Source organism: Wolffia australiana, chromosome 15 (genome assembly GCF_029677425.1).
Source record: "Wolffia australiana isolate 7733 chromosome 15, ASM2967742v1".
Taxonomy (NCBI): Eukaryota; Viridiplantae; Streptophyta; class Magnoliopsida; order Alismatales; family Araceae; genus Wolffia; species Wolffia australiana.
The window spans coordinates 12,199,305-12,271,393 of NC_135849.1; the positions used below are offsets into that span (position 1 = coordinate 12,199,305).

The 72,089-nt window shown below is 42.7% G+C and overlaps 3 protein-coding genes across 4 annotated transcripts; 1 reads left to right on the forward strand and 2 right to left on the reverse strand.

Annotated features, from left to right (window-relative positions):
* Positions 1–1,960: 1,960 nt before the first annotated feature.
* LOC144712714 (flocculation protein) lies at positions 1,961–7,073 on the reverse strand. Of its 2 annotated transcripts, none has more exons than XM_078586993.1 (9): positions 6,725–7,071; positions 4,751–4,803; positions 3,828–3,946; positions 3,385–3,733; positions 3,129–3,311; positions 2,607–3,044; positions 2,486–2,519; positions 2,321–2,393; positions 1,961–2,242 (listed from the first exon to the last, which is right to left on the reverse strand). In XM_078586993.1, the coding sequence occupies exons 1-9, from the start codon at positions 6,987–6,989 to the stop codon at positions 2,053–2,055; spliced, it is 1,704 nt and encodes a 567-aa protein (XP_078443119.1). In that variant the 5' UTR covers positions 6,990–7,071; the 3' UTR covers positions 1,961–2,052. The 2 variants fall into 2 exon arrangements, 1 of the variants encoding a protein (XP_078443119.1); XR_013583864.1 differs by having other exon boundaries at positions 2,190–2,242; positions 2,466–2,519; positions 6,725–7,073.
* A 1,027-nt stretch (positions 7,074–8,100) lies between these two features.
* On the reverse strand, positions 8,101–18,472 carry LOC144712715 (ARM repeat superfamily protein). The gene is made up of 7 exons (XM_078586994.1): positions 17,941–18,472; positions 10,993–11,079; positions 10,523–10,713; positions 9,779–9,974; positions 9,227–9,291; positions 8,376–8,477; positions 8,101–8,303 (listed from the first exon to the last, which is right to left on the reverse strand). The coding sequence occupies exons 1-7, from the start codon at positions 18,439–18,441 to the stop codon at positions 8,216–8,218; spliced, it is 1,230 nt and encodes a 409-aa protein (XP_078443120.1). The 5' UTR covers positions 18,442–18,472; the 3' UTR covers positions 8,101–8,215.
* Positions 18,473–29,282: 10,810 nt separating this feature from the next.
* On the forward strand, positions 29,283–32,782 carry LKP2 (LOV KELCH protein 2). Its single transcript, XM_078587115.1, has 2 exons — positions 29,283–29,753; positions 31,172–32,782. The coding sequence occupies exons 1-2, from the start codon at positions 29,497–29,499 to the stop codon at positions 32,739–32,741; spliced, it is 1,827 nt and encodes a 608-aa protein (XP_078443241.1). The 5' UTR covers positions 29,283–29,496; the 3' UTR covers positions 32,742–32,782.
* Positions 32,783–72,089: the final 39,307 nt, after the last annotated feature.

Here is a 72,089-nt window from a genome sequence, read left to right on the forward strand (position 1 = left end):
TAGAAATGGGCTTTCCGACATCCGTCCATACTGATAACCTGATGCAGGATGACGATATCAGATATCGGTTGCTACATTATCGATAACCGGTACCATTTTCTGTCCCGATATCGGCATCTGTCCTCGTCTCAAAGGTTGGATGACGATATCGGATATCGGTTTTGTAGAATATACTAATCTGAAATATGTTTTTAATAATTTTTTATACGTAACTAAGCTACTGTATGTTAAATATACTGTTTCTTTGAGCATTTTATTATTTTCTTAAAGGTTTCATAATTTGTGTTTCACTTATGATATCGTACTTAGTCTGGCCCAATACAAAATGTGCCTGATTTCTGTCACAGCGGAGCACATTATAAGCCCATTATGTTTGAAGGCTATGCACCTGGTACAGCTCATGGACTTTTTGAACAACTTTTTTACCACAGCGATTTATACTACCATAGACTTTTTAATCGTTCCATATAGGACAATAGTCCTTTTTTCTTAAATCGATATCCAGATATCGCATATCATTTTCTGGATACCATTTTTCAGCACGGATTTCAATATCTGATATCTGTATATCGGATTTGATATCCAATACTGGCATCCGCCATGACCCCTGCAATATCTGTCCCGATATCCGATGTCGAATGGATATTCAATATCCATCTGATATCCGATATCAAAAACCACCCCAGTTTCTACTGGATATCGGTTGTCCAATATCAGATACCAGATGGATATCGAACAGGCAATCACTAGTCTGCTATTTCTGGTTGGATACTCTATCTGTATGGATCCGATCCGTTCCAACTGTCAAACCAGACTGGGACCAAATTCTGGTCAACCAACCCTCCCTCCCCATTCGCTCTCATTGCTCTCTCCCCCCCCACCGCAGATCGCCTCTGCCGCTCTCCCCCCACACCATTCTCCACCCCTCTCATACCCGATGTTATTTTCTTATTTTCTTGTTCTCTTTTTTAATTATTCTCTCATTCTCTTTTTCTTTGTCTCTTATTCTCTTCTTATTTTCTTCTTCATTTTCATTCTCCTCATTTCTTTTCATCTTCTCTTTTTCTTTTTCTCTTTCTTTTTTTCTTTCTCTTTCTCTTTTTAATTCTCTCTTTCTTTGATTATTCTTTTTTGCTCTTATTTTATTAATCTTTTCATCTTACCTTTCTTCTTCTTTTCATATTATTATCTTCGTCTTCTCATCGTTAGATAAGGACTGGACCAAGAACAGGCGAAGACCAGACAACACCAGACCTAAACCGGATCAAACTTTAGATAAGGTTTAAGATCTTTAAAGAGTAAATTAGGGATGGAGGGCAGATGACAAATGGCAGTTACTAAAAGATGTGACCAAATGAATGGCCCTCATCCATCTGGATTTCGTAATCTTTACCATTTACCATTCTGTTATTATTCTCATTCTTGTGACAAAGACAGAGTAAATGATGGGCCAATGTTGTTGTTACGGCCACCACCACAATACCACCTGAGGTATCCATCTGATCACCTCATTCTCTTTCTCCCTCACTCTATTTCTTTCTTAATCTCACTTTCCCTGTTACACTCTCCATTCACTTTGCTCTCCTTCCCTCTCCCCCTCCCCTGATACTCTTGCTATCTCTTCCAATCTGACTGGACCAATTCCCTCTTTTCCTCTCCACCATCCATTCGTTTCCATCATTTTCTGTCTTCAATCATCCATCATCCAGTCTGATTGATGACCAATGGCTGATGAGTAATGACAGAAATTACTTTGTCAACTCATTCATCCACCAATTTGATAAAAAACATTCAATATGGAAGGAACAGGACAGAACAGAAGTCATGAGGGCTTTGGATCCATTTTCTACTTGAGGTCAGGATGGCGACTGATGATGGTAAGAGACCGAACGAATGATAGGTCCTCCTCCCTCAAACCTTAGCTTAAGCTGACGCTTCCCTCAGACTTCCACTTTCCATGAAAAGTCAAATGGTCAACGCCTAAGGTCAATAGGAGCTTTCTGATAGCACAAATAAACAACAATTATGCCACATTTACCCTCCATAATTGGCCTACTTCACACTCGACCTTCCCCGCCGGTTCTTGGCGACGACCCGTTTTGTCCGGACAGCCCGAGCGGTGCCCCGGCCCACCACCGGCACTGTCTGCTCTGCCGCCATCACAAGACTACCACGGCCATTTTCCCGTGCCACCGTACGCGGGCCGTCATCAGCCAAGGCAGGTGGTGGGCCCGACGATAAGCTGGGTCCAGTCAAACATAGCTAGTGTGAGATAACAGGATCTAAAGAACAGGATGAACAAAGCACTGGCAAAACTTACGAGGGGGGCTGGGAAGGGCTCAAGTGAGCCGGTTGTTCGGTGTGACGGTCCTTTCCGCCATTTGATCTTAGATCTGAAAAAAATCAAAATATATCAACCGACCTCTGCAGTTCGGTAATATCATTAAGAATCCAGAATATTTTACCCTTGCTCTAGGAAACTCACCATCAGTGGCCATGGTTTTCTCAGCCTCGAGATCCTTCAAATTTAAATACACAATTATTCTAACAAAAAATTAAACAAAGATCTTGGTATTAGATGAGCTATAATGATGGTGACTAATTACCAGGCTTTGGTCATTAACGAGAACATAGTTGGGCAGTGCAGAGAACGGAGATTCTGTCGCAGCTTCAGTTGCTTGAGATGATGCGTTCCTATCTCGTCTTTCAATCATGAAATCCTCACCGTTGAGAAATTCATCAGGATCTGGAACGAAATTGAGGGAAGAAATATTGCTCTGGGCGTTGACTGTGCCATTGGACGACAGGTTATCTAGTGGGCTTTCACAGGGTGGATCAGCCGGCTTTGCTCCTAGTTTAGGAGACAGTGGAATAGAGATACTTATGTTGACTGCCCCTTTGTCCGGGGACGTTGACGAATCAGCAAAGCCAAACTCTGGTGTGTTCGGTCTGTGCAGCGATTTAGACCCTTCACCAAGGGAAGATAATGGGTTTGAACTGAGACCTCCATCAGCAATTCGAGGAGCATTTACATCAAATAAACCCTGATTTAAAACAAAGAGCATAGGTCAAAGTCCATTAAAACAGCTAATTTTCGGAATGGTACGCTGTTTAGGAAAGAGAATTACCAGAGAAGGAGACGACAAAATATCCGATTTAACGCTGGAGGGCGTTTCGTCTTTAAAAAGAAGTGTTCCAGTAGGCGGAGATCGGAATCTGAAGCCAGTGAATGTTGGTGACTGCCAAGGAGGCCGGCTCTGCATATATGTTCTAGCAACATCGACGGGAGAGCCGGCTTGAACATCCCATACCTGAAAATTACTCAATAAATTAGAGATTTATCAAGCAAATAAGCGCTCAATAGAGAAGTAGTGGTTGACTCACCGATGTGTTCAAAGTGCAAGGGCCGAGATCTGAGTTAGACTTTGTGGCTGATTCGAGCTTTTTCTTGTCTAGCCACTGCTTTGCCTCCATAACAGCTTTATCGCAGAGATCCTGGGTGAAGCCATGAACAGTCGAAGCCTCTGATGGACGTTCGCCCGTAAGGTTGGAAGAATAAGCGACTCCATCGGGGAATTTTCTGCCTTTATTTATTGATCTCCAAGTGCCCAGGAAGGTTAAATCATTGTACACTGATTTCTCTGGAACATTTTTTCGCCCTCCCGATTTAAAGTCTACAGAAGGGTCAACAACCCTCGACTGGATTATCTTTATAAGAACATCACTCTCTTCCCTGGGAGGAAGTGGAATATTTCCGGAGTCAAAAAGCGGCCGAGAGAAAAAGGTTTTCTCTTGAGAGGAAAAAATAGGAAAATCAAAGTTCGAACCTGGAAAATGTTTCTTCCCTTAGTAAATGTTTGATGGCAAGCTTTCGTTCGCTCCATTGTTTTTCCCGTGGTGATTCCTCGGCACCACACAAGGCGGGTAGTTTATCACTCCTCTGAGCCTAACAACGCCAGAGAAACACAACAATCATTCTGCTTTTCGAGTTATATATTTACCAGATGTTTAAAAGAGAAAGAAAATCCAAATTCGAACAGCGAGAAATTACTGAATAACCCTTGACATTATAAAATAATTATGTAGAAAAGTTAGAAGAGATGGTCAATGGTAAGAGAAAATCATTATTCAGTCATTGAAATGACTCAACATTCTCGGAGTTCTCATTAACTCGTAATTAGCAATAAAACTGATAATCCTTTCAATACAGGAAACAATAACTGTTTATAAACGGGGATGAATTACCAAAGTAGCTAAGATGAATATTTATCTATTAAATGAACGGGGGAAGTTTCATTTAAGAGCATTCAAATATAAAATAGTTTATCGGGAAGTCTAGAAAATGCAAAAAGGAGAAACTAATGGGACAATAGAAGAATATATATTTCCCTTGGCGAGGACTGAAAATGGACGGAAAAAGGGTTAAATTTAGGCCTTGATCAGAAGAGAAAATCTATTCTAGTCATGTTCCTCCCGCGCTTCTCTCCTGTGGCTTATACAACTTAGGTGACTTAATTCCCACGCAGGAGAAATCAATAAATAGAGTAGAATGGGTCACTTAATCTGTGTACGCACTCGCCAGAAATAAAGAAAAGAGACAATGGGCCACTAATAAAACGTAGCCCATTGGTACAAGAAATACATAAATAAGCAATAAAGCAAGAGTCTTTCTAACATAAGGAAATCTGATACTCGCCAAATCGGTTATCCAACCGCTAAATATACTAATGGGACTCAAACACTGTTTTACCTCATCTAGTTCTTGAAGATCTTCAGTTCGAACATTCACATCGTCATCTTCGTCTGCAGAAAAATGGCAGGAAGTTGTCACAAAAGATTATTCAGTATTTTTTAGGCTACACGAATTCTCGTAGCTCATGAACATTGTCAAGAAATCTGAAGCTTATTTGCATTTTATAAAAATTATCTCAAATTTTTTCCATGCAATCGAGGTAATCAATAAGTGATGGAATTTCATCTACAATGACAGGAGTAAAAAGCAATTCGAATGGCAATCGTCTTATTCTCTTTCCCTGTATTAACTATCCTATAAGTTATGTCGAGAAAATAAAGAGGTTACCAAACAAGAAATAGTGATCTCTCAAGCTCCAAAGCCAGGCTCAGGGATTAAATTCCAGTGGTCTAAAACTATGTTACTTAAGCTTGAAAGAGAAACCTAGATTAGCACTAAAAATCTAATACAAATAGAAACTTAGATTAGCACTAAAAACCTAATACAAAGAGAAACTTAGATTAGCACTAAAAACCTGATACAAATTTTTTAGCTAAACATCCCTCAGAATGAAAATCATTCGAACTAAGGTAACCAATCGGAAACAAATCTCCTCTTGGACAGAAACATTATGACATGATCACAACTGGAGTCTGACCATATCTAATCAGACAATGAATGGGGTTGGCGTAAAGCTAAAGCAACTGTAGTGTTTATTCATTGGTGGGTGCCGCTAATTCCCCATGAGGTGACTCTATAATTTTCCAAGGTAAAAGAGCACTTGATCAGTTAGAAACAAAAAGAAATAAGAACATAGTTCCAATAAAGGGAACCCAAGGACCATAGTCTTCTCCAATCTGAGTTTTACTCAAGTCTCGAATGAATTCAAGGAGATATTAGAAGAAATTCTGACCGTCAGCCAGAATGGTTTGTGGATTCCGAACAACTAAGGTAACTGAATCTAATAAGATAGCAAATACGACCCAAGAAGTAATAAGCACTTGGGCATGGACTTGTAATCCTCCTATTTGCCAATATAATTCGTGAACAGTGACTAATGAAATATCATTAAGTCATTGAATGGTATCTCCAAAGATATCATTCAAAAAATTATATAGAAATGTAGAGATCAATAAATTTCAGTTTATTCTAGAACAGGGGTTTATCCAGACTTTTTTTCCAGGGGACCTCGGTTCTCGATAGTTCATTGTTGATCACGGAGATTGATGGCCGCCCACCCAGGTTAATAAGGAGAAGAGGGGAAAAATCTTGGTTTTTTTTCCTACCATCTGAATGATTAATGTCTGAGATTACCTGCCCAGATTCATTATACCGTGCACCAGCCCTATTCAACAGTACAACTCTAACGACTAACCCAGGTTTATAAGGAGAAGAGGGGAAAAATCTTGGTTTTTTTTCCTACCATCTGAATGATTAATGTCTGAGATTACCTGCCCAGATTCATTATACCGTGCACCAGCCCTATTCAACAGTACAACTCTAACGACTAACCCAGGTTTATAAGGAGAAGAGGGGAAAAATCTTGGTTTTTTTTCCTACCATCTGAATGATTAATGTCTGAGATTACCTGCCCAGATTCATTATACCGTGCACCAGCCCTATTCAACAGTTCAACTCTAACGACTAACCAACCTAATATTACCGCAACATTCGGCAAAGCTTTCAAACTCTAGGTAAAAGACAATCCTGAAGAATGACAGGGTAATATAAATAATAAAGAATCCACCTTAACAAGAGGATAAACAAAACCCACGAAATTCAAATGAAATCTCTCATGGGTCAGTAAGGCGGTCTGCCAGAAGTCAACAACGAAGAGCAAGTGCGTGATAAGAACAGCCCGGTCTGTCGAAACAGAAAGCAATTAAACTCATTCTAAAAAAATTCAAAGCCCAAATGACTCGCTAAGAGCTGGAGGCCCGAAATCTTCAAAAAACAACAGGATATAACTGGATAGGGCGAGCAAAAACAAACCTCGGAGGCCATCTCCGTCCTCCGAAGATGAAGAGGAAGACGATTCCTCACTCTCGGAGCGGAAAACCGACGAGATCAGCCTTCCTGCGCCAGAAATGATGCCGGAAAACCACTTAGGGTTTCCAGTCTCCGCCGCGGCGGCGGGAAGAGAATTCTCCGGCCGAGCGTACGGCGGCGCCGCCGCCTCCCTCCGCCGCCTCCGTCGCAGCTTCCCCCCACCGCCTCGCTCTTCTTCCCCCTCGCGACCTCGCGAGGGAGAGAACATGGCTGCCCGCCAACGCAAGAGAGAGAAAGAGAGAGAGACGAGAGAGAAAGAAGAGAGAGATAAGAGAGAGATAAGAGAGAGAAAGAGAGGGAGGACAAAACAATTCTATTTACAACGGGTATTTTCGGGCCCTCGCGAATTTCCCAAAATACCCTCCTCTGATATCAACCCACGTCTGCCACGTCCTCGTCCGTCGTCGGGGAAACCGTGGAACAGCCGGACGGGACGGAACGTTAGGGCGGGTGGGACGGTTTTCAAAACCGTCCCGTTCTGGAGCCGACCCGAATTGTAAGTCCTCGGGCAAATTCTTAAGAAAAGATCATTTAATTTGAAATTTTAGGACTGACAATTTGTAAAAAATTGTAAAAGGGAAATTTCGATGGAGTGGCTCTTATGGTTGGTTTGATTTTAGTGCACGGTCTCAGATGGGACGGCTATTTCATCCGTGAATGACAGGACGTTGAATCGTCCGTCAGTTTTCAGACGTGACGGTTTTTTTGTCCGTGGATGAAAGGTCCTGTCTGGGGCCTTGGATAGTGGACGGGACGGTTTCCACATCCAGAGCGGGTCAAGTAGGAGCTGAGAGGGAAAGCTCAGTGGGAGCGGAGAGGGAACTGAGAGCTCGAGAGGGAAGTCAAGGGCGGGCCTAGAGCGCAAGAGAGAAAGCCTAATGTGAGCCGAGCCGGAGCTAAGTGCAAGCCAAGGGCGAGCCAAGTTTCAAATTTCAGACACGCATAGCACATTAAATTTTATAGAAAAAATAGAAAAACAAAAAACATTGATCTCTCTCTCTCTCTCTCTCTCTCTCTCTCTCTCTCTCTCTCTCTCTCTCTCTCTCTCTCTCTCTCTCTCTCTCTCTCTCTCTCTCTCTCTCTCGATATCCACATGTATATATCTTGATCGCTCCTCTCTCTACTCTCTTTCTCTCTCAATCTTCTCTTACTTCTCACTCTCTCACTCTCACTATCTAGTTCGCACCTCTCCCTCTCTCTCAATCTCACTCAGTCTTCTCTCCGCAAATTCGCACCGTACATCGCACAGGGCGGGTTTGCTGCCTACGAGTTTTTGTACACTCGGTGTGAAACTTTCCACCTCACGGCACAACCATATCTAAAGGAAATAATCTATCATTGTCTATTGTCATTTTCACTAACCTTTTGATAATTTACAGCCACGTCATTGTCATTGACTGCAGTCAACGATGACAAGGATGATGTCGCCCATCATCATCCTGACATGGAAGAAGATAGTTGCGCAAGGTCAGGATTATCTCTGTGTTTATTCCAGGTGGCTTCAAATTGTTGCGCATGACACCTGGCAATAGAACACGTGGCGGTTGATTAGTGGCCATTTGAATATCCAAATGTGAAGATCGGAAGGGCTTACGAGCGAAGTAATAAGAAAATTTGAATAATTCGATTCCTGATGGCCTCCCGCTCCTTCCTTGTAGAAGCAACCTTGAAAACTGGAATTAGCTCATCCGCCAATCTGACATAAAGTTGAAAGAATGTTCAATTATTTCGCATTTTCATATCCTGTGGGTAAAATCTGTTAGGTAAAAATAGAGAATTTGCAGATTGAAATGACAATAAACTGGTTGGAGGCAGACTGACAGTGAAAAAATGAAATTTTTACTAATATGCGGATGTGCTTCCTAAAAAAAATGGTTAGAAATACCAAACGGCTTAATCTGAGAGTTTGTCCGTGTTGTCCTAGATGGCAGAACCAATTAGGCCGATCAATTTTTTTTCATTTTTTTCCCTTCTCGTTACGCACATTGGCCAATTTAAATATAGTATGTTTTAGGGTGTGACGATCAACCAACCAAAATCAGAGAGTTTGAGGGCAAGTCTAGTAAAACGATCATCTGAAGTGCTTGTTCTAAGATCAGATAGGACTGGTCGACCTCGAGATAAACACTATCCCATCCGATAAAAATATCACCTCACCCTAATGATGTGTCGCATGAACGCAGAAATTGCTACAATATTACCAAAAATAATTTTAGTTAAACACAGGATCAGAGAGAATAAATTTTGTCGCAACCAGAAAGAATTCCATTTTAAATCTTGTTATTTGATTTCTTTGACCAAGAATAATTCTAAAGATAACCAAGGCATAGGGAATATAATAGTTATCTTCTAGTTCAACTAATCATTTTTTTTCTCAATTCATTGGAATCAAGAGCTGAGGTTTCGAAGAAACTCTGAATAGTAACTCCAAGGCAATGTCCTCACCTCAGAATAAAAGGCGACTTCCTTGGCCACGTCACTTTAGCAATAGTATAGATACGATCAAGTACCTGACAGATCATGAAAACTTACGATTTAAGTAATAGTTGAGTCAACACAGACATTTTCTTAAAGAGAATTTTTTTTTTTGAAAAGTTTTTTCTTAAAGAGAAATTACTTGGTATGGTATGCTTATTGGGATAAACTTTATATTCGATTGTGTCACTTGCGAATCAGGGTGAGAGGACATTCTTCAGTTCAGAAAAAAAACATCTTCTTTAGAGAGGTTATTTTCCAAGAGAGTCGAATTGGAAAATGAGAAGATTTCTGAAACACCAGTTACAGAGTCACAAATCGTTTTTCTTTAAGAATTTGCCGATTCTTTTAAGAAATGAATCTATCAGATTCAGGAGGGAAGAATCGAATCAGTATCTAAGCTTCCATTAGAAAATTAACTTAAAAAAGCCATAGCCTAAAGATAGAAGAAATATTTCCGATTAAAGAGAATTTGAGTAGCTTTACATGCGATAAGAAAAGGGGTAATAAGAAAGAAAATACCAAGATCAATGTCTCGTCATCATTGGCATGTAGCCACTCGAAGAACAGAGGGAAAATACGTCTGAAATGAACCAAAAGGAAAAGACCCATAGTGTTCAAGACTGGATCAATATGATGTAGCCACGAAACTCGCCGATCCTTGTTCATCGGATGTCGTTCCAAGTGAGCAAGCATTTCCCCAAAAATCTGGCCGTACCTGTTAGTTGATCACTTCAGATTACATTGATAATCGGTTAAGATGTTAACAGAATGTATTATAGATAAGATTTTGGAGTGAAATTGTTATGATATGACACGTGCTAAGACATGCTTCACAGTTTGAGGAATCTACCCATTGTAATGTAGCCCAATATGACCTCTATATATATATATATGTATGTATGTTTTCTAATACAAAAGTGACGGTTTTACTTTTATACTAAAATTGATTCTGTTCTCGCCTCCCTCTCTAGTGCCCTACGAGGCACATTGTCAGAAATAACAGATAAGATTTGGCATCAAGCAAGACAATGACGATTGACTTGGGCTCAGAGATTCAATCTGATCGATCAAAGCATTGATCAGAACTCGTGTGATCTTCATTCAGCCCTACTATTGATCGTATCAGCCCATTGGGCCCGATCAAAATCCAACCACGCAATTCATTGTATATATTGATCGAAGTATATCTGATCCGATCTGAATGAATCTCAAGCCCTAGCAAATTTCACAGGTGGTAGATCGGAAGGTTAATCAAAGACATACCACGGGCTACGAGGATTTCCCCTCTGAATATGTGTCAGCAGAATAACCGACATTTCAACCACACGACCCCAAAGCAGGTCATTTGATGCAACATTCCGACAGCACGCATCAAGAATTGGCTCATCGTACCATGCTAGTTCTGTAGAGTTGACATTCTTGGCTAAGTGAATAAAAGTCACCATCCCTGGGGCCTGAACGAAAAAGAAAAAAAAAGTTGAAGATATCCTTGAAAAATTCGAATGAGAAAACTAATTTGACATAACTAAGAACATGGCCAGCTCAAACACAAATAAAACAAAAACTAACTTCAAGTCTGGAAGCTAAAAAAGATTCTAAAAACCATCAATTTCTATATGATTTCATAGTAATCTGGACAATATCAATATCAAAAGAAGTTGGGCCCATTTCACAAGTGGGGAGGAAAAAAATTCTTGCATTCGTTGAAAGAGAGACAAGAATGTAATCATTACCTTCACTTCAGGGGACCAGTGATCTAAAGCTGTCAATGCACATGGTATGACCAATGGACAAAGCTCTCCTAGGTAGGGGAAGCCAACCTAAACCATGCATTACGTTATTAGTACATGATCATGATGATGAATATAATGCGATGACAAATGATAAAAATGTGAACATCCAATATCTTATGCGAAAACTGATAAAAATGTGTCACTTAGCCTTGTTGCTTTCAACTCTAGTTGGGAAAACAGCTTCTCTACCTTAAACACGCAGTTGATGAGTTTCTTGGTGAAGCAGGGTTCTTGACAGCTGATCTCAGCTTGGAGAGACAAGCGTAGTGCAGATTAGAGAGTATGCATGACCATCTCCACAGACAGTTCCGCTAGTTAGCCCACCAGGTCCACGATGGCAGAGATGACCTCGTCCACCAAGCCCGTTTGTCGCAGTATAAAAAGTTGGTGTTGTGGAAGGAAAGAGGAAGATAATAACATGCACATAACTGAGTACATAGGTGGGTATGTATACCCTAAGAGAGAGAAGGATAGATGGGCTAATGGGCTTATAGAATAGGGCCCATTAGCCCATAGTAGCTAGTCTCTCACTAACACCCCCCCGCAAGCGAAGTATGGATATCTTCCATGCCGAGCTTGGAGACGGCACGTTGAAGAAGTGGGCGGGAGAGGCCCTTAGTGAGGACGTCCGCTGCCTGGTCGGCGGAGGCAACAAAATCAAGGTCAAAGATCCCTTCGTCGACTCGCTCCTTGAAGAAGTAGCAGTTGAGCTCCATGTGCTTGATACGTCCCTGTTGTCCAGGGTTCTTGGCCAACGCGATCGTCAATTTGTTGTCGCAGTAGAAGTGAATCGGGCCGGCGTACTCCACGCGGAGATCGTGAAGGATGCCATAGATCCACTGGCCCTCGGAGGCCCCATCGGCGAGTGCGCGCGTACCGCTTCGCACTAGAACGGGACACTTTGTCCTACTTGCTGCTTTTCCAGCTGACAAGACTGCCAAAAACAAACGTGCAGTAGCCCGTGGTAGACCGATGATCCACAACGGAACCGGCGAAGTCAGCATCAGTGTATACTTTGACGGTCCGGTCAGTACTGCGAGGGAAGAGCAGGCCCTTGCCGGGGCAGCCCTTCAGTTACGCAAGAACCCGGTGGGCGGCCTGATGGTGAACCTCCCGGGGAGAATGCATAAACTGACTGAGCAAGTTGACGACGAAGGCGATGTCAGGCCGAGTGTGCGTCAAGTAGAGGAGTTTCCCCACCAGTTGCTGATACCGGTGGGAATTCGTCAGTGGTGAATCCTCCCCTTTGCCCAACTTGACGTTGGGATCAATGGGAGTGCTCACCGGCGCACAATCGGTCATCCCAGTCAGTGCTAGTAAGTCGACGGTGTATTTCTGCTGTGAGACGAAGATCCCACGAGGAGAGTAGGCCACCTCGAGACCAAGGAAGTAGCGAAGAAGGCCGAGGGCCTTGATCTCAAACTCCTTAGCCAAGGCGGCGCTCAGGCGGACAGCTTCAGCAGCATCAGACCCCGTGATGAGGATGTCGTCGACGTACACGGCAAGAATGGAGATCCCGGTCGGGCTGTGACGGAAGAAGAGGGAGGCATCTCCATTACTCTGAGTGTACCCTTCGGTCTTCAGAACGGAGGAGAACCGCCCAAACCACATGCGCGGAGACTGCTTGAGTCCATAGAGAGACTTCCGCAGGCGGCACACGTGACCGGGGGGCCGAGAGAATAGCCCGGCGGCTGTTGCATGTACACCTCTTCCGTCAGATCACCATGCAAGAAGGCATTCTTGACGTCGAACTGGCGGATGGTCCAGTGGAAATGGGCCGCAAGAGCCAAAAGAAGACGGACAGTCTCCATCTTCGCCACTGGTGAGAACGTCTCGAAGTAGTCTACGCCATAGGACTGAGTGAACCCCCGAGCCACAAGCCGAGACTTGAGGCGTTCGAGAGTCCCGTCCGCATGATGCTTCTTGGCGTGGATCCACTTGCAGTCCACAGCCCTCTTGCCAGGGGGAAGTGGAATGACGTCCCACGTGTGGTTCTTGAGGAGAGACTGCATCTCCTCATCCATCGCCGCTTTTCCAAGAAGGAGAGGCGAGAGCATCGGCTAAGAGACGAGGAACGGGATCGAACTCGATGCGGGAAAGAAATAACCGGTAGGGAGGACTCAACCGGTCAAAGTAGATAAAATGAGAGAGAGGGTATAGGGAGGCCTTAGTGCACTGACGGACCCCTTTCCGTAGAGCAATAGGCCATCCCAACTGATCGCCACCATCGACAGAAGGAGGAGCGGAAGCAAGGGGGAACTCCCCGGGAGGAGCAGGAGACGACACACCGGATGAGGAGTGTATGTCGGCGGTAGGAGGGGAAGATGAGTTGGATGGAGACGAGGGCTGGTCACGAACAGGTGACAAGGGCGACTCACCGGGAGGGGACGAGGATGGTGAACCGGAGACCAATGGGAGAGGAGGAGGTGCCAAGGGGAGGGGCAGGAAACGAAGACGGCGTGGAGGACACGTCCCAAGGACCCGCAGGGGGAACTGAGAAGAGGAGGCAAGGAGAGAGATCATGGAGGGAGGAGGGTGGTGTGGTGGTGGTAGACTCCACGATCAGACGGGGCCCCAAGGGGGTCGAAGGAGCCTCATCCAGCGGAAGGCGTGATGAGGTAGAACAGTCCCCAAAGTAGGAGTTCATGCTCGGCAAAGGTGACGCGTTTGCCGAGATGAAGAAACGCCGAGAGGGCGGATGGTAACACCGATACCCTTTTTGGAGGGAAGAGTAACCCACGAACACGCACCTGAGGGCGCGAGCATCAAGCTTTGTGCGCGTCGGAGAAGAGTCATGGACGTAGGCCGTGCAGCCGAAGATACGAGGCAAGAGCCCCGTCCTCAGGGAAGCGTCCAGGAAGGCCGCAGTCATCCGGTCCAAGGGGCTGGAGAACTCCAGGAGCGGGGTGGGGATACGGTTAACGAGATGAGTACTCGTCAAAACAGCATCGCCCCAAAAACGCCTAGGCGCCTTCGAGTCCAACAGCAACGTGCGCGCTGTCGAGGTAAGATAGCCGATCCGCCGCTCAGCCATGCCATTCTGCTCGGGGGTGGCCACACAGGAGGACTCGTGGAAAATGCCCCGGTCGGCAAAGAAAGAGTCGAGGTCAGCGTTGAAGAAGTCCCGAGCATTGTCGGACCTAAAACGCTGGATGCCGCGACCGAACAGCGTCTAGAGCATGGTGCAAAAATGTCGAACATTCTGCGCAACCTCCGACTTCGCAGTCAGAAGGTAAACCCACGTATAGCGGGTAGCTTCGTCCACAAAGAGTAGGAAGTAGCGGTGCCCCTTCAGATTGGGCTGTGGGGCCGGCCCCCATACATCACTGTGGACGCAGAACAGCGGGGTCGTAGTGTGAGACGGAGAGGAAGCAAAAGAGGATCTACGATGCTTGGCCAACTGACAAGCTTCACAAATCACAGTCTTGAGGTCCACGCCCAAACATAACGACGGAAACAAACGCTGTAAAGTAGAGAAAGGGGGGTGTCAAAGGCGCTGATGCTCCATCAGAAGACGACCCCGACACTGCTCAGCCGCCGAGAGTAGAGTCCGGTGCACCATGAAGCACTGGGAGCGGCCTCCGTCATCCAGCAGCAGCAGTCCATTCTCCCGCCTAATCGGTGTAGTCCGGCCCACCTTGTCAGACAGAAACATACCGTCAAGCCTGAGGTGGAATGAACAAGAGACGGCATCAACTAAACGCTGTGGAGACATAAGAACTGCCCGCAGGTCGGGAACATGCAGGACATTGTGGACCACACCAAGACCGTCCACATAGACTGCCCCGATGCCAGCCACACGAAGACGTCCACACCCTGCCGTGAGAAGAGTACGGCCACCCTGATGCCGCTCGTAGGACACAAACCGGGCATTACTCGGGGTCATATGTTTGGTGGCCCCCGAGTCAAGGACCCAAGTAGTATCGGAGACGACAGAAGAGTGAAAAGCCGTATGACCACAGTACCATTCATCGGAAGGGGAAGGAGTGGAAGACGCACCAAAACCACCGAAGTAAGCCGTGGATGGATTCTGCAGGGCTGCCATCTGGTCACGAAGTCGGGCCAAATCTGCCTGGAGCTGATCCATGGTCACTGAGGAGGCGCTGGCGGAGGATGAGTCAGACTGGGCCACCATGGCCTTGCTGTCGGCGGCCTCTTTCTTCTTGCACTTGTTCTTCCCGTGGCCCGGTTTGCCGCAGTATGAGCAAACCGCCGTCCCAGCTGGTGGAGCAGCGGATGTGGGCGTAGGGAGGATCGCCGGGGGCTTGCCGCCGGAAGAAAGTGCAGACGCGGTGGGGGCAGAAAGCAGGGCGGTCGACTCGCCCGGAGGACCGGAGGAGGGAGTCCCATGGAGGAGAAAGTGACTTTCCTCCTCTTGGAGCTCCTTCACCAATTCCTCAAGATCAGGTGGACCTTCTTTGCGGTGCAAAGCACGACGACGGATGTCGTCATACTCGCGGTTCAGGCCGCTGAGGAAGCTCATGATCCGCAAGAGGAGCACATTCTGGTACGTCTTCGACGTCGGGTCGTCGGGTGGAAGATAATAGTCCACCTCATCCCACATCTTCTTGTGGGCAAGTGCATATTCAGAGATGGTCAGCGTCCCTTGACAGAGATTGCTGGCCTGACATGCAAGAGCATAAAGGCGCCATCAGTCGTTGTCCCGGCCACAGAAGGAGCGCACCTGATCCCAGAATCCTTTGACCGTTTTCTGATGCGGAAACCGGTCGCGGAAGTCGGGAGCCAGGGTGTACGCATACAGCCAGCCGAGGACGAACTGTTCCTCAACGTCCCACGCCGCATGGTGTGGGTGGTCGACTGTAAGGGGCTCTTCAGTGCAGTGCTTGAAGAGCTGACGTGCCTTCAGGGCGGTTTCGACAAAGCGCATCCACTGAAGGAGATTCGGGCCTCGTAGGAGGGTCACCTCCGGGACCGATGGGAGTGGATGGGCCACCTTGTAGGACAAGGGCCTCTCGGCGAAGTCAGTCTCAGTGAACGGCATGTTGGTTTCGGTGGCGGCGTGCGGCGGCGGCTGGCTGCGGCTGGCGGCTGCGGCGCAGGCGCGCTGCGGCTAGGGCTGCGGCACGTGCGCGCGGCGGCTAGGGCTGCGGCGCGGCGCGCAGCGCGGGCGGCTGCGGCGTGGGCACGCTGCGGCTAGGGCTGCGCGCGTGCGCCGCAGCGGCTGGCGGCTGCTGCGTGGCGCGCTGCGGCTGAGCTGCGGCGCCTGCGTGCAGCGGCTGGCGGCTGCGCGCGGCGCGCTGCGGCTAGGGCTGTGGCGCGGCGCGCTGCGGCTCAAGCTGCGGCGCGTCGCGGCGTGGCGGCTGCGGCGCAGCGCGCTGCGGCTAGGGCTGCGCGTGCGCGGCGCGGGCGCTGCGGCGCGGCGCGCTGCGGCTAGGGCTGCGGCGCATGCGCGCAGCGGCTGGCGGCTGCGGCTCGGGCGCGCGGCAGCTGGCGGCTGCGACGCGGGCGTGCAGCGTCTGGCGGCTGCGGGCTGCGGCGCGTGCGCGCGGCGGCGATGTGCTGCTGCGCGTGCGCGCGGCGGCGGCGGCTGCTGCTGCAAGAGCGGCGGCGGCGGCTGCTGCTGCAAGAGCGGCAGCGGCGATGTGCGGGCGATGTCAAACCCTAGGTGAGGAGCTATGGAGCTCTGATACCATGTTGTGGAAGGAAAGAGGAAGATAATAACATGCACATAACTGAGTACATAGGTGGGTATGTATACCCTAAGAGAGAGAAGGATAGATGGGCTAATGGGCTTATAGAATAGGGCCCATTAGCCCATAGTAGCTAGTCTCTCACTAACAGTTGGTGATCAGCCTCTCGAGGCTGTTGGCTGAATAGATGATACACTTGACGTTTGAAGTCATCCCAACTGACGAAGCCACCTCCATTATCCTTAAAACAGAACCTGCCTAACGTCCTCCCTTCCGTGTAGGAAGAGACCACGTGGAGACGCTCGGCATCATGCGCTGGGTCAGCCCGGAAATAGTGTTCCTCAAGTTAAAACCTTACTGCATGAAGTCCCTAGCTCACACCACCGATGAAAAATTGGTGGCCAAATATTTTGGACTGTACCACATCACCCAGCTCATCGAACTGGTGGCCGACCGTTTCGATTGGCCATCTGATGCACAGATTTACCCAGTGATTTATGTTTCACAACTGAAGCTCACGGTGAGAACTGCAGTCAAGGTACAGCCCATTCCGACGGGACTTTCTGCGGCAAATGAATGGCAGGTCACTCTGGCACAGATTACAGCCTACAGACAGTCCGCCCAAGGACTCTCACACACCTCTACGTCTCTGGCCCTCTCTTAACCCAAACTCTCTCGCAGACGTCTAGCCCTGCCAAGGGAATGGGAATCTACCTCAGGTCCAGGGCATTGTCTATCCCCGACTGCTCGATAGCGTCATCCAGTCCACTGGCCTTCTCTCACTCCCTCACTTTTTCTCCATTCTTCCCTCTCTTCTGCTCTCTTGTGATTGAATTGAGAACATCGTCGTGATTTCATCAAGAATTATTGACGTTACAATGAAGGGGTTGCAACAAAAACACCTTCATTGGACCTAAATATTCCATAATTCAAATTATAGTAGGAACCAAAAGCTATTGGGTCTGCGGTCATGAAACAATTCTAAATAATAGGCATGGAGAATAAATTTTCATGGCACAGATTTTGGTTGATTACTGTACAATCGTTAGTTGCCACGGGAAGAACTTTGAGTCAGATGGCTTCTCTAGAATACCAAAAGGAATGCACCTCAGGAATATTAGCGGAGAAACGCAAGCAAGTTGATTATTATACTATCGTTGGACGCCAAAAGGAAGAACATAGAGTAAGATAACTTCTGGAAAATGAATGTAACTCTGAGGAGAAGAAATTGAATGACCTGAGTGACTAGCCATCTGAACTGGTGCGCGGACACGATAGCGTGAATGACCGGCATCCTGGCAGAAGACGCCACAACGTCCTCCGCCTCCAAGTCGACGCCACTCTCCTTGATAACACTCTTTAAAGACGGTAACAAGAGCGGCATCAAAGCGCACATAAACTCGCGGTCGCCGGCGAAATTCAAGCAGCCGGAGAGCTCGCGCAACGCCGATCGAGCGGCAAGAGAAAGCTCCTTCGGGATCCAATATAGGTGAGGGGATTCCTCGCCCTCTGCTGAGGCTAGAATCAAGCAACAGAGGAAGAACTTTCTGGTTTCTTCGAGATTTCTGCCTTCATGAACTCCGAATGAAGTAGGAAGCAGAGATTCGATCAAGAACTTGATTGAAACTTCGTCGCCCGGAGGAATCTCGTGCGGCGTGCCGATCAATCGCCGGCGAACAGGATCGGCAATTTTGATCAGCTCCGGCAAAGGAACGGCCATCACCTTCGAATCCGCCATTGTAGCTACTCCGCTGCTTCGCCAGTCCCGTCACTTTATAGACTGTCCGAAGAGAAAACGAGAAGGCCCAATAACTTCGAAATGGCCCAATAAATTGGCCTGCCACGCGGCTTTGAAATTCCATTCACTTGGACGAAACTGATGACGTTTTCGAACGGACGGAACGGGACTGAACGGACTTTCGTTCCGTTATCCGTCCATGGAATTTTTTTCGTCCGATTCGGCATTCGTCACAGTTTCGTCATCATCACAAGTCCGTCATCCGTTCCGTTCCGTCATCCTTCCGTTCGAAAAAACGGAACAGATAATGGATGTTTAGATGACGGAACGAGGGCCTTTTTTTAACGTTCCCCATCGAGCTCTCCCGCTTCGTTAACGACTTCATATTCGTCAGCTTCTCCGCAACCACCCAGGCCAGCACCGACGCCCACGACATCCACTGGTCTCCTCCACAGCCTGCACCAGAAACGAGCTCTGCCGGAGGGGACCTAGGGTGGTGGCCGGAGTGGCCATCGCCGGTGCCTTCTTCCTCTCCGCCTTCGCCGGTGCCGTCGTCTAGGCGCCGAAGGCCCCGCCCTGGCCCCGTCGTCGATCTAACGGTGGAGATTGCTAAATCGCCACAGGAGATCTTGATCTCTGCCATCCCCCGGCGTTGATTTAGCCCAGGCCTAACCTTCTCGTCGTTGACTTACCATCTTGTTATTTTAGAGTTTTTAATTAATATTATACAAATTAGAAAAAGTCATCCGTCATCCGCCACTTTTCGTCTGTCATTTTCATCATCCGTTGTTCATCACGAATAACAGATGACAAATGACATACGACGGATAGCCCTCTCCGTCGCTCCAGACTAGTGTTCGCCCCTCCCAATACTGGTACCGGATGACGGTATCGGGATGGATGCTGTATCGGATCCGGAAAGGCAATTTCCGTTATCCGTTCTTTTCGATATCCAGATATCGGATATCAGTTGCTACAGTGCCGATATCCGTCTCGATGTCAACGTCTGTCTCCATCTCAGGGGGGAGGATGACAACATCGGATATCGGGTGTGGATATCAGTTTTCAATATCCACATCGAATTACATTCTTAAGGTAATTTCGTGTATTTTGGATTCGAAAATTTGAATCCAAAATACACGAAAGACGGAAAGAGAGCTGTAGACGGCAGACGGCGGAATCGGCGGACGGCGAACGGTGGACGACGGCGTCGGCGGACGGGGGGATCGGCGGAATCGGCGGACGGCGGACTCGCGGGTACGTTCGGTCATGTTCGTCTGGGTCGTCGGTTTATTTTTATTATTTTGCCTCTAACGCTCTCATTCTATGCCGCTTAGTTCTTCTAAATTTTCTTTTTTTTTGTTCCTACTTCATTTGCTGATTCTCAGTTCTATAGTTAAATTGACTATAGCATTGCATCCCAATGCTATAGTTAAATTAAGAGATGTTCTTTGTTAGAGTTCATAAATGATGTTCTTTGTTTCTTGCATATGGGAATTGTAGATGTTCTGAATAACAGAACATCAGTAAATGCCTCCAATGCTGAATTCAGTTGATTGAGAGTAAATGTACATCGGTAATGGCCTCCGATGCTCAATTATCATTCTTTTTCAATTTGACCTCTAATTCTCCCTCTCTCCTCTCATTCTCTCTTAGTCTGTAATTCTCGCTCTCTCCTCTCCTCTCTTCTCTCATTCTCTCTTACTCTCTAATTCTCCCTCTCTCCTCTCATTCTCTCTTACTCTCTAATTCTCCCTCGATCCTCTCCTCTCTCCTCTCATTCTCTCTTACTCTCTACTTCTCCCTCGTTCCTCTCCTCTCTCCTCTCATTCTCTCTTACTCTCTAATTCTCCCTCTCTCCTCTCATTCTCTCCCACTCTCTAGCTCTCCCTCTCTCTCATTCTCACTTACTCTCTATTTCTCCCTCTCTCCTCTCATTCTCTCTCACGCTCTGTAACTTTTTAACTTATATTTCTGACTCTCCCTCTCTTCTCTCACCCTCTATTACTCTCTAATTCTCCCTCTCTCCTCCCCTTTCTGCTCTCATTCTCTTTAACTCTCTAACTCTCCCTCTCTCCTCTCCTCTAATTCATTCTCACCCTCTGATTCTTTTGTATATTTTTACCTCTAGTTCTCCCTCTCTCCTCTCATTCTCTCCCACTCTCTAGTTCTCCCTCTCTCTCATTCTCTCTTGCTCTCTAGCTCTCCCTCTCTCCTCTCCTCTCATTCATTCTCACCTTCTGAATCTTGTTTACTTTTTTACCTCTAATTCTCCCTCTCTCCTCTCCTTCTCTCCCACTCTCTAATTCTCCCTCTCTTCTCTCATTATCTCTTACTCTCTAACTCTCCCTCTCTCTTCTCCTCTCTTCTCTCACTCTCTCTTCTTTTTTACTTTTTTTACCTCTTATTCTCCCTCTCTCTCATTCTCTCCCGCTCTCTAATTCTCCCCTCTTCTCTCATTCTCTCTTGCTCTATAGCTCTCCCTCTCTCCTCTCCTCTCATTCATTCTCACCCTCTGAATCTTGTTCACTTTTTTACCTCTAATTCTCCCTCTCTCCTCTCATTCTCTCCCACTCTCTAATTCTCCCTCTCTCCTTTCATTCTCTCTCACCCCCTGTTACTCTCTATTTCTCCCTCTCTCCTCTCATTCTCTCTCACGCTCTGGTACTTTTAAACTTTTATTTCTAACTCTCCCTCTCCTCTCTCACCCTCTCCCACTCTCTAATTCTCCCTCTCTACTCTCCTCTCTTCTCTCATTCTCTCTTACTCTCTAACTCTCCCTCTCTCCTCTCCTCTCCTCTCTTCTCTCACTCTCTCTTCTTTTTTACTTTTTTTACCTCTAATTCTCCCTCTCTCCTCTCATTCTCTCATTCTCTCTTACTCTCTAAATCTCCCTCTCTCCTCTCCTCTCATTCATTCTCACCCACTGATTCTTGTTTACTTTGTTACCTCTAATTCTCCCTCTCTCCTCTCATTCTCTCCCACTCTCTAAGTCTCCCTCTCTCCTCTCATTTCTCCTACTTTCTAAATCTCCCTCTCCTCTCTCACCCTCTATTACTCTCTAATTCTCCCTCTCTCATTCTCCCTCTCTCCTCTCATTCTCTCTTACTCTCTAACTCCCTCTCTCCTCTCGCATTCACCCATCTTTCATTCTCTCTCAGTGAATTCCATGCTTCTGTCATTCTCTCAGTGCTCTGTTTGTTTATTGTGTTATCTTCATTGTATCTCTTACTTACTATATTGCGTTTGTTTAATTGTATCTCTGTTTGTTTATTGTGTTTATTGCGTAGTTCAGTATCATGCGTCGTCATATTAAACAATCATTGCTTACCGAATTATGCCTTCAGAACCATGAACCCACCCGGAGGCAGTGCCCCAACCCAAGACAGATCTGGGTCAGGAACTATAGGTCCTGAACGTACGGACGTGGGAACTTCTCGTGCTATACAGAGTCACCCTTGTTCAAACCGTTTAGTCATCATTGACTACTTCGAATACATTGGTGATGGATACTATGCATGCTTATTGTGGCGGGAGATGAACCCGCACAATAAGAGAAAAGCAATAAAGCGACATGCCGACAAAAGTAACAATGTATTTTGGCAACATTTCAAAGCTTGCCATCCTGCTAGTCACACGGAGCTTAAGGGTGAGGTGTTCGAAGACCCTGATCAGCTTCATATATCCGACAAAATGCAAAGCAAGTAACAGGGAGAGCCAAGCCGACGAGGGTCAATGAGAGGGCATACGCCAGAGGAAACAAATAATGTCATTGCACGGCTTATGTACATGACTGATTCACCGTGGAGCATTATTTAGAATGTCACGTTCAAGGAGATGTGGTGTTACGCGACACTTCTCGACTTGGATCCTCCTAGTGCGAAGGTCATTAAGCAATGGACCATCCAAATGCATGGTCGCATGAAACAATATGTGAAGAAGCTATGGGAGAATGTGGACCGAGTGTCACTCACCGTAGATGTGTGGACTACTGAGAATAGTACTAGACTACTAGGCATCACCGTCCATTGGGTGGATGATAAATGGGTGTACTGAGAGCGGGTACTTGCCATTCGAGAAATCGTCGGCAAGCACAATGGTTTCAAAATGGCGTCCATCGTTCTCCAGGCCCTAGTAGAATTATGTCTGCGGCCGAAGGTCAGCATTCAACATTGAGCTTATCTTATTAATTAAACTTGTGACTTTACATGTGGCTGATATTTATGGAGGTATACGCCGTGACTACTGACAATGTCACAGCGAATAAGAGGATGTTGGCATTGATGGCGAGAAAGATAAAGATCTTTAACCTGACGTTTAGTGCCAGAAGGCACGTCCCATGTGTTGCACACATTCTGAACATTGTCGTGCAAGAGGCAATAAAAAGCTTCGACATTCCTTCAGCCAATGCTATAGAGCCCAAAGAAGGCGACATGACCAAGACAACAGACCACTACGACAACGACCAGGACAATGAACTTGGAGATATGTTCTCAACATATGATGACAATGACGGAGCACGCCAACCGTTATGTTTGGGTGATGCAGTTGCGAAGGTGCAAACACTAGTGCGCAGTATTCAGAGCTCTACGCAACGGAGAGAACGTTACACAAAGGCATGTGAAGATGACCTCGAAGTTGAGGACTCTAACATGGTCGTCTTAGACTGTCCGACCCGATGGATCAACACTTACGTATGTTAGCCGACGCCATGAAGAAGCGTGATGTAATTGATGAAGTGTCGAAGGCTTTTGGCTGGAAGGGGAAGGCGACAAAGATGTCGAAGGACGAGTGGGAGTTGGTGAAAGATTTTTGTCACATCCTTGGACGTTTCGTCGTATCCATCAATCATGTTTGCAAGATAGTGACGCCGGAGATATGTGATGTATTATATCTCATAGACGGCCTCAAAGAACACATGGAGGAAGTGGTCCACCAAATCAAAGATGGCAAGTTCTTCACATGCGTACGACAGTTGCATGAAGGATATTGTTCCAACATGGAGCAAGCGCGTAAGGCGATGCATTGCAAGCTTGCACAATATGTAGAGATCTTGTGGGCGAATGAGGCAATCACCACCGCGCCATTGATGGATCCATTCCACTAAGGGTCAATGCTCCGTCCGGGCGTCCGAGAAGCAACCATCGTAGACGTACGGTCCTTGTTACCATGTGACTTGCTGAGGCGTGGACCGAGAGGGGACGCTGAAGAGGGGCACTCAAGAGGTAAAGAGTTGGACTCTTGGCTACAGAACATTATGCGAAAAGTCCAACCGGCACGTGTGTCAATGAGGTCAGCGTGGGATGAGTTCAACCAATACCTAACAGAGGTCGTGCCTAATGAGGGAGGGTTCACTCCACTATCTTGGTGGGCTAGCACAGGGGTGAAGCGTTTCCCCTTGCTTGCACCCGTTACAAGGGAGCTCTTGTCCGTATGCATGACAAGCGCTGCTGCCGAGCGCATGTTCTCGGCGGGCAACGCTATTGTCACTTACAAGAGATCATGTCTGTCGCCGATAAGCATCGAAACACTCATCACTATGAAGTGTTGGCTCCGTGCAGACTACAAACGATGGTACACTGACGTTGAGCTAGATTCAAATGGTGATGATGGACAAGATGGGGTAGTCGCATGTGCTCGAGGTACACATCAAGTACATGAACTACATTTTCTCCTTTTTTTACGTAACCATCGTTATTTATTTTTTATCTTTCGCTATGCGGTGATGACCAAGTAAGCACAAACCTTTGACAGAGCTGTGGGGAAATTCCTAGGGAAAGGGCATGTTTTTTACGGTTACATATTACAAAGGCCTCCTTTGTAAATTTAGACTCAACCATTTATATAAAATTATATTTTTATTTATTTAATTTTGCAACATTCTCTTGAAAAATTATTGAATTTCCCAAAATTAATAATTCACACTTAGCGAAACAAATAAAGTACTTATTTCAAATCTGCACTTTATTTAATAATATAAATACTGGTTCCACAAACCATGTTGAAGCACCAAAAAATGGGGGAGAATTTATTAAATACTTTTGCGACATTTTCCTAAAAAATTGTTGAATTTTGAAAAATTAATAATTCACACTTAACCAAAACAGTTACAGTACTTACTCGTATTTCTTCTTGCATGCGTCGGATTGGTCATGGCCACTAACGAGGACAGTAGGATCCCTCATCATACGACGCACAAAGAAGAACAGATGATGGGGAGTAGGGGTGCATAAAAAATAAGAGAGGTCCATGGATGTGACTTGATTGCATCCATTGGATCCATAACATGGATTTGGTAGAAATTAAGGCAGAAATACTATTTTGAATCTATTTTTATAGATCAGCCTCACTAAGGCATTTCATATATTGACATTGTATGCATTTGATTTTCTCTTATTTTTTAATTTTATTCATATTTTATATTATTATAAAGATTCAAATTACAAATTAAATATAAAAATTTATATGGAATGTAATATATTAATATAATTTACGAATTATCCATTAATAATATATATACTTATCTCTTAATTATCGTCATTCTTCTACATTATCTTCTAGCTCTCTCTCTATCTGATTTCTTATACTCTTCCAAAAATTCAAATCTCACTCTCTCTCTGTCTCTGTCTCTCTCTCTCTCTCTCTATCTGGGTGCCTCTCTCTATATGTGTCTCTCTCTATTGCTCACATTCTCTCTCTCTTAATCTGAAGCTCTTATCCTATATCTATAATCTGCATCACCCAAATAATCTTTAGAAAATTAGATAATCTCTTCCCTAATCTATCTAATTGTTATCCCGTTTCTTCTCTGTCCTTCCTTTTATCTTCTACTAAAGATAAATACACCTCTTCATTATTTTCTAAATCTTTATATCCGTCATTACTATATTTCTCTATCCTATCCTATATATAATCTTAATATCCCTCAAAATAAATAATCATTATAATTAAATATCATGCTAAGCTTAGTATCCTTACTCTTGTATCTTAATTGTAGATCTAAAATAACCCTTCCACTAATATCTTACACTCTCCCCTTATTATTAAAACATCAGATTTACTATTCCTTTTACTAACTATTTCTAGTATCTATAAAAAATTAATTATATTATGCACTTTTCTTTTCATAAAATTCCATTATATTAATTTCGTTCAAACATTAATTGTGGCCCACAAGTATGTTGCAAATTCGACATATTAATTTTGACATTTGACAATAATACGTCACAAGTATGTTGCAATTTCAAGATATCTAATTTTTTCAAGACATCATCTGTGGGCGCACGCAATGGGATTTACATATATGACGGCTGAGGCAAATTTGAACCTCAAAAGAATTTAGAAATTTCCCATATGGGATTGCCATGCAATGGGAAAAAATATGCGGATATCAGTTACCGATATCTGGATAGGGAAAAATATGCGGATATCCGGATATCAACCGGCATCTGGTATCCGTCGCGTCCCTCTACCTACGATATACGGTACCGATATCCGCCTACCCCTTAGAGACGGATATCGTCCGATATCCGATATCTGATATGCGGCACCGTCCCATTTTTTCCCCGATATCGGATATCAGTTGTCTGATACCAAATGAGGGACAGATATCGGTAGGGCGAACACTACTCCAAACGATGACAGATGACGATTTTTGAACGAACGGATGGCAAAATGTCATCCATTATCCATCTCTAGTTGCGTGCTGGACAGGGTGTTACCGGGGCGGAAATCTGAACGGTGCATCGCTTGAAACCGCCCTAGGGAGAGGAGAATGGAGAGAGAGAGAGAAGAGAGAAGAGAGACAAGAAACAAGAGATAGAAAGAGAGACGAGTAACAAGGGAGAGAGATGTCCAATAGGACAGGGAGAGAGAGAGACGAGTAATACGAGAGTAAGGGAGAGAATGATATGAGAGATAATGAGAAATCAGAGAGGGATGAGTAACAAGAGTGAGAGAGAGAAGAGAGATAAGAGAGAGAAGAGAGAGAAGAGAGAGATGAGTAACAAGAGAATGAGGGAGACGAAGATAAGAGAGAGAATGAGAAATAGGAGAGGGAAGTGACAAAGAGATAGAGAGATGAGTAAAAGAAAGAGAGATAGAGAGAGAGAGAAGAAACTAGAGAGTGAGATATGGGCAATAATTGAGAGAGAGACGAGTGACATTTAACCGGCCTGGCATAACACTCATCGCCATTCACCGGTGAACCCAATGACTAGTCAACGGTCAATACAATGACTCTTCAACAATCAGCTCAATGACAGAATGACAGTCAACAGTTACCTCATGGACCGATCAGTGGTCAACTCGATGTTGGTAAATGGTCAGACCTGGTGAACTATGACCAGTCAAACAGTCAACACAATACTAGCCAATAGTCAACATATGACCAGTTAACTCTATACTCAAGGATCTATCACTGATCTACTTGGGACACTCTATAATCAAAGGCATCTTTGTGAATTGTAGCTTGTTTGGTCTACCTAGGTTGTCATTAGTCACCCTTCCCATGTCTGCAGAGCTTCACTGCATCAGATGAGAGAGACGAGAAACAAGAGAGATGAGCAACAAGTGAGAGAGAGAAGAAACGAGAAAGATGAGAAACAAGAAAGAGAGAGACGAGAAACAAGAGAGATGAGAAACAAGAAAGAGAGAGAGACGGGAAACGAGAGAGATTAACAACAAGAAAGAGAGAGAGACGAGAAACGAGAGAGATGAGCAACAAGAAAGAGAGAGACGAGAAACGAGAGAGATGAGCAAAAAGAAAGAGAGAGAGACGAGAAACGAGACAAACAAGCAACAAGAGAGAGAGACGAGAAACGAGACAAACGAGCAACAAGAGAGAGAGACGAGAAACAAGAGAGACGAGCGACAAGAAAAAGAGAGAGACGAAAAACAAGAGATTAACAAGAATAGTGAGATGAGCAACAATAGAGAGAGAGATATGAGCAAAGATAGAGAGAGAGACAGAGACAAGAGAGATTAACAACAATAGAGAGATGAGCAACAATAGAGAGAGAGATGAGCAACATGACAGAGAGACAGAGAGATGAGCAACAATGGAGAGAGGGAGACAGGAAACAAGAGAGATTAACACCAATAGAGAGATGAGCAGTAAGACAGAGAGAGATGAGCTACAAGACATAGAAAGAGACAGGAGAGATGGAGAGGGAGAGAGACAGATGAGCAACAAAACAGAGAGACGGGAAGAGAGAGAGAGACGGAAGCAAGAGAGAGAGAGACGGAAGCAAGAGAGAGAGAGAGAGAGGGAGAGAGAGGGAGAGAGAGAGAGAGAGAGATCGACAGAGAAAAATAGAGAGAGAGAGACATGAAACAAGAGAGATTAACAACATTTGAGAGAGAGATGAGCAGCAATACAGAGAGAGAGAGAGATGAGCAACAAGACATAGAAAGAGACAGGAGAGAGAGGGAGAGAGACAAATGAGCAATAAAACATAGAGATGGGAAGAGAGAGAGGGAAACTGAAGCAAGAGAGAAAGAAAGAGAGAGAGTAGGCATCGCTGATCGGATCGGATCATTGAATCTTGCTCGAAAGATTCAAACAATGCTCGAAAGGGCTGGGGGCCGCTGGCCGGCGGTGGGCGGCAGCTGGGCGGTAGACATGGTTGTTCTGTTCTGTTCGTTTGAAATGAACAAAAAATTCGCACAAAAGAACCGCATAGGGCCTTGTTCTTTGTTCTGTTCTTTTTTTTTAAACGAACAAAATTCGCACAAAACTAGAACAAAATTTGCACAAAGCAAATAAAAGAACCTCACACAGGTCAGTGCGATGTTCTGTTCGAATTAATTTTTGTTCTGTTAGGAAAACCGTACAGAGCGAACAATTCGCACAAAAAGAACAGACCGACCACGTCTATTGGGCGGCCGCTGGATGCAGCTGGGCGGCACTGGCCGCTGCTGGCCCCTCCGGATTCGAACATTCGATTCGATCCTTCAAACGTGTTCGAATCGGATCGTATTTGAACATTTGATCTAAACAGCCATCTTGTTCGAAGAATCAGATCCAAATAGATGCGCAGATTGTGTTTGGATCGGATCTGAACTGGACAGATCGGTGTTAGGATTCGATCGTTCGGATGCCCGATCCGATCGAACATTCGATCTGTCCGAATCCCCAATCCCTAGAGAGAACGACAGAAGCAAGAGAGAGAGAAATAGAGATAGAGAGAGGGAGAGAGAGACGGAAGCAAGAGAGAGAGAAAGAGAGATAGAGAGAGGGAGAGAGAGACGGAAGCAAGATAGAGAAAAAGAGAGACGGAAGCAAGAGAGAGAGAAAGAGAGATAGAGGGAGGGAGAGAGAGACGAAGCAAGATAGAGAAAAAGAGAGAGACGGAAGCAAGAGAGAGAAAGAGAGACAGAAGAGAGAGAGATGAACAACAAGACCGGGAAACGAGAGAGAGAGAGAGATGAGCAACAAGACAGAGAGACGAGAAACGAGAAACGAGAGCGAGGGAGATGAGATAATAGAACAAAGAGAAAGGAAAAAGAACCACCTCGCACAACCGCTCCGCCCTGCGGTTCGCCCAGCGCACAAAGCGCGGTTCGAATTTTTTTTGAAACCATCCCCAGTAAAAGAATATACCTTATTGGGCCCGGCCCAAAAACCAACGAAAAAGGCCTGTCACGTGGCATTCCGCACCCTCGAGATATTTTCCTCCTCCGGAGAGAGATATTACTATACCGTCAACGGCCGGAGTGCCGTCACCGCGGAGGAGCCGAGTATGGTGACCGCCGGGGGGGACTCGCGCCTACCATAGCCCGTCAAAAGCGGTGACTTAACCAGTAAAGACAAGTTTAATTACTGAGTGAGGTGACGGGATCCAATCCCGGCACCGCCGTCGTAGCTAGTTAGAATTCCGCCGTGTTCCATCCACTCGTCTTCCAAAAACCTATCGTCCTCGACAAGCTTCTCAAATCTTCTCAAATCTTCGTCAATCTTCTTCGGTTTTCTTCGATCTTCGGAATGAGTGCAAGCGTCGATTATCTTGATTTTGATCTTGATTTTGGTTTGATCGCTGCGGAGTTGAGGATGGGATGAGCGATTCGGAGACGGGAATGGAGTGGAATAGCGAGTCGGAAGAGGAAGTGGTGAACGAGGAGGAAGAGGAGGATGGATTCATGCTCAGCGATGGCGGTCCCTTCGCGTTCAGCATTGGGACTATGCTTCAGTCGGCGTCGTGCGGGTTTGTGGTCACCGACGCGCTGGAGCCTGACCATCCTATTATTTACGTCAACACTGTGTTCGAGAAGGTGACGGGGTACAGGGCGGAGGAAGTTCTTGGGAGGAATTGGTCGGTAACGACTCCTCTTCTATTTCTTTCGTTTTTTTTTCCTTTTTTTTGCTTCGTTTTTGCTCTGGGTTCAATTCCTCTGGTGTTTTTGCTCGATTGATTGTGTGGGCTCTTGTTAAAAAACGTGCTGGGTTGGCCTTTGGCAGGGAAGTTAGCGAATGTTTGCGTGAACTTGAGGAAGAATATGTCCTGTTGCCAGAACCATCTAATTCTCTGAAATTCACAGAACCATATGTTTAGATTTCTTTTCCGAAATTAGCCTGTATGAGTTAAAACTTGGGGGGTATTTCTGGGCTCTCCTCTTCTCTTGTTTATTCTGTTTTTGTTACGCGTCAGAAGAAGGAAAAGATCTGAAGGAAGCCATGGTTGGCTCTTTGTGACATACCTTTCTTCAAAACACGAGGGGAAATTGATTTCTTTGTGAAATTGATCTCTCGAAACCATTTTTTGGGAAATTATTGATCTCTTTGTGGGAGATGGCTCTTTTCTATATAATTGAACGACATGGATGTTTTTTGGGTCTTTTAAGTAGGGTTTAAGAAAGAATCTGACCATCTGAATTTCAAAAAAAGGTTTGCCATATTTAGGAATGGAGAGCAATCTTTTATGCTTTCTTAAAAGAAATGCCCTCTCCTCATTGAAATTCAGATGCGAGATTTCATGTAATGTCTTTTGGAAGAAAATAATTTCTGGAAACAAGAGAAGAAGAAGCATACGGGAGGGTGAACAGTTGGACAATTAAGCTTTTCATTTGTCGATGAACCCTGTCATTGGCTGTGTAATATCCAGTAAGAGGTGCGAATTTAAATAATACGCATGTTGCATTATCTCATTTTGTCCTGCCAGAACAGTGAAGAGAGTCTAACTCACTTCTTCTGGCCTTTTGCCCATTTTTCCTTGAACTACATAAATCAGGTTTTAGAGGAGAATGGATAACTGTGTGATTCAACTTTACCAGGGTTTATTATGTGGCAAGCAAGAGAATAGGGATCATTTTTTCAAAAGAAGTAGCTCTTCAAGATCTCGACTGCATCATTTATGGAATGGAGCAATGGAATTTTTTACGAACCGTTGTTCCCTGGGACGCAATGTGCCTAAATATTTTAATTAATTTATTTCTCCTTCTGCGTTTCATTTTTCTATCTCATTTGGCTACTTTTAGATTGGCCCCAACTCTGATTTTTAAATGTGTACGCATCAACTTTGCTTTTTATCATTGTGCTTTCATATTTCCAAAAATAAAACTTCGCTTTTTTATCTTTATAACGGATGTTTCGGCGGAACTGTGCATTACGAAAAAAATCGCAGTGATTGCAAATATTTTTGCATTTTTATTAATTTCAGCTATTCCTCCCCAAGTTCCTGATTGATGGATAGAATTCAGTGTATTATATCCTAATTGATGTTTCTGTTTTCAGCCGGTTCCTTCAGTACAGAGGCCCATTTGCGCAGAGACGGCACCCGCTAGTGGACTCGTCGGTGATGACGGAGATCCGACGGTGCCTGGACCAGGGCCTTGAGTTCGAGGGTGACCTTCTTAACTTCCGCAAAGATGGCTCACCCCTCATGAACCACCTCCGTCTCACCCCCATCTACGATGATGACGACATCATCACCCACGTCATTGGCATCCAGCTCTTCACCGAGGCAGACGTGGACCTGGGGCCACCCCCAGGATCTTGCCCAAAGGAGCCCACGAAGCGCCTGGCCTGGCCTGAGACCCCAGTCTCCCGCAAGAGCTGCTGCCTTCTCAGACTAAGTGATGAGGTGCTGTGCCACAAAATCCTGGCTCGGCTGTCTCCACGTGACATTGCAGCAGTCGGATCAGTATGCAAGCGTCTCCATGCGTTGTCCCGGGACGAGGATCTGTGGCGGCGGGTGTGCCATAATGCGTGGGGACAGGAAGCAACCCAGGCGTTTGGGTCCGGGTCGGGCTTTAGCTGGGGTCGCCTAGCTCGTGAGCTCACCACACTTGAGGCGGTCGCCTGGCGCAAGCTCACGGTCGGCGGCTCGGTGGAGCCATCACGGTGCAACTTCAGTGCCTGTGCAGTGGGCAGCCGTGTCGTGCTCTTTGGTGGCGAGGGTGTGAACATGCAGCCAATGAATGACACGTTCGTGCTAGACCTGAGTGCCACCGAGCCGGCCTGGCGCCACATCAAGGTCAGCTCACCGCCACCTGGACGGTGGGGGCACACCCTGTCCTGCCTCAATGGGTCCTGGCTTGTCGTCTTTGGTGGCTGCGGCCGCCAGGGCCTGCTCAATGATGTGTTCATCCTGGATCTGGATGCAGCCCACCCAGCCTGGCGTGAGATCCCCGGGGTGGCGCCGCCAGTGCCTCGTTCGTGGCACAGCTCCTGCACTCTCGACGGCACCAAGCTCGTTGTCTCCGGTGGATGTGCCGACTCTGGCGTCCTCCTCAGTGACACCTTCATGCTCGATGTCACCATGGAAAAGCCGGCGTGGCGGGAGATCCCTGCCACATGGACCCCACCATCCCGCCTGGGTCACACCCTCTCCGTGTATGATGGGAGGAAAATTCTCATGTTTGGGGGGCTGGCAAAGAGCGGACCGTTGCGGCTGCGGTCCAGTGACGTGTTCACGCTGGACCCGTCTGAGGAAGAGCCGTGCTGGCGGTGCATCACAGGCAGTGCCATGCCGGGGGCAGGCAATCCAACGGGCACTGGGCCACCGCCGCGATTGGACCATGTGGCAGTCAGCCTTCCAGATGGGAGAGTGCTGATATTTGGTGGCTCTGTGGCGGGGTTGCACTCGGCATCGCAGCTCTATCTGTTGGACCCGGGAGAGGACGAGCCCACATGGCGGGTGCTCAGTGTGCCTGGTCGGCCACCGCGGTTTGCTTGGGGGCATAGTACATGTGTAGTGGGTGGGACTCGCGCCATTGTCCTTGGCAGTCAGACTGGCGAGGAGTGGATGCTCAGTGAGGTCCATGAGCTATCCCTTGCCAGCGCCTTCGCCCACCCTATCTGAAAACCTATGTTATTTAACGTTCCCAACAACGTTGACCCCTACGTCTCTCTTCTACTCTTCTTCACTCTATTTTCTCCTCCCTGCCTCTGTTCTCTCTCTTCTACTCTTCTGCACTCTCTTTTCTCCTCCCTTAATCTCTCTATTCTCTCTTCTACAGTCCAATTCTCACACTCACTCTACTACTTTCTCTCAGTCTCTTAATTCCTCTCCCTCTCTCTTATACTATCGTATTCTCCCACTATCTCTACTACTAACCCTCACTCTACTCTATTGCTCTCCCTCTCTCTATTCTCACTCTACTCTATTACTCCACTATCTCTAGTGGCCTTTATTCTTCTCTCTCCAAGGCTCACATTCTCTCACTCTCTTCTGCTCTCATTGCTTCTCAATCTCTCTATTCCTCTTTTTACTCATACTTTCCTACTCTGCCCACCAACACTAGGGAACTTAGAGGTCTCCTCGACCAAAGATGCTTGTGTGGATGGTTCATAAAATATTTTGCCAAAAATTTCTAAACTAAAGACTAACCTACTAGATAATATGTAATGTTTGATATCAATGATGTACGAAAGCAAATGTTCATGCAAAATAAGGAAGTTCTTGTGAAGGTACCAATTTTACAAGCCCTAGAGTTTTTTACCTTTTAAATGTATGTGTGACACTTCTGACTTTGGATTAGGAGCTGTGCATAGGAGGGATTGAAAAGAAGTCGGTGACCATCTATTGAGCCAGAAAAGAATTAAGAGATACTCATGTATATTAATTACTCAATTACTAACATAACCACATTTTTTGCTTTATATTAATTTAGATGTCATCAATTAGGTAGTTAAATAATTATATTTTATGACCATGTTGCTATGAAATATTTGAGGATTAGAAAGAAGCAAAGCCAAGGTTAATTAGACAGATTTTATCATTATATTAAATTGAATTTTTAAATTAACGATTGTCTTGTGTTTGGAAACTTTACAGCTAATCACTGTCCATATTGTATGTTAATAATCATATACTCATTTTGAAAAATTTCCCAATGAATGTATACTTATAACAATGACTATAAGGATTCCTTAGGTTTTCTATATAGCGAGCTATTTATCTATATGAAGAAACAGGAACACCAGTTGATGGAGTGAGAAAGATAGAAACAAATTATGAGAGGTATCTGTTTTTTTTTCAAAAAGACTCTAAACTATGCCAATTATAAGTAAATCAGATTTTGAGAAGGTGTGTCCCCAAATAAGAACATAGAAGTTTCTTATAAATTTGTCATTCATCTTTTATGGTGGCCATTCTTATACAAAAAACCTTGCTTCCTAAGTTCTTTACTGTATTTTAAGATTCATATGATTACAGTAAAAATTGCTTAAATTTCACTATATGATGAGCCTAAAAAAGAAAATATTATGTGCCACTAAAACCAATTATTGAAATAAAAAATTTCATTTGTGGGGCATATATGGGGCGCTTTCAATTATTATCTGGATATTAATATTGATTGAGAATGGCTTATTGTGTGTCTATGATCATAAAATTAAGTTAAAACTTTTGAAATAATATATACTGTAAAGATAGTAGTGGACAGGGTCTCATAAAATATACTACCCATAAATAAAAAAACTTTGATTTCAATAATTGTTTTAGTGGCATAGAATATTTATCCTTTAGGTTCACCATATTTGGATGTCCATGACTCTTAGTGATGGTGGAACCCACTTTAATACCTTAGATTTCAGGAATATACATAATAAATATGGGGGTTGGCATAAGATGTCAACCCCTATCATCCTCCTGACAACTTCCTAATTGAAGTGAGTAACCAATAAATCAAGGAGATCCTTAAAAATATTATACATCTATAGGTAAATAATGAAGTGAAATATTACTTGATGCTCTATGGGATGTCTTCTTATTGGATGATATTTGGAATAATATGTGATCTTTGATTTGAAATTTAACATTGAGCTTATTAGGCAATTAAGAAATTGAATCTTGCCTTGGATGACTATATGCCACAAATGCAATAAATATAGTTTTTGAGGAATGTAGCTTATGAAAATTCTGATATTTATGAAACTACCATGAAAACTCTTCATGACATAATTTTTAATAGAGAAAATTTATGAAAATTCGAAGAAGCTTAGAAGTCGATGGGATTGTGCATTCATAATTGGTGTAATATTTTATTGGGTTAATATCACGGTTCAGCCCAAACTTTTCCAAAAATACGAGTTATAGCCCTAACTTTTTTTTCGCCGTGATACAGCCCGAACTCCCTATTTGGTCCGCCGTCGTAGCCCGGCTGTGACGTGGAATCGACGTGGCTGCCAAGTGGGTTTCCGGCGGAGTCCACCTAGGCGGAATCCACCTGGCAGCCACGTGGATTCCACGTCATAACGGGATTTGAAGAAAGTCAGAAATAAGTTATCGATTAGTCCATCCAAGTAGAATCACCCGTGAGAGAGATCAGAAAGGTGGAGAAGGAGAAGGAGACGGTGGAGAAGGATAAAGAAAGGGCGTGAGAGAGAAGGGGCTTCCGCGCTGATCAACGCCTTCGGCCACAATGGTGACCACGCCGCCGCCCTCGCCCTCCTCGATCGGATGATGCGGCGGCCCGACTCCGTCGCGCCGACGGTCCTCACCTACAACACTGTCATCAACGCCTGCGCCCAGGCCACGGAGGTGCCCTGGGACACTCTAATTGGGCTCTTTGGGCAGATGCGGCATGATCTCGTCACCCGCAACACTCTGCTGGCGGCCTACAGCAGCTGGGGCCTCGGCGACGCGGCCGACATGGTCTTTCACACCATGAATGCCACTGGGGTCCTCCCCGACGTCGTCACCCACGCCTACCTCGTCGAGACCTTCGGCAAGCTCCGCCGTCTCTCCAGAGTGAGTGACCTGCTCAGAGAGATGGAGGAGGAAGGCAATGCCCCCGAGCCTGCCTGCTACAACGTCCTCATGGAAGCCCACGCCCGCGCCGGGCTTCCATGAGGACAATTTCTTCACGGGGAGGAAGGAGAACGTGATGCACCACTTTGGTAATCCTCTATTCGAGCTCATCCGTCACGATGTGGTCGAGCCGCTGCTGCTCGAGGTCGACCCGATCTACCATCTCGCCTGCCCTGCCTCCCCCGTCCACTACAAATTAAACCCCGTCAATACCATCATATCTTTTTTTCCGTTTCAATTCTCGGTTTTTTCTGCCTCTTTGTTCATGAATTTAGCTTATCCCAATGTCCTCCGATGCTCTCTGATGCAGGTTGTGTTGAATTTTGCGGGATTTCAACTTGCAACCTTGGTTCTGATAGCATGTCTAACGCCTGTTTATTCATGAAATTATGATTCAAGTGTGGTAGCTTATTGCTTGGCAGTGTGCCCAGTGTGCCCAGTGTGGTAGCTTATTGCTTGCTGTTGTCAGTTTAAGCTAAAAATGATAGGTAAGTTTCTGATTATTTTTTTTTAAAATCGTTTAAACTGTCTCACTTTGATCTGATGATGTCTTTGTCATGATAGGTGGGATAGTGTGAACCAGTTGTTGGAAGAAATGAAAACAAACAAGTTCTCCAATGCACACCAAGTGTGACTATGATGACGAATCAAACTGGCAAAAGGTGGAATATGTTTTCGACAGATTAAATTCGCAAGGTTGTGGTGTCGTCGTACGATTGTATAATGCAGTCTTAGAGGTGCTCTAGTGGTTGGGTCAAAGGGCACGAGCAGCTAGAGTGCTCCAAGTGGCCATTCGACGTGGCCTTTTCCCTGAATTGTTTCGTACAAATAAACTTGTGTGGGCTGTCGACGGTCATAGGTATCGCTGCAGTTCTACTAAGAATTAGAATTATTTATATTCTCTTAGTCAGCATAACTGAGTTGCTATTGTTTACTAGGTTTTCTGTTGGTGGCGCTTTGACTGCTCTTTCAATGTGGGTAAATGAGATTCAGGACAAACTTGGCGTGGGAGATGATCTTCCTCAGCTGGATGCGGTTGTAGTAGTGTGAGTGTTATTTTTGTTTACCCATTAATTCGTCAAAATTGATAGTCTTTTACTTGCGGATGTTTAGACATCCTCAAGGAACAGTGGAGCACGTCGTTGACCATCTCCAATAATTTTGTTGACCGTGGGTCAAATTTGGTGTGTCTCAGGTGCTGCTGTGGATATGCTAGCTGTTGACGGACCCAAACCTAGACGACCCGCTGGTGCCGGAGATCGACATGTACAAGACCGACCGCAACATGTACGACAGCACAGCCCGGAGCTGGACCCAGAAGTATGCCATGGGATAAGCTGCTTGGCTCGACCCTGCCCGGCCCCTTTGATGTGACATGTGTGTTCAATGAGGACGTATCATTTTTATCGACATCTCGTAAACATGATGTATCATTTTTATCGACATCTCGTAAATGAGGATGTATCATCTTTCCCAGACGTGCGTATTATATTTTGTTGTGTGCCTCTATTTTAAAGAAGTGAGGAACATAATAAAATCTATTTTATTGGAAAACAATATTTTGGTTTATTGGAAAAACGTAATATAATTAGTCATGACTCCGGCTGATTTAATTCATAAGAATCTTTTGGTTTACTGTAAATTCATGGTCCATGACGAACAAGAAGGACGAACAAGCGCTGAAATTCATGGATTAATCAACGCCGATTCAAAATGCCTTCGTCCAAGCGTGTTGGCTTCCTTAAAGATGGGAAACATGAACGGAAATTGTGGGCATTTAATCATAATTTCCTCATAGCCATGGACTGCTAGAGGGCCTGAAATGGCAAACATGAACGGAAATTGTGGGCAATTAGACAACAAAGTTCATATCATTAAATGACAAGTAAATTGTGTTCTGCAAATGTTCTGACAATACAAGTGAATGATAAGCTTGAACGCGTGGAGGTTTCGTAGCTCCATTGCAACTTCAACGGCGATGGTCTTTGATAATTGGCGGATATGTAGCTCCATGAGATCCCTGCATGATTGATCAACCAAGTTCATTAGTTTACGTTGAAAAAACTCAAAGAAGCATATAAACAAAGTTGGACATAAAAATCAAACCGTACTTGGCCTCCAGCTTCTATTCTTGGTTGGGTACATGTCTTCCGATTATGGCCAACTTGGTGGCAGAGGGAGCACTTCATATGCACGCCTTTCTTTGATAGTCTTTGTACCATGGGTTCTTTCTCACTGACGTCAATTCTCCTCTTCAGCTTGGGCCTTCCAGGTTGTTTCCTCGCAAGAGGAGGGAATACATAGCTCCCATCAGCTTCACTCCATAAGTTTTTTCCATTCATTGGCGGGATACCGTAACTATAAGCTAGCTGGTAGACATCTTTCTTCAACCACTCACTGACAAAAATGACGGGGTCCTCCTTGATCCAATGAATGTAGGTAATAGCATGGGGGCATGGAATGCCCCTTATCTCCCAATATCCTCAACTACATGTTCTATCGAAGTAGATCAACCACAAATCTGCTTCTGAAGTCTGTAACCTCGAATTGATACTTGCATGCATGCCTAAGAGTGCATGACCTAGACTTCTTCTTGTTATCTTCGACCAACTCCCTTATCAGAGGGCATAATGGATCAGTTCTTTCAGAAAACAACTCCCTTTTTTTAGCTACCCTATGCATGACTGCACCTCTAATTTCTTCCAACATGTCTATGATAGGCTTAGATCTAGCCTGTATGATGTAATTGTTGAAGCACTCGCAAATATTGTTATCAATCACCTCACACTTTGTATCCTTACTAATGTACGCCCTGCAAAACTTCTTTATACCTACATCTTGGAAGTCTTGCGCAGCTTGTGGGTTCAATGTGCTCATCTCTCTCATAATCCGTTGAAAATCTTCATGAGTTGTGCACTTCACAGCTTTCCAAAAGAAGTTCTTCGAAATCTCTACGGAATGTCCTTTCTTCTTCCAATTTGCATAAATATGCCTAGCACAATTCCTATGCTCGGCATGGGGTAATAAATATGACACTGCATTTTCCAGTCCCTGCACAATGTTAGATAGTACCAATCTATTAATGTATTACGAAGTAGATCGACAATAAGCATTAAGAGTTCAAATAAATAAATATTTATGAGCGAGTTAGTTAAGTACCTTCTGCTGATCGCTAATAATAGTCCAACCATTTCCGTCCACCATTCCTAAATCATTCATCAGTAGCTGAATAAACCAAGTCCACGAAGCTTGATTTTCCCCTTTGACTACCGCCCAGGCAATGGGGAACATTTGATTATTCCCGTCCTTGCCGACAGCACTCAACAGTTGGCCTTTAAGTTCGGTCTTCAAAAAACATCCGTCCAAGCCAATGACTCTTCTACAACCTTCAAGTAAACCTCTTGCTATCGAATCAAAGCATATGTAGAGCCTCTTAAACCTAACCAAAGAATCTGGAGTGGCTCTATCAAGAACCAGCTCAAAAGTACCATTCCTATTGACCTTCTTTAACTCGGCAACATATGTAGGAAGCATGTGATAATGGTCATCCAAAGTTCCTTGAAGCTTCATGCGCGCCTCGGATCTAGCTCTATAACAGGTTTGCTTTGAAACAGTGATTCCGAACAGATCATTTATTTCTTGCATCATATCTGCCACCTTCAAATCCATATTCGTTCGATTTCTCTCTAAGAAGTGTTTCGCAACCCAATGATTATCGGCTTGGCTATTCCTCGGAGCCCTACTGCACGTATGAGTATCATTAAGTGTTTTCACAACAAAAGCCTCTTTCGTACCATCCCAACTAGTGTATATCCTCCATGGGCAACATCCCTTGCAAAGGACTTCAACTTTCCGGTCACCGGACCTTACAAAACTGATGTTGAATCCGTTCCATATAGCATGGTCCTTCACAGTTGCCCTAAACAGAGAAGCCCATTCAAATTTCATGCCCAATTGAAATATAAAACTCTCAGCGGGGCATCTCGGATCATACCTCTTGCCCTGTATATGTTCCTTCCATTTTCATCCTCATCATCGGTATTATTGGGGGTTAACATATCATCCTCTGAATCATCATACTCGCTATGATATCCAGCAACAAATGTTTGTTGTTGGACTTGTTCGTTTCTAATTCTATGGCCGTCAACCAATTCCTCATTGCATTCGTCACTCGAATATTCATCGGGAGCACTTACATACACGTCACTTTCCTCATCTTCCCCACATATATCATATTCGGAATCATCATCGCTATCATAATAAGAACGAAACACCTTACTCTCGTCATCAGCCCTGTTTAAGAGACAGATGGAAAATAGTAATTGATCATGCGTGCAATATACTTAAATTACCAAGGAGAACTTACATTCTTCTACACTAATAGGAGCGCGCTAGGGGAGATCACCTCCGCACGATGAAGAATCGGACCTTAAATTCAGTCCGATTTAAGAACCTTAAATGTAAGTAGGTTGGGTCGTGGTCCACCTCGTTCTGCTTCTTTCAGACCATAAATTTCGGAATGCAAGTTTCAAAAAAATATAAGACACCGTAAAAAATAAGTAAATTTAACAAACATAAATGTAATCATGATGAATGACCCGTAAATCGATAACCGAGAAATCAACCCTGAGTCAGAATGATCATTCTCTAAAGCTAGTCTACAACCAAGAAATCAACACCAATTTTCAAGAGACTTGACAAAAGATGATTCGAGCAAAAATACTACCTTTATGAAATCCAATGGGACCTTAATACCTCTTACTATTGGCGGCTCACAACAATATTTTATGTACTATACTCGTCTTTATTTGTGTTCATTACCAGATCAATAAACATAAGAACACTTTGAGATCTGCATTACCCGATCAATAAACCCTTTTTTTTAAAGATCTGTTTATTCCTGTGTCTGAAGGCTATCCGCTCATCAGAATGAATTGAACTTCTCTTTTTCTTTTGAATCAGGTTTCCATCGAACTCATCTCTCTCTAGCCCAACATGCCAAGCCTGCTACCCGCAATATTTTTCAAATTTTTTTAGGTCATGATACAAAAGGGTGAAAGACATATTTATAACTCTGCAGAACATTCAACGCAAAAAATAAACATAAAAAATTTTACTGGGTTATTTAAAAGAGTGAGTTCTATTGATATATTGTTGATAAATTTTAGAAAATTTGAATCAACAATGCGAAAATAACTTCTCACGATGTACTGCACCTTATAGTTCGCTTTGTTAAAAAACAACTGCCTTGTGGACTGCCAACCAAGTAGAATAACCACTCCAGCAAAGAAAAATATCTGAAATAACAATGGAAATAATAAAAAATATAATTTTTAAGAGCAAATGGAGAAATAAAGATAATATAATCTTACATTATTTAAAGCCAAAAGTCCCCTGTCAAAGAAGAGAGCAACGCCTAAAAATGCAAAGAAGGCGCCACAGCCCAGAAGGCCAATGCCAACCTCTACAACGTCATAGAGCACAGAGTTATTATCACGTAGTAAATAACATAAAGAAAAGAACCCTAGTATGTGAAAAACCCTACATTCTTTCAATTATTCAGTTGCTAAGAGCAGACTGAGGGCTGGTGAGCAGGATCAGGCCTGCAAACCAGAAAGGGAGAGCTCACAGGAAATCTCCATAAACTCTATCAACGTTCATCTTTGTCTGATCTCTCTTTATTGGCCACATTCTCTTTTCTAATTTGTGGAGGAACCTGTTATCAATGTTGATCGATTTTTACTGCAATATTTCAAATTCTGTTGAATATATGTTCGCTCTGGTTTTATACGAGTTTACTCAGATCAATATCAGCTTGAGGAAGTTAACATTATAGAGTTTGTGTTAACATTATATAGGTATATCTTGGTCCTCTAATTAGCAGATCAGTGGGCCTGAAGGGCTACGGAAAGTGTTTTAGTTGAAGTGGACTCTGATATGAACCTAGGTGTTCTATTCGGGAGAGAGAGAGGAATAAGAGAAAAATGGCTCAATGGATTTGGGAAGAGGAATATGCAGTTGGATGGACATTGTCGGTGAAGATATAAGGTGGAATGTGCATAAAACGGTAAGACTAAATGCCCTATAGATCGCCAAAGTGACGCAGCAAAAAAGAACGAGCTGCCTAATAAGAAGATTAGTAGGGACACAGAGCACCTTCCTTGGATGAACAAGACCAATGGGGGAGATAATAAGGCAGCCCCTGACGACGGCAATGAACCCTACCTCGTGGAAATCCCGTAGCCAAGAAGAAACTCGCAACGTTTCCACTGCAGAAGGCGTTGATCAGCGCGGAAGCCCCTTCTCTCTCATGCCCTTTCTTTCTCCTTCTCCACCGTCTCCTTCTCCTTCTCCACCTTTCTAATCTCTCTCCCGGGTGATTCTACTTGGACGGACTAATCGATAACTTATTTCTGACTTTCTTCAAATCCCGTTATGACGTGGAATCCACGTGGCTGCCAGGTGGATTCCACCTAGGTGGACTCCGCCGAAAACCCACCTGGCAGCCACGTCGATTCCACGTCACAGCCGTGCTACGGCGGCGGACCAAATAGGGAGTTCGGGCTGTGCCGCGGCGAAAAAAAGTTAGGGCTATAACTCGTATTTTCGGAAAAGTTTGGGCTGAACCGTGAGATTAATCCTATTTTATTATGGAGATATTTTGATTTCCTATCTAAATACATGTCTACAATATCAAGGTGAATGGACAAAGATTGAAGCCGTACATCAACCCAGGGACAGTTTAATATATCTTCATGATACTCTTGAATACTAACACTAAAATATTTTATTTCTATTTCTTAGAATTCATCTAGTAGGCTATTTTAGTAATCTTTTAAAATTATTATTTTATTTTCACGTGGATCCTCAATATATGGACACCGCATTGGAACTTCATGATATTCATGGAGCCTAATCTGGTCATATTTTATTTCATAACTCTTAGACTTGCTTCTAGTAGGCACTTTTAATATTTCATTTTGATTACATTATTTGTTTATGTTTCTGATTCAATAAAAGGTCATTACGTATTCATTATTCTTATTATTCCGACATATTCTCTCTCTCAATCTCAATTAGAAATTGGTAGCACTCTATTGTCCGGCTCATATGATGAGTATGATTGATCTCGTCGCCATTAATGTGGAAACATTAATGATTCATAATGAGTTTTATTTAGTGGAAAGGGTTCATTTATTAATCTGTATGAATCCCTGAAAGATATTATACCTAACTGCTAATAAAGTTAATTCATGTCACAGTTAGTTACACGGTTCATACACATGAGACACCAAAAACATCATGTGGATTGGCAATTATGTTGACAAAACTTGGTTAACCAGAAATTAGATTTAGTTAAATCATTTTAGGCTTCTTATTTATACAAAAGTATTTTTAGTTTTCCTAACAAACACATTGCAAAGGTTTAATCCACAAGGAGCAAAGATTCAATAAGTGAATTTAAAGTTTAATGTCTATTTTTGGGTTTTATTTATTTTTAAATAATTAAATCTAATTTAATAAAAAGCAAGTAGTCAAAAATAATTTTCTTATTTAAACTAATTTATATAATTCATTAAATAAGTTTGATATTTTTCCATAATTTAATAATGACATATAAAATTTTTATAAAATTAAAGATACCTTGACCGATGTCTTGGTTGCACATAATGATGGGAATCAGAGTGAGTAGATAGAGTTGGATGGATCTTTAGCATCAACAATTACAACATAGAAGGGTGTGGATATGCACCAACAAGGTGGGGAGTGCGCAAGTGATGATGATTTACCATTGCTGATGGCGACAAGATGGATGCAGGTACACACTAGTGAGCAGTTTGTTCACGGTGGCGTACACAGTTATGGAAACCTTGGTTATCCTTTGATAATGATTATCAAGGAAAAACACCGGACCCTGAGTTCATAAAAGAGGAAGATCGCAAAACTAGCCTCATCTTCACATGCTTAACATGACAAGTGAAGCTTTCTCCTTGGGAGTCTGTATCAAGTTGTCACTCCTTCAATATTGCTTTTGGAATGCAAGAACGTAGTGATTAGTATTGTGAATCAGGAAACCTCTCCACTAATTGTAATTAGGAAAAAATCCAAGGTTACCCTTTTCTACAAGGATGGGTCTATTTAAATATAAAAAATGGTCGAAGGAAAAGAGGGGGTAAAAAGCTACCCTCAAAATTTCAGCCCAAAAATCCTTCCATATCATTTAATATCACAATTTAAAGTTGAATCATTCTCAACCATGTGATTTTTTGTCCTCAATATGTATGGTGGATTGCTAACATGGTGCACGATTTTGGAAGACTAGGAAAAGTAAAAAGTGCCAATAAAAAATAAATAAGTCAATATTATATATAATTTAATATTGAATTCATTAATTAACGTATTTTGGGTCAAATATATATCGAGCAAGTATTGAAAAAGTGAATTGTTATGGAATTATTTTGCAGTTTCTCCAACTAAATACTATTTAGTATAATTAAATTAGTGAAAAAATAAAAAATAATAATGTTAAGGTGAAAAAATCATTTATGATATTTACTTTAATTTGATAAAAAATAATGATATATGATGCATCTTCTAGAGCCCCATGTGTCGCTTGGCACCCTACAGGGGAAGCTGAGCCTATTGATTGGGTTAAATTTAAAAAAATTAATCCAGCTATCTGTTGATGTATATAATTAATTATGTTGTCAATAAAGGTTGTTGAGCTATTGGAGTTGTTAATTAGATTGATAAATGGGTCTAGAGAATGACAAACAAATGGCCTTTTGGATGAAATTAAATGCGCATAAAGTTTAGGGTTTATAAAAAATTGATTAGAAGAGTTTAGGGTTTTATAAAAGTTTTTCACGTGCGCATTGATACTTTTCATTCTCACCTTTAGTGTTTTTCCTTTCTGACGTGATCATAACGATGAAGCAAATATGGTGTAGCAAAGATGATGAAGAAGAATAATAGATGTGTCAAGGATTCCATGAATACATCTAGACCTTGGGCACTTGAATATCTTTGGACTTGTTGAGGAACTAAGAACTCACAAATCTGATTTGCACAAAGGTGATTTCAATACTTGCCTTCTCAATTATGTTAAAAGTTTGTTAAGACTTAGTTTTACTATCAATTATGTCAACCATATTTGGATCATGTCAGTCAAGGCCCCGTAACCCAACATATATTACTAGAGTTCCTTTTAAAAAGCTACGTTTTTAAAAAGTGATGCATATGTAGTATTTATAAAGCAATACTTATCAATATTTACAAATCTATTTTAATGTTATAGAGCTTTTTTTTAAAACTCGTTTCTATCTGATCAATTTAAAATATTAGTTAAAATAGAGATTTAGATAAGTTCACAGAAATTATACTAAAACAAATAGAATATCTAGAATAATTTATAATTATGAATAAAACTATTTTAAAAATAATAAATGCAGCTGAGTTGTGCAGTTTCTGTGCTAGAACTGCCGCACACACCTTGCTGGGGGCAAATTTCTAAGCCCCATCATGCAATCCTCCCTACTCTCTATCTCTCTCTTAGGTCCATGTAAAAGCATGCAATCCCTCATTTTTTTTCTTAATCAATTATTATTATTTCCTTGATTCTAATTTTCGATTTTGAAATCTGTGTCGATATCCATATCGAACAATCTGATATTTGGGAATAAAAGACAGTCTGAGATGACATTATCGAACGTTAGACAATATTAGATATAACTATTGACGATGGAAATTGGGGTGTCATTTTTATGTCTTTGTGAAATTTAATATGCTTAAATCAAATCAAACCTGTAATTATAAAACTCACTCAAATATGTAAAATAGGAGTGATATCATTTCCACTAGGTCTGGACTTTAAAGATAAATATAATATTTTATTAGGGTTAGGGAAAGTAAGTTGATAAGGTAAGTTATAAAATGAATTAAGAATATAGTAAAATAAAATAACGAATGATGTAATAATGAGATGATATTGATTAGGTACAAGATAAGTTGTAATTAGAAATAAGTCGTAAATGAATAAAATATTAGTTCATTATTATTCCACTGTGAAGTTTATAATGAAGTTCATTAATATGTGCAATGACATAGTGGATTATGATGAGATCATAATATAATGATCACTAGTCTTTAAACATGTATTCTAGATAGTCCTATTCGAAGAATATTAGAGAGGGACATCGAATAATCCGAATAAAATACTATTATATGGTCCTAGTTATACGATAAGTATGGTTGATCTTGTAGCTTTTGGTGTGGTGACACTAAGGACAAATAGTGGGTGCTCTTTGGAGAAAGAGTTTACTGCATTGATCCGAAGAGTCCCTGAATGGTATTATACATAAACGCTAATCAGGTTGATTCATGTCGCAATTGTATTAGTGAATAATTGACCTCAGACGCCAAGGACATCTTGTGGATGGATGCTTATATTTTGACTAAAACTTATGAGTCTCTAACCATGGGATTCAAACAAGTCATATCTCGGATGTAGGAAGAAACCCGCGTAGATGATTGAGTGATCAAGATAGGATCATCCGTCGTCAATACAAGGGGATATTGACTCAACAAAGATGATGCAGCTAAATCCATGGCCAGGGAAGTGAGGGTATCAGAGAAGGCATCCTCCAATGATTCCCATTATGCATCAGTATTGATCGAAAGATGGATTAGGGTTTGACGACCAACCATACCCTAAGTCATATGGGAGTCTCAAAAAATGAAAGATTATACATATACTGTAATCGATGGTGATAAAGGTTCCATGACAGAGTTCTAACACTACTCAGTATCTTGTAGAGCACGAGGTGTCACTTGACATCGTACAAGCTTGAAACTTAACCTATTGATTGGGTTAAATTGATCCTTAGTTAATTAATCTATATGCAAATATAATTAATTGATAATGTTATTAACTAAATGATACATGAGCCTAGCGGGTCACACGCATGAGATCATAATGGCATTGGTGAATATATTTTATTGATGAGTTTTTTGAGAAAAATCTTAAGTATAATATAAATAGGGGATGAGACGTCCATTTTTGGCACCCAAGTCAGCTAGAGTTAGGCGTCCCCCCTTTCTTCATTTTGAGCACTTCTCCACTCATCAAAGAATATAGCATTCATCGTCAAAAGCTCTTTGAGAATTTCACTAAGTGTTGGAGAAGAAGAAGTGGAGATCCAATAGACACTCGATCGTGTGGATACTTCTAGAGGTCATGCAAGTGAACAACTTCAAAAAAATTTCACACTGAGCAAGTCAAGGGTGGAACAAGGTCACCACAAGGTACATTTTGATGTATTGATTTGAAAGATCAATTTTGGAATCAGTAGTCGCTTCTGTTGCATAGAAAAATCATTTCTATCATTCAACCAAGGGACCATAACCCAACATAAAGAAGGGAGAGGTAATATATCTAAAAGATAAGATATTATTTATATTATTGGGATTAATATTTTTATAGATATAAGAGATAGTAAATAATGATGGAAATATATGTGCCCGTAAAGCCAATGACACATTTCATATATCCTTACATCTTCATCAATACAATGCATTCATTATAGTGCACATCTGATTCTTATAAAGAAGTCCATGAATGTATGATACAACTAAGTGAATTATGAAGATATCATAATAAGGGGATCACGATTATTTAAGCATGTGTTCTAAATATTCCTAATCGAAGGATACTTGAGAAGGACATCAAAGTATTCAGCTGGAATAACGCTATCTAGTTTTTCTCATATGATGAGTATGGTCAGTCATGTAGATATTACCGTGGAGACACTAAGGACATATAGTGGGTTCTCATCAACGAAAATAATACACTGAATTGATATGTACCAATCCTTGAATGGTATTATACCAATCTATCAATCATATTTATTAACATCACTATTGTGTAAGTAGTCCTTAAACCTAAGACACCAAAGATGTATTGTGAATGTATGATTGTACTGTTGAGTATTTGATAACTCAGATTTTGGGGTGGATTAATGATTAAGTAATCACTAATCATAGTCATTTAGGTAATCTGAATTAAAACAACAATATTTCTAAACCTTACTCCCAGGGAGAGTAAGGGCCGATCCTCAAAGAGCAAAGTAGTAGTTAGAGAATTTTTAGTTTAAAAATATTTTCTTGGTCGATTTGCATAAGTTTGTTTCATACTAATAATTTATTACCTATAAAGCGAAGTAACTAGATTTACCAAAATTATAATTAAGAAATTTTATCCAGATGAAATTAATGCTAGAAGGAAATGTTAGACAAAGTATGATTTTTGGGCATTTTAGAGATTTTAGGAAATTATTTTAAATTTAAAATAAAATAAAATTAAATAAATAAATTTAACCATCTAGGTGTTGGAGGCGTTGGAACGGTCTGGATGTTGGTTAGCTGCTCCAAGACTAGCCTGCAGACAAAGGTGAACAGAAAGGGATGAGAGAAAGAAATAGTGATCGAACCTCTTTGTCACACCCACCAAGGCCCAAGGTAATCAAAGACTCTTCCACTTCTCCAGCATCTATTGCTCTGGATGGCCCTGCTCTACCCAACTCTCACTAAAGGTAAGAGGACTCAAGAACAATTGCACACAGACCACTAAATATTGGATTTAGATTGAAAAAAGAGTGAGTATTACATTGGATTGTGAGGAGTTTATATAGGGAAGAGAGAGAAATGATGACCCTTGGATCTCCCAAGGCCTTGAATGGTTCAGATATTTTGTGCAGCCTCAGTCCTAGTGAATAGGTGTCCTCCAATCACATTTTATTCCTATGCTTGCTCATCATTATGGTCGCTCACTTGGCCTGCCTTTTTTTGAAGATTTGGCCTTAATGAGATTAACAGCTCATTAAAGGCTCATTAAAGTCATGCAAGCTGTAACTCTAGGCCACTCCTAGGGCTCTGAAAGTGGTTGGGCCTTCTTGAACCTATTTTCCTTGGTCCAATAATCCTCAAATGAGACATAAACCTGAAAATATAAAATACTCTAAAAGAAAAGTGAGACTCGAGTCAAGTGGGGTTAGTCTAAAAGAATACTTATAAATACTCAATTTCAAATTTAGGCCAACTTCATGAATTAAGTGCTAAATATTTAAATGATAAATTTAAATATTTATAGTCATTAAAAAGTTCACTCAAGCATGTCATTTAGCACCTACTATTTGATTCATCAGTATCACTAATGAGTTCTTAATTGTAGAATTTTAAACAATCTCACTTAAAGTGTAGTGACAAGTCAATTTTTAAGTTTTTATAATGATTGTCATTTTAGGCAATCAAAATTTATACAACAAATTTATAACTCCTTGGTCACTAATAACCTAATATAGAGTGAGCAAGGGTCGATCCACAAAGATGATATGTATCTAGATTTAAATTAAGGTTTCTTTAAGAATGTGGAGAAATGAAAAGAATGATGGAATAATCTTTATGTGTTTATCTCCTTTCAAAGATCAAAACATAAAGATCTAATGATGTATTCAATTAGGGGTATTTATTTAAACCTAAATTGATTCTAATAAAACTATTAAAACAAAATCTACTCCCAACAAAATCTACTTCACGTTCATATCTTCATGACCACCTACATTTTGCCCAGTGTGTTGGCGTCTTACTCCAACATGAATGAACTAAAGAGAAGAGAAGGAATTCACTAACCTTTTGATGAAAACACAATTCTTCATGTCTCATTGGGCTTTGCTTCACTCCAGCTAGCCGTTTTCTAGAAGCCACACAAAGTAGACAAGAATTGGATGCTTTGAAAGTCTTTTCTTTCACAACTTTGTCAAATATTTGAGCACATAACAAAACATAAATTAGAATCACTTCGAGGCCTATTTATAGGCAATCCATTGGTCAAAAAATAGGTGGTTATGAGAGGAAACTACCAAAAATATTTTGAGTCAAAAAAGCCCTCTGGATCAACAGTTATGGCCCTTTGAAAAAAATCCCCTTTTAGGATTTACTTTTCAATCTTTACGGCATTTTTCTGTTTTTTTCATGATTTTTAGGCCCATTTTATTTATTTTTGATGATCGTATTGATCCTCAACCGTCGGATACTCTGATCATCAAGATTGAAATCGACTTCAGCTACTAGAACTTGTTCTTCAAATTTGGCTTCTTTTCTTGCCACCGGGTCTGGTTCCTTTATAGTCAGATCGGTCGTGGACTGTCTGATCGGTGCATCCCTTGATATGCAGAAAAAGACAAAAGAAGAGGAGGTAACCTTACCTCCTAAAATCCTAGACTTATGGTTTTGATACAGCCATGTCACACATTTCTGCAACTGAAGTTAGTCCCTTATGTAAAACTTTTGAAATAATTTCGGTTATAAAAAAAGGTTTATGTTGGCTTTTGAAATTGTGCATTCGCACCCCTTGCGCTCAAGATGTGCACACATGTGCGCACATGTGTGCCCTGTCAGCCCCACTCGTGCTCCCTGTGCGCTTACATGGCACACCATGTAGGTGTACCTGCCATGTCAGCCGGGTGGTTAATGGGCCGTTTTTTGTGAATTTAACCTTAAAACATAGAAAATATTCATTTCCAAAAATTCAAAATTAAATATCTTCTGATTTACAACTCCTTTTTACACGAAATTTTCACCAAATTATTTTTTTAAAATCTATGTTGTTACTAAAATCATAAAACCTCAAAATATTGTTATTGAAATGTAGAGAATGGGTCTTTAGTGAATTTATTTATTTTTGGCAAAAATTACTAAAACATTGTGATAACATGCATAAATTAGGTTAATTCTGCTTTAAAATACATTAAATAAGCATGAATTATCATGCTTATTTTCATGTTATCATGCAGCAATCAGTTCACGAGGATGATATGGTGGTCAAGATGGGGTCGTCCACCGTCGGTGTAAGAGCAAACAACTCAAGGTAGGCGATAATGAAGTCATTGGCCAAGGTAGGGGAAGATCGGAGAAGAGTCTTCTGATTATTTCCAAATGCATCAATATTTTTTCGGTTGACTGATTAGGGTTCATAGTGGGTCATACCTTAAGTCTTCATAAGGATCCCATGTTTGTGTATGTGTAGCTATGATCTCATGTTCATTTCATTTTATTTTTTTAGTAAGTTTATTTTGAAGAGGTGAGTACCTTTGAAGTATTTATCTGCTGATTTCTCCACAGCTACTTCTAACACCATTTCTGAAGGGAAAGACAACCTCTACTCCTCCAACAATTGTCGCCATTTTATTTTTCTCGTTCCTCCCCTTCTCTCTTAACTGTCGTCTATCTATGTTGCTTCTCCATCACTACTAATCAATCACCGCTGCCCCCACCATTGACATCTCTCCGTCATCATCCCCTCTCAATGGCTTATCTCCAGCACGAGTCTAGAATAAATGGTCACTTAGATCTGTCCCAAAGTCAGACTGTGATTCCAAGATTGAAATCATCTGATCCACAACAAATGATGGCAACCCATTGAAAAAATTGTTTAAACTTGATGGCTCGACGGATACCTTGATTGGTTGTGTAAACTCAATAGCAATTTCAAGTGGTCCAACATATTAGATTGGCAGAAATTACAATTTGTTGAGATGAAGCTAGGAGGTCAAGCTTAGATATTTTGGGGAGTAGTATTTTTTATTCTGAATTGAAGTGATGACCAGATAGATAGTGGGCCTTAGCTGAAGGATACATTTTGAGAGAAGTATTTGCCGAGTGCATATTCATGCAACCTCTTAGACTAGTGGCAAGAATTATGATTGGGCAAATGTCCTATTTGAGAATACATTACACAATTTATGGAGTACTACATCAAATGTAAGATGAAAGATCACCCTTCTGTCATCATTTCCATATTTAGGATAGGTCTTGCTCTCTATCTAGAGGCCAAATTACTTATTTTGTTTGGCAACTGCATTAGAAGAAGCCTACTCGATCATTGAGGACGTAGAGCTATGCTAGAACAAATAATTCAACATCCCCAACAAATATAACAGACCTATCACTATTGAACACACATATCCATCTTACTCAGCTCAACTCCTGCCCGCACCGTTAGCTAGACCCATCGGATTGCATCAAGATCTTGACAATTTGCTTTGTCAACTTGCACTGGCGCAACATCCTCACGTCCAGAGTCCTCAAATTGCACACCCTCAAATGTGTCATCACTCAATCAAGTCAGCAAGATATGCCATGACTAAATGTCAAGGGCACATAAAGCCTCTCTCGGTGTCTTTTTATAGCTCTCCATGTGAAAGTAGTGATCGCCAACTAGATGCCCAATTGACGAGCTAAACGTGGAAGAAAAAGATTGTCAAGGCGATAATATCACAGAAACGAATACTTTGAAGATGATCGAGTAGGATTTATTCCTGTAATGGAACCCTCCACATTTCAACCAACACTAGTGTCTGCTGCAACCTTATGCGACTGTCCATTGACCCTATTCTGTCAAGAACCTTACTATTCTTTACTTACATCAAATTTGGCAATAGGATGTGCAAAGCCATCATTGATAGTAGAAGCTACATGAATGCAGTCTCAGACATAATGGGTTTATGTCTAGACCTGCCACTAATCAATTGATGACTAAGAGGGGGGTGAATTAGTCTACTTTTGTATTTATGTTATCTAATTGTCTTTTTAAGATTCCTTGTTTAATATTGTCTCTCAACCACTCTTCTCACCTTAACATAGTATTTTACCCTGCTTGGGGGCACAAAAGTGCCCTTAATGCAGCCACGGGAGATCATCTAGATCTCAGAACAGTCACAGGCTCAAAGGCTGAGTGAAAGTCGTATAAAAAACCACAATTCACTATATGCGGGGTGAGCGTCACTCTCGCCTTACAATTACACTTAAGTGAAGAATAAGCAAACTAGAGACATCTCCTCCACAGCACCATAGAGCTCCTAACGTCCACCTTCCTTATCCTAACCCAAGCTAATCTTCTCAGTCTCGTTGACCACCTACCTGCAATAGAACAAAACCCAATCTTTCCTAGTTGACCCTTGGTCAACACACTAACTTCTTAGATTCACCAATTTCAGTCCAAATACATTTCCTAACTAAATCGATCAAAAGATACTAGACTATCAACTTCAGAGTAGCAAAACGATAAGTCACTTTTAATCAAATTCAGATTGATATTATCTAATGTAATATGGATCAAATAGGGAATCTTAATAATCAATTTCAATCAAATCAGAATCGTAGAATGAAATCTGTTGGAAATTCAAATTCAATTCAATAATTCAAGTCAAAGCTAATAAGCTCTGTGTGATCAAATAAAGTCTAATGACAATCTTATTAAACAAGTCTCCTATGTGAGTGGGCCCAAGCCCACTCACTCTCTCTCTCTCTCTCATGTAGTCACATCGTGCCCTAAGAGGAGTTTATATATTTGACATCGTTTTAGTTCTCTTTTTTTTAGTATAGAAAACATTCCTGTCATTTCTCTCTCCTCGGGTCTCCTTGACATGGTATCAGAGCGTCCTTGGCGATCTTGATCCGACGGCTCTCTCCGACGAATGAACGCCACTCTCTTCGGCGAACGAATTACCGGTGACGGTGGTTTCAGCATCTCTCGCTGGCAAACAAACGCCGCTCTCTTCGGCAAATGAATTTCCGACAACGGTGGTTTCTGCCGTCTCTCTCCCTGGTTTTTGATGCAATCTCTCCAACGGTTTCTGACGTCTCTCTCTGGCGTTTCTCTCCATCCTGGCTGTTTTCGGCGTCTCTCTCCAACACTGCTCTCTCTGGCGGTTTCGGCGAATATTTCCAACTGTTTTGATGGTTTCTGGTGACAACTCCGACGACCATCTCTCTCCATCACGGTCTCCGATCATTCCTTTGGCGATCTTTCCGGTGATCTTCAGTCTTTCCTCCGGCAATCTTTCTGGCATTTTCCGGCAGTGATTCCTCTCCTCCGGCAGCCATCTCTCTGGCACGGCCTTCGGCTCTTCTTCCGGCGGCCATCTCTCTCTAGTACCGGCGACCATCTGGCGTTTCGGCGGTGGTTTTGGTGGTTCCGGTGGCCTCCTGCGCTCTTTCCGGCGACTCCTCCTCTGGCGACTATTCTCTGGTGTTTCCATACTCACACTGAGGTATGGATACTACGAGTGAATCCAATGCTGTTGCAGGGATTACATCTCCACTCGAACAATGTGCACTACAACACCCTATCATGGCACAACTCAATCGGCTAGCATACATATTTAAGGGGAAGAACTATGGGTCGTGGGCGTTAAGATTTCAGCATTTCTTGACGTCCCACAACCTGCGTCATGACCTTACGATGGAGTTGCCTAGTCCACTATCACCGGAATACGTCATGTGGACCCAACTGGATTCAGCCATCATATCCTAGATGCTCCAGAGTGTTGAGCAGCCAATTGCTGAACCTCTCACCTGAATCGTGCCTGCTAAATGACTCTTGGAGACAATGGAGAATATGTACACAAATCAGAGTAATTTTGGGCTTACCATAGAGATTTTTGAAGCCCTTTTATCATGCAAGCAGGGTGACTTGACACTTCAAAATCACTAGGGGCGTATTCAAGCTCTCATCCAGGAGTGGACTGTCTTTCAGCCTCTCTCAACTAACATAGCGACACTGGAGCGTTATCGTCAGGAGTTTATTGCAGGTGTGTATCTTGCAGGGTTACACCCATCTATTGCCTCACAGATCAAGGGGACTATTCTCTCCGGGGAGCGTGTCCCGGATATCACTCAGATCTTCTCGGTTGTGCCTCGCGTGTCTACTAGCGCACCCCAAGTCACATAAGGAATCTCTCTTGCTTTGTCTGCACTGGCAGTGTCTGCATCTCCTACGACCCGGACAGATGGTGGTCGTCCCCCTCATGGAAAGGGATGCAACTCCTTCCCACCATGTGCCTATTGCGGCAAGCAGAATTATCCTTCCAACAAGTGTTGGAAGCAGTTTGGGCGACCTCACTCCGCTTAGGCAGTAATGGAGACTCCAGTCATCCTAGTCACTCCAAATGCACCACCACTATCCAGCCTTCCCTCACCTGCATTCCAAGTGACCCTCACACCAGGCGAGATGGAGGCAGTCTGACTTTATCGAGGGTTCTCTGGGTCTTCTCCATCTTCATCGACGTCCGTTCCATCTACTTCAGGTACACACGCCCTTCTTGCATTTTCACCATCGTCATGGCTTATTGACTCAGGGGGCTCCAAACACATGACCTGTAACCCCTCTATTCTCTCCTCATATACTCTTGCTCCCCTATCCTCTCCTTCTGTCACCATTGCTGATGGTCGGACATGTCTGGTCTGCGGTCATGGTAATGTCCCTGCCTCTTCACACCTACCTCTCACCTACGTTCTCCATGTTCCCGGGTTTCTGGCCAGTCTCCTCTCCGTTAGCACTATAACTCGTCTTCTACAGTGCTCTATCACATTTTACCCTACCTATTACACTTTCCAGGATCTACATAGTGGACGGAGGGTTGGTGTGGGCCGTGAGAACGGATGGGGGATGTATGAGCTCATTCCTGATGATACCTAGTCTAGCCCACGGGCATTTCTGTCTACTCCTTCCAAACTATCTTCTCTTTTGTGGCATCAACGTTTGGGACATCCTTCCTTTGAAAAATTAAAGAAAATATTTCCATCTCTCAACAAATTTTTGTGCGAGTCATGTCAATTAGGAAAACACCATCGATCCTATTATCCTCGTCGTGACGGACCACATACCTCCCCATTCGACCTCATCCACTGTGATGTTTGGGGTCCTTCTCGTACTCCATCTATTTCCGGTCATCGGTACTACATTGTCTTCATTGATGATCATACCCGTGTCAGCTGGACCTATCTCTTCCACGACCACACCAAAGTTTCCACTATCGTCACTCAATTCTTTAATGAGATACAAACACTATATTCCACCATTCCTAAAGTCTTCCACAACGACAATGCCCTGGAGTTAGTTCAGTCCTCCCTTCAAAACTTCTTTGCTAACCGTGGTACCATTCATCATACGTCGTGTCCTCACACCTCGTAACAAAACGGCGTAGCTGAACGCAAACACCGTTCCCTTCTTGACATAGTTCACACATTACTCATTGAGATGCATGTCCCATCTTACCTGTGGTCTAACACTATCCTCACTGCCACCTATCTTCAAAATCGTCTTCCTTCTTCATCCATCAATGGTGACATCCCTCTTCGTCGTCTTCATCCTACTACCACTCTTTTTCCTCTACCTCCTTGAGTGTTTAGATGTGTTGCCTTTGTCCAAGATCACTCAATATCTCTCTCTAAACTCGCACCTCGTGCTAAAAAGGGGATCTTTATCAGCTACTCTCAGACACAGAAAGGGTATCGGGTTTTCTTTCCTGACACTCAAACCTCCGCGATATCTGCTGATGTGACATTCCATGAGGAGTCCCCCTTCTTTTCTCCAAAAATGGCTCCTCCTCATGCTCTCGCAACACCTCCACTAGGCTTCTCTTCCTTGCTCGATGTTACGAATACCCCTTCTCCTATTCTCATCTGCCCTTGCCCCACCTCCTCGACTCTCCCTTGTCCATCCTCGGCTCTGTCTCTCTCCCCGGTGCTAGATGCACATCCTCCACTCTCTGATGGTGACTCAGCCACATCATCTCCAGCGCCAACACCTGCCTCTTCTGCCCTAGAGTCATCCTCTCCCTATGATGACCTCAACCTCCCCATTGCTTTGCGTAAAGGTACCCGTGCATGTACTCATCACTCTATCTCTCAATTTGTCGCCTATGATCATCTTTCCCCCTCCTTTCGTACCTTTGCCCTGGCTGTGGCCTCTGAGTCAATTCCCAAGACGTATGATGAAACCACCACCGTACCTGCATCAAAAGCTGCCATGGATCTTGAAGTCCAGGCCCTCATTTCTCACGGCACATGGACTTTGGTTCCTCGCCCTCGCGACGCCAATATCGTCACTTGCAAGTGGGTATTCACAGTCAAGTAAAATCCAGACAGGTCCATTGCCAGACACAATGCCCGATTGGTTGCTCGTGGCTTCACCCAAGTCTATGGGATTGACTATATTGAGACCTTCTCTCTGGTCGTTCGCATGAATTCCATTCGTGTGATTCTCTCATTGGCAGTCAATCAGGCTTGGGTTATGCATCAGCTTGACGTCTCTAATGCTTTCGTCTATGGTGATTTGGAGGAACAAGTGTTCATGGAGCAACTTCTGGGGTACGTTGCTCCGGGGGAGTTATCTAAGGTGTGTCATCTGCGGAAAGCGATTTATGGCCTCAAGCAGAGTCCTCGGGCGTGGTTTGCCAAATTCGGGGGTCTACTCAAACATTTTGGTTTCACTCCGTGTCAAGCCGACCCCATCGTGCTTACGAAATGCACACCCGCAGGTATTATCATCCTAGCCATCTATGTGGATGATATGCTCATTACATGCAGTGACACTGAGGGCATTCAGACTACCAAGGCTTATCTCCAGCAGCACCTCAGTCTTTGTGACTTAGGCACTCCTCGGTATTTTCTTGGCATCGAGTTTGCTTATAAGGGTGATAAACTATTACTCTCCCAGCACAAGTATGCTCCGGACATCCTTCAGGAGACAGGACTTCTAGGGTACAAGCCCACCTCCTCTTCAATGGAGAGCCGTCCTTCCTTTTGGGACATTTCCTCACCTCTCCTTATGCTGACCAGTATCATTGCCTTGTTGGAAAACTCATCTATCTGACAGTAATGCGTCCTGACATAGCATATGCGACCAGTGTTCTTAGCCAATTTATGCAGGCACCAAGTCAGGTTCATTGGGTAGGAGCTTTACGGGTACTTTCATACACCAAGAGTGCCCTTGGGCGAGGACTTCTTTATCTGAGACATCGTCACCTTCTCATTGAAGGCTATTTAGACGCATCATATGCAGCTGACCAAGGGGATTGTAAATCCACAGCTAGCTATTGTACTTATGTTGGTGGTAATCTGGTCACGTGGCGCTCTATGAAGCAGAAGGTGGTCGCCTGCTCCAATGCGGAATCTGAGTATCGCGCCATGGCTTCCACATCACGAGAGATGGTATGGCTTTAGTTTCTGCTACAGGAGTTTGGTATAGAGGCTCTTACACCTATGCCGATGTATTGTGATAATCAAGCTGCCATCTTCATTGCAAAAATTGAAGTTTTTCATGAGCACACCAAGCACGTTGAGGGAGACTGCCACTATATTCGCGACAAAGTGATGGTTGGGGTTATATCAACTCCCTTTGTCGTCTCTTCCGAGCAGCTTGTGATGTCTTCACCAAGAGCTTGCCAGGCATCTCCTATGCGGGAATCAGCACCAAGCTGGGCATGTTCGATGTATATGCTCCAGCTTGCGGGGGAGTATTACACAAGTCTCCTATGTGAGTGGGCCCAAGCCCACTCATTCTCTCTCTCTCTCTCTCTCTCTCTCTCTCTCTCTCTCGAGCACGTAGTCTCATCGTGCCCTAAGAGGAGTTAATATATTTGACATCGTTGTAGTTCTCTTTATTTTAATATAGAAAACATTCCCGTTGTTTCTCTCTCCTCGGTTCTCCTCGACAAATCTCAATTTACTTCAATTGTCTTAATCATATTCAATCAGTTATGAATGGTCAAAAGTAATTGATAAAGTCAAAATCAAGTCAATTTTACTGAATGATTAAATTTTCACCACAATGTGATCAAATCAAACTAGATATACTGGATGTGATCAGTTATAATTAAATCAATGATAACATCAAATATAATCAATTGAAATCGATCCAGAATTAAATGTGATCAATTTAGAATAATGGATGTGATCGATTTCAATTTACTTAATGAGAGAAAACCAACGTTGGTCTATTGCAATCAAGGTTATGATTGAATGTATTTATCAATTAATCAGAAGTGATCAAGTCAAAATTAGGTACACCAGATGGGATGAAGTATTATCAAATCATTGACCGAAACGAATATGATCAAGTTTTCAATCAAATTTATGATTGAAATGAATTAACAAATACAAATAGAATCATTTGAAGAGTATGGTCTCAACCAGATTAATTGAATTGATATGAAATGATAAAATTCAACTAACAGGTAATATTGAATCAAATTATGTGTTATGATCAAATTATATGAATGCACTGACTTGATGAAGTTAAGCAAATAGATATGGATAAAAGGAATGATTAAAAACTGATTTATTATCACAAAGTCAATTTAACAAAAATGCATTTCAGAGAAGATAACTGATGATTTAAATCTGGATAATCAGCTCAGTCATCAAGATATTGAATCAAGAATTTTTGAATCGAATTAGGAAAATCTATGTCAACTTTAAATCATTAGATTTCAGGGATCAAAAATAGAAAAGTCAATTTAGAATTTCAGATTAGTAATCCAAAAAAAAAATTCAAATACCCAATTCTGAATTACAGATTAAAGAATCAAGAATCAAATTAAGATTTGGATATTCAATTTTGAACTTCAGATTGAAGAATCAAGAAATATAAAATGAGTGATGACTAATCTGAATTACTAATATGAGAATTTCGGTTCAAGATACAGATCACAAGTTGAATCAATTAACCAATATCTCAAGAATTAATTACTGATTAAATTCAAATTTTTGATAAATCATTAAAACTCACTTGATCAAAGCTTTATTCTCATGAAGATCCAACATCAATCGCCCATGTCCCAATCAAGTATTATGGATCAATGCTCCATCCATCCCTCTGAAACACTGGTTTCTTATACTGCTCAATGTGCAATATTATAACGAGGATTTTTTGTGTGATGTAATTTCCCTGAAGGTAGGAATCATCATTTTTGGATATCCATGGTCATATGACAATGGCTTACATCTTATGCAATTCTTTTTAACAACTCCTCGACCACCGGTATCGGAAAACGATGTGATATAGTCATTTTATTGAGTGCTCTAAAATCAACGCACAAACGATGTCCGCCATCTTTCTTTTTAACCAGGAGCGCAGGACTAGAGAAACAATTGTTAGAAGGCTGGATGATCTATGTACCTAACAATTCCTGTGTAAGCTGCTCCAAACTATTTTTATGGTCTGATATTGATTGGGTGAGACCCTACTATCAGAGGGATCCTATGATCACAATGTGATTGGGGTGGTAGTGTATTGGGTTTGAGAAAACAACCGGAAAGGAGTCTTTAAGTTGTTGAATAAAAAACTCAGGAGTAAACGAGCATACCTCTGATGATGTGACCAAATGCCTCCTATTGAGCTATTCGGTTTTTTCGATTGCATTCACCCATTCAAGCTTGATCATCTTCAAATTGAGAATACAGGAATCCATTCAACTCCGAGTCGGCCCGTATGGTGATGATCTGATCACGAATCAAGAGCTTCATCATCAGACAAACATAACTGCAATGAAACCAGCCTAGTGTCCTCAGCCATGTAACTCCCAATATAAAATCAACGTTACCCAGCATAAAAGAAATCTGATTATGCTCAAAAGAGATTCCTTGCATTTTTATCAGAACATTTGTAAAAATACCTGAAGTTGTTCTGCTCGAACCATCTCCTAACATAATTAAAATTTTATGATACGACTAATGATGGGGGACCATCTAGCCTTAAAGACATATCTTATATGTTTTTTCGCACACCTAGTGTATATCTGTAATTTTTCCCTAATTTCAGCCCTCATTTAAACTTTTGGGCCTTCTTCCCTTTTTTCTAAGGGGGAAGACCCATATTTCCCCTATAAGACGAGGGGGGTGCCCATCGTAAGAAAAGAAAAGAGCAAGTGAAGAAAAGAAGGTAAAAAATGTAGTTCATTAGTTTTTTTCTGGGCTACTTTAAGTGCTTTTTTCCGTTAGTTTTAAAATTTGGGTTATTTACAAAAATGCCCTCGAGAAGAAGAATTAGGGCATTTCCATCGTACCTTCGCCGGAGCACCGCCGCCGCAATGGCCGGCGCCGCTATCTCCGTCGCTGCTAACGCCGGTGCCACCGTCACCATCCACGGGTTTGTCACGCCGTCGCCGGACTAGAGTGCAACCACCGCAATTGGACTAGGCCACATCCGTTCGCAAGAGCCACAACCGCCTGTAGTAGCCACAACCACCTGCAGCAGCCACATCCGCCTGTAGCGGTAGTAGTCGCCCGTAGTGGCCGCAGCCGCCCGCAACAACCGCAGCCATCCGTAGCGACCTTAGCCGCCCATAGCGGCCGCCGCTGACCCAGCGGTCGCGACCGCCGCAGCGGGGTCAGCTGACCGCAGCGGCCTCAGCTGATTGCAGTGGCTGTCGTCGCCCATAGAGGCCGCCGCTAGCCCCAACTGCTTATAGCGGTTGCGACCTCTAGGGCAGCCGTAGCTGCCCACGGCCGTCACTACCACGCCGTTGCACTGCCGCGTAGCAGCCGGAGTCACTGCCATGCAGTTGTGCAGCGGTGCAACCGTGCAGTCATGCAGCCGGAGTCACAATTGCGCAAACGTAGCCGCACAGCCATGCAGCCACAGTCGCAACCGCACATAGATGTTGCAGCCATGTAGCCGCAGCCCCAACCGCAATTGCGCAACCACGGTGTTATGCAGCCATGCCACCATGCACTCGTAGCCACAGCAGCGCATCCATGCAGCCGCCCAGGTGCAAATGCAACTGTGGAATCACAGCCACGCCACCACATAACCGCATAGCCACAACTACAGCCCTAGTCGTGCAGCTGCGTAGCAGCCGTATCTGTGCAGTCGCGCAATCGTGTAGCAGCCCGGGCCATAGCCACGCAGCCGCAGCCGCGTGCCTTGCCTGAATCTATCACCACATCGTGTTGCTGTGCCCACCACCACGCCTACCGGTGCCACCGTGCGAACTTGCGCTCGTCGTTGTCTGCGCCACCATGCTCGCCTATGAGCCGGTCACCACGCCTACCTGCACCGCGGTAGTCCTCGTCACTGCGCTCGCCTCTGAGCCCATGGCCACACCTACATGCGTCACCGCCATCCTTTGCCAACGGCTCGCCTCTGCGCCCGTCGCCGCATTTACCTACGCCTTTGCACCACTCTGCGTTGCCGCCATCCTCAGCACCGCACTCGCCTCTGAGCCCGTCGCTGCGCATAGTTGCATTGCCACCATCCTCGTTCTGTGCTCGCCTGCTAGCCTGTCGTCACACCTAGTTGTGCCCCCGTCCTCACCAACATGCTCGCCACGAGCCCGTCAGCGCACCTAGTTGTGCCACTGCCATCCTCATCATCGCGCTCGCCTCTAAGCCCGCCGCCGCTTGTACACGTGCCACATGCGCCCCTAGTGTTCTCTAGAGTAGTTTGGAGGGGAGCAATCGCCTGATGACCCGCTGCCTCCAGTTCACCGCCGTGAAGTACAGGCTGCCGTAGGATGAACTGCCACTGTCGTTGCCGCTGATGCCTACCTCCGTTCGCCGATAGCTAGCTTTAGTCACTCACAACCGACGTCATCGTAGCGATGCCTAACGTCGTCGTCGCTGAAGTCCAAAGTTCAACCTGTCACCATTACCGACGCGGCCGCCCTGTGCTGCCGCTCCGCTGATCAGCCCTCCTCTCCTTGTGGTGTAACACAAGCCGTTCAATCTTCACGCATCGTGTTACATCAAATGAGCTAGTATATTTTTGCGTCTTACAAAATCATGACAAATAAAACTATAAGAGGCACACCCATCAGTAAGTATCTTCACCTGGTGTTGTTTAATATATCCATTTAGCTTAATGGATCCATGTGGTTTAGGGAGAGATAAACTGGAGGTCCTTTGTAATGCCATGAGAGCCCCTTCATAGACTAGGAACATCCAAATGCATCACATCCTCTTCTTTAATAGGTACATTTTCTTCTTCTTTTTTTGTTCTTCTTCTAGCATGTATATACTTTGTTTTCTTTGACATCGATGAGCAGGAGTATAAGTTTCATTGCATTTGTAACAAAGTCCCCTTTCTCTTCGCTGTAAAAATTCATTTGGCAAAAGACGTGTTAACCTCTTATTCCTTGTTTCAACTCCTTGATCCCCGGTGGTATTTTTTGTGGTGTGATCTTGGTGCTTGTTGAATTTTCTCTGTTGTGCCCTTCTAGATTCTGATGTGAGCTTGATCCTGTAGAGTACTTTTGAGCAGTGTTTTAAATGATGATTTTCTTGTCTTGATTTTGTTGATATAGGACTTGCAAATTACTCTCGGCTTTGATAGAATAATCCATGATTTCCTGAATACCATATGGTTTATACTTTTTGAGTTCCACCCTCACTTATGGCTTAAGGCCCTTGAGATAGCCTGTTTCATGACATATTCTGGAAGATGACAAAGGATGCTGTTAAATCTTTGAATTCCAATCTATATTCAGAGACCGAGCTCATCTTTCTTAGATTCATCATTTTCTCGCTCAAGGATTTCGATAAAAGCTTATAACGTCGTTCCAAGTGTTGACAGTATACTAACCAGCTGTCAAATTTGATATTTTCTTCAGTGTATATGAACCAGCCGTGCGCTGGCCCTTCCATATGTAACAAGACTGGGTGAAGTTGCTCAGCATCCGTGATACAATTATTTTGAAGAACCTTTCAATATAGTTCAACCAATTTTGTGCAAGATAACCATTAAAATATGGTAAATCACCCTTTTCAAATTCTTGCTTATTGCAATAGCAATATCTTGTTCTCTAGGTATTTGCGTGCACCTCTTATTTGTTTTTGCTGTATTCTTGGAATTTTTCTTCGCTGTTGTATCTTCTAGTTCGAAATTCATAGACTGTAATTGCTGTAGAATGCAGGAAAGAATCTCAGCTCTATCCGGTTGTTCGACTAACTTCTGTTTCCCTTTGTTGATGGTATCCTCCATGTCAATCCAATGAATAAAATGATGCTATTTGTAACTTCTTGGATGTTGCCTAACCTCTTGGATATGTTACTTGAATAATCTCCAATCTTGAAAGGCCGATATCTCTGTCTTGATTTGTCAAAACTTCTAGTTCTGGATTGTTGATTCTTGAATGATTGATACTTCTTGATTTGCATAGCTTCCTCATCTAGTTCGATTCTTGATTTCAAGAATGTTCCTGCTCTGATACCAATGACACAGATCTAAAAATGTTATAGCAAAAAAATAGGTCCAATGTCACCTGTATCAAAATCACAAAATGATAATAGTGTTCCCAAGATGAAGAATAAGGAGATGAGATAGGAACAAGCACTCGAAGAGATAGATCTCCCATGGTGGTCCTTCTGAATCTCCTCGATTTGGATGGCAGGCTAACTCCTGCTACCCCAGCCCTTGTCGCAAGTGGCATACGAATTTCCTCTCTACTAGCTTTTCCCGCTTCTTACTTTATTTATACTATTTCTTCACATGTGAGCTCACACATGCCGTCTCTTCTTCCTTTGGTATTTCTTAGAGAAGAACCGATGCATGTCACCTCCCCACCTACTATCGGGGTAGGCTCAGCACGTAAGAGTCTAGAGGTGCGGCAACTATAGGAAAAGATGCATTAGTAGAGGCAGGGGATGCAGGTAAGTGCATTGGGTAGTGAGAAGGTAATTCAGAGTCTGGTAAAGGATGGGAATATTAGAATTTATGTCTATTCAAAGTAACATCCTTCGACACCAGAAATTCCCAAGTAAGAAGATGATAACACTAACAGCCCTCTTGTGTGCTAGAATAACTACAAGTTTTGGCATTATGATAGATGCCGGTAACCACTTCTAAGGGAATTTGACCATTAGCGAATAAGTGGGTAGGTTATAATGATGTGATTAGAACATATTGCATCTTTGGACTAAAAGCAGTGAGGAGTGTTACTCTTAATAAACGATGTCCAACATTTTTACAAAATATTCCTGAGTTTTCATTTTGACATGACATTGGCTCTGATATCATATGTTGCTGCAGATATCATGCAATGGTGTAGAGGAAGTGTGGTGGGGCCATAACCCATAAGTCCAAAAATTGGAACCTGTCTCTGATACCATGTTAAAATTCAAGTGCTTACAAAATATACTAAAAGATATAGTTGATACCAAGGACATATCATTAGCATCCTTGACTTATCTCAAATCACCAACAATATCTTTCTAGAATGCAATCTCCAAGACCGCAATCAGAGACAAGGGTCCTTTTAGTCATCAAGTAAGAATCTGGTATGATAAATTATAGGGTGTGCCAAAGGTGAGCACAATGACAAACAATCAAGGAATAATATAAGCCCAGCAGATGGAGTGGGTGCAACATCATGCAATTTTCTCATTCATTCTCTCATATTTACCTCTCTACTTTTCTACCCAACCTAACAATCCCAATTCATTCCCAGATAAAATCTAGTCAGACAAGGATCTTCCCATGCGTCCTCTACCACACCCCAAGATTATCCTCTTCTTTCCTGACATCCTCATTTTGCATCCCTTTTCCTCTCTTCTCGGCTAAGAGTTTCATCTCCAATGTGGACTCAAAAAATCTAGAGTTATTTTATGTGTTCCACAAAAACAAGATAGATTATGAGAGATGCAAGCCTATTAAGGATGAGAGGGGCCTTCTTTTCATGTCTCAACCACATAAACCACAACCCGCCATAAGGAGAGCAAGAATCAGCAGTAAGTCACACTTCCGTCTCTGAAGTTGTCTCTCCTCTGATTCTGACCTAACTCTGCTTTAGCATGGCACAGACCTCTCTCCTCTAGACATCAAGTTGCCTCGTTTCTCAGTGCGGACTCCATCATGCTCTCAACTTACATTTCCCATCTTTTCCTATTGAAGCCTCCTCATTTCCAACTACCTCTCTATCTCTCTAGGAACTAAATTGTGAAATTTTCTAGAGAATTCTCTTGATATCAAAACCCATTTTGAAAGAAGGGATACCAATTTGAGGCCAATCAGATTCTCAGGTTTGAGGGTATCTCCGCCAAAGGATCCAGCATCTCTATTCTTTCGCTTATTTATGGGAGATGGTATGTGTTGGAACCTCCTTTGGATGACCTAGCTTCAGCAAGAATCGCTAGAAGAAGATTGATGACAGATGGTGTCTATCGAATGAAGAGGTAGCAGGGGAGGCATGAAGAAGAGAAACCATATCTTTTTCATTAGGGAAAAATGCCCAATATAAGGTGTCAACCGAAATATGATTTATTTCTTTTTAGTCATTTTTCTTCTTTTTATTCATTTCCATTTCTGGATACTTTATTGTATTGGGCCTTCTATTTTTAGCCCACGTGGATGTACAACTTGGCATATATATAAGCCAAGGAACTCCATTAGGAATTCAAGTAGTGAAGTAAGTTTTCTTGAATCTTGTTTCCCTTTTTCCCACTACATTGTCGAAGGGAAGTCGTGTGAAGAGAGAATAGAGGTTCATGGTATGTTGATCGGCATGGTATCAGAGCATCCATGAAGCGATTGTCTGCGGCGCAGAGATTGTTGTCATCTTCTTCCAGATCTGCAATCATTCATTGCTTAACTATGTAAAGAAAGGTTACTAATGTATAATGATCCAAATTTCTGAGATCCTTGATCGGATCCTCGTCCTCTTATTCGCATCGGCGGCTGACCTTCTCATCAGTGGCTGTCCTCTTTTACGGATTGGAGATTGTTAATCGCATTGGCCGATGTTCCTCCTATAAGTAGCGAACTATTTTCTGTTTCTTGATTGGAACTTCGCCGTCTTCTTCCAAATAGGTGGTTTTTCCTTGCATCGGTGGCTGTTCTTCATCAGCTTTTGCAATCTCTTGATCTGCAAATTGCATGCTCCAAATTTCTTGCCGTTCTTGGCAAAGGAAATCTGATCTTGCCTTCCTTGCCATTTTAAAGATTATTACCTGTTCTAGAAGTTTATCTTCTACTCTATCTCTTTTGGCATCGATCCAAGTCAAAGTGCTCCTTGATTGTGTTATTTTCTTAACAATAGATCCGGAAGATCATTAGATCCAATGACTGTGTAGTGTTGAATCCAAGAAGTTGCAAGAACTATAGTATTTTCTGACATTGTGGTTAAATGGATAACAATGAACTTTAGATTACTCAACAAGAACAAGGATTGTCTTCTATTTTACATCATGGAATTTCTGAATCCATGAAATATTCAAGGCTAAATTGATTACATTGGAGCAAGTTTGTTGAGATGAATCTTGAAGTATGAAGATTGGGTCATCACTTGATTGAAGAAGTGAAGCCATCAAAGCCACGTTATACAATGTGGAAAGCTGAAGATGCTATAGTCAAGACCTGGTTACTCTGTAGTTTGCATGGAGATTTAATTCCAAAATACCTTCTGATCAATACTGCAAAAAAGATCTGGGATAAAATTCATCAGGTCTGCTTGAAGACAAATAATGACTGGTGGATTTATGAGTTAGTTACCAAGGCAACACTTCTTCAACAAGGCGAAAAAACAGTCCAAGTTTATATATGCGAAGTTCAAAGTCTATGGGATGAGATACATCATTACAGGGTGATTGCTAAGACAGATTGCCTTTGTCGACATTATACTATGAAAGACCGGATTTATAAATTTCTTATGGGTCTTAATCCTGAGTATGACTCATTGAAATGCCAAATTTTCAACAGGGAGATAGCACCCAATCTAGAGCAAGCCATACAACTTGTACTTAAGAAGAGAGTCGTATACAACAGGCATCTAGTGCACCAGCCAGTGAAACAGGTACTGGTTTTGTAGCAACAAAGGACTCAAAATCTCACCAAAGTGAATATCACAAAAATCAAAGAGGTAAATCTACAAGCATGCTAGAGAGTCAATGTCAGCTCATACAGCAAACGAAAGGGACACAAGAAAGAAAGCTGATGGGACCTACATGGTCGACCACCGAGACAAGCCCATGCTAATGTTGTGAATATTCGAGATTCTACAAGTGGAGATGATACAGTCCATCCTATACACTCAATGATTTCCACTCTATCAAGGAGGAGTTGAACAATATGATTCATCCAGTAAAGACATCTATGGTCTCCAAGGGAGAGCATCACAATAGTAAAATTTTTAATTTTTCTGGCATTCATAATCCATATAGTTTATCCAAGTGTATTATTGATTCTGGAGCGACAGATCACATGACATCATATCGTTCAAATTTGATTGAATACTTTGTCTGTTCTAGTAGTCAGCAAGTACTGACTGCAAGGGGAGAAATGCTTTCTGTCTCTCGTTTTGGAACCGTTAGAATAAAATATCTGGGATTGTTAAAAAATGTTCTCCATGTTCCTAAGCTTAAAGTACAATTGATTTGTCCTCAGATATTGGTTAAAGACATGTTGCTTACACTAACTCTGGATTCTTATGGTTGTTTTTATATGATAAGAAGCTGAGCCGAATGATTGGAACAATTGAGGAGAGACATGGCTTGTTGACAGTACATGATGAAGCAGCTGAGGTGCTGATGGCAAATGGCAGACATCTGTCAAAGGAAGATAATCGCCCCATAGTAGAACAAATTAAACTTTTCCATTCATGTTTGGGTCATCCATCGTTTTAACTCTTGGGACAGATGTTCGAAACTTATATGTGATGCATGCTAGTGTGCTAAACACAACAGATCATCCTTTATGGGGAAGGGTGAGCGAAGTGTCAATCCATTAGATCTTATACATACTGATGTGTGGGGACCGTGTTCTATATCATCATTGAATGGTGCTCGATGGTTTATTATAATTGTTCATGACTGTACTCGATTGACATGGACATACTTCTTTAAGAATAAGTCAGAGATAAAAGACATTATCAAACATTTTTTACCACGATACAGACCTAGTTTGGTGTGCAAGTCAAGAGAATTTGATCATATAATGCGCGAGACTACTTTAATGCAACATTGAGATCTTGTTTTCAAATGCAGGGTATTGTTCATGAGTCCTCTTGTGTGTATACACCACAATAGAACGGTGTAGCTGAAAGGAAGATTGGTCATGTTGTAGAGACAACCCGAGTATTACTTATTCATCAAGGAGTACCCAAGTATATCTGGGGAGAAGCATTATTGACAGCTGTTCATTTGATCAACTGTTTACCAACCAAAGTACTTGGATACCAGAGTCCTATCAATCTTATGATCAATTTTTTTCCTTTTGTAAGATTGAAAACTGGACTGAAACCTAGATTGTTTGCCTGCACAGTTTTTAATCATATACATCATCATACTGACAAACTCAGTCCAAAGGCTCTAAAATGCGTAGTTCTTGGATATACTTCAACTCAAAAAGGGTATAAATGTTATCATCCTCCAACCAAAAGGATGTCTGTGTCATTAGATGTAACCGTCAATGAATCTGGAACATATTTATCATCTCCATGTGGTAGAGCAGAACAACCAGTTCAAATTGGAAGACAAGTTGAATGCCTACTATGCTATCATCACTAGAGAGTACATGTAAAACTCATTTAGAGGCGTCCACCAACTTATCATCTGTGTTTGAAAATGGGAGTCGCAATTTAGTACAGTAGGATGAAAATGATGAATCTATTGAAAATAATTGTGAGAATGCAGAGGAAGAACATGAATTGAGGGAAATGACTGCAGCTCAAACACAACAAGCATCCTCTGAAGATGACTCAAGCTGGCCAATTGCATTAAGAAAAGGAAAAGGAATTGCACTCAATTTCTAAGATACCCTATGTCGCACTTTATCGGATACTCGCATCTCTCCACTGAATATCAAGCACTTATTGGCAGAATTTATGCAATATCACTGCCCAAGACAGTGGAGGAAGCTATGGAAGATAAAAATTGGAAACAAGCCATGGATGATAGAAATTGGAAACAAGCCATGGTTGGATGCACTACTCAAAAATGATACATAGGAAATTATTGCATTACCCTCGATAAGAAGACAGTGGGATGTAGATGGGTGTAGACCATAAAGTATAAGACAGATGGTACATTGGAAAGGTACAAAGCCCGTGTGGTTGCAAATGGGTATACTCAGTCGTACGAAATTGATTATGGGGAAACATTTGCTCGTATGGAAAAATTGAATACAGTTCGTATTCTGCTTGCAATAGCAGCAAATCTGAATTCGAAATTATTTCAATATGACATAAAAATGCATTTTTACATGGAGATCAAGATGAAGAAATTTATATGGAAATTCCTCTTGGATATTATCCACATATGCACAAGAATCAGGAGTGCAAATTAAAAAAGACCCTATATGGATTGAAGCAATATCCAAGAGCATTATTTGGGAAATTCTCTCAGGCAATGAAAGACATGGGCTACCACCCGAGTAATGGAGATCACACTCTTTTTGTCAAGACAGGTTTGAATGGGAAGGTGGATGTATTACTTGTCTATGTGGACGATATTATTGTTACTGGAAATGATGATGAAGAGATTTCTATCTTAAGCCAAAAACTTCCTCAGATTTTGTATATCAAATCTCGGGGATTGTTGAGGTATTTTCTGGGAATAGAGATTGCTTATTCGTCCCAGAGGAAATACATTTTGGGCATATTGAAGGAGATGGGTATGAGCAATTATAAACCATCGCCAGTACCGATGGATCCAAATTTGAAACTTGGACCATGTGAAGAAGCAACACATGTTGACCGGGGATAGTATCAAAGGTTGATTGGTAAGCTTATATATCTTAATCATTCTTGACCAGATATTGCATTTGTAGTGGGACTTCTCAGTCAGTTCATGCACAGTCCATGGGAACCACATTTGAAGGCAGCACTTTAAGTACTTGCCTACCTAAAGGAAATAGTTGGACATGGGCTAGTATTTCAGAAAAGAAAAGAATTAATATTGGAAGTGTGCACTGATGCAGACTACGGTGGATCTGTGTTGGATCGTAGATCAACTGGATACTGTAGGTTCCTTGTTGGTAGTCTGATTACTTGGCAAAGAAAGAAGCAAAAGGTAGTATCAAGGTCGAGTGCAGAAGCAGAGTTCAGAGCACTAGCAAAATAAATTTGTGAAATTCTTTGGATCCAAAATATTCTCCTTGATCTCAATATAACTCAAGGTTGTCCTGTAGTACTCTATTATGACAGCAAGTCTGCTATTGATATAGCTCATATTCCAGTTCAACATGATAGGACAAAACATGTTGAAATCGATAGACACTTCATCCGAGAGAAGATTGATTCTATAGTGATTACTATGGAGTACATTCCCTCAGATCAGCAAGTTGCAGATATACTTACTGAGGGCATTCCGGGCAGTTTATTTCATTGTCTTTATTCCAAGATGGGAATGAAGAATATCTACCTACCAGGGTGAGGGGGAGCGTCAACCGAAATATGAGTTCATTTCTTTTTAGTTATTTTTCTTCTTTTTATTCATTTCCATTTCTGGATACATTCTTGTATTGGGACTTCTATTTTTAGCCCACGTGGATGTACAACTTGGCATATATATAAGCCAAGGAACTCCATTAGGAATTCAAGTAGTGAATTAAGTTTTCTTGAATCTTGTTTCCCTCTTCTCCCACTATAGTGTCAAAGAGAAGTCGTATGAAAATAGAAGAGAGGTTCATGGTATGTTGATCAACATAAGGTACATGTTGGGTTCAGATCTTAAGATTCAAATCCAATTTTTTTACGACGACCTTATTTCATAGTCATTAGAAGGGCATATATGCAAATATTGCACAATACAAGGTAATAATTTAATATGAGATTTTAACAATAAGTAATGAAGAGTCAGCATGTAGCAGGTTATTCCTGTCATACTCTCTTCCTTTCTATGTTTTGTATTTCAACGAGAGCCGTCATATAACGCCTACTAATGACTTACCAGGTGAAGTAATAATAAACATAAAATGAGCTGAACAACCTTTTTACCCTAATCTTTCTTCAAATCAAGGGAGACTCAAAGACACTAACAGCAACCTCAACACCATTTTTTTAAAAACAATAAGGAAGACCACCCAAAACTGGTGGCCTACCTGCTATCATTAACGGTAAAGAGTTTGTACAAACAATATACAATGAAACTCAAATAGGCTATCCTCTCCCTCCACTCCAAAAAGACATCAGCGCCTCCGCATCATGAGCGGCATTCTCCACCGAAGCTGACCTCCCTTTAAACACTACCTCGTTTTGATGCAGCCAATATACAATCAAACTCAAATAGGCAACCTCAACACAATGTCTTCTTATTGGGCGAGTCTTCTTTGGTAATTCTTGGAAAAGAAGCAAATCATATCAATACTCTCCCCATGCAGATGAAGCTTGTCTTCAAGCTTAAATTGAGGGAAATAACTCTGGAGGAGTTCTGCTTTTTCTCATGTAGCTTCGCATGCTGGAAGAATACGCCACTTTACTAATACCTCTGGCCCTTGGCATGTTTTTTGTACTTGGAGAATGTCTTCTGGAGTAACCTGTCATTCCTATTGAGAAGTTAGAAAAGAGGGTTGACGTTGCAAAAATTGGTAGGACCCAAGGCCTTTATAGGTTGTGATGCATGGAAAAC

Bases quoted from the DNA above. Each gene is read 5' to 3' on its own strand.
- LOC144712714 (XM_078586993.1), bottom strand. From the start codon at position 6,989: ATGTTCTCTCCCTCGCGAGGTCGCGAGGGGGAAGAAGAGCGAGGCGGT. The intron at 3,734-3,827 runs GTTCGAACTTTG...ACTTCCTCCCAG, and splicing joins AGGGAAGAAACATTTTCCAG to GGAAGAGAGTGATGTTCTTA. The intron at 2,520-2,606 runs GTAATTAGTCAC...TTAAATTTGAAG, and splicing joins TCGTTAATGACCAAAGCCTG to GATCTCGAGGCTGAGAAAAC.
- LKP2 (XM_078587115.1), top strand. From the start codon at position 29,497: ATGAGCGATTCGGAGACGGGAATGGAGTGGAATAGCGAGTCGGAAGAG. The intron at 29,754-31,171 runs GTCGGTAACGAC...TTCTGTTTTCAG, and splicing joins GAAGTTCTTGGGAGGAATTG to CCGGTTCCTTCAGTACAGAG.
- LOC144712715 (XM_078586994.1), bottom strand. From the start codon at position 18,441: ATGGCGGATTCGAAGGTGATGGCCGTTCCTTTGCCGGAGCTGATCAAA. The intron at 10,714-10,992 runs GTAATGATTACA...TTTTTCGTTCAG, and splicing joins ACTGGTCCCCTGAAGTGAAG to GCCCCAGGGATGGTGACTTT. The intron at 9,292-9,778 runs GTATTTTCTTTC...ATGATCTGTCAG, and splicing joins ATGACGAGACATTGATCTTG to GTACTTGATCGTATCTATAC.